Genomic DNA, 72,089 nt, shown 5'->3' with positions numbered 1-72,089 from the left:
CGTCACCTCATACAAGCGACTATGGGCTAATACTATGTTAATCCGGGTTCACTTTAACGGGGTTCAACGTTGTCTCTACAACCGTTTGGATGTAACAAAGTATAATAAAAGAGTTTTAAAGTAAAACTCGAACGACAAATGCGATTATCACATATGAATAGTCAATGCCTGATTACTATTCATGTTCTATAATCTAATTTGATCTTGTATGTAGTTGTTCATTTCAATTCAATTGAAATGACATGACTCATCATGTTTAGCCTTTGAGAAGGCTTTGGTTAGTAGGTTTTATCAACTTCTTGTACCTTACTCAACCTTACTACATACTCGTTTTCCTTTGTAATGTATACATTTGCATTACAAAACTTTCTGAGTACGTGTCGAGATCCAATCAAGACATAGTCCCTCTAGCCTTAGAATAGCTCCCACTTTGTTTTCACAAAGGTGCGGGACTCATCCTTCTTGCACATCTCATGATTGCAAGTGTACTCAATTTCCGTTATAAATATCTCTCATTGTTCTTTATTGCCTAGAACGATTCTAGAAAATCTACTTCTTAATTAACATTGCCACAATGGTATCTTAACCATCCTAATGTGTTTTGATTATGGTTTTGTCGGAAACCATGCGCAATCTCAATTGTCAATTGTCACTTGTGTAACACCCTTACACAAAATTGCATCATAAACACTTTGCATCATAGCCTTAATGCTTCTGCAAGCACTTAAGGGTAATCTTTATGGCTTACTTGGTAAAGATTACTTAAATTCGATTTTGAAAACAATTCATCATACTCAAAGCATATGAAGTGTTATACATCATTTCTTTTTAATTGATTCGGCAGCGGAAGCAAATGAAATCAATCAAATATGTTCAATTTATTTGAACTAGTCATGAATCTTATCAACATAAGACTTCTTACTGACGCTAATATCATGTGGATTTATCTTCATAAATCCGGATATACAAGATGTATTATAATACTCCAAAAGTCTTAAATCATTCTCAATGATCAATATGTCATCCACATATCGGACTAATTAATAATTCCGTAACTCCCACTAAACTCCATGTATAAACACAACTTCTCGACTTATCGAGAAATGTTTTATCACATGATCAAAATGTTGATTCCAACTCATTGATGTCCTACTTAAGATCCTCTCTTAAGTTTCAAATTATCTTAGGATTGCAAGAATCTATAAAACTCATGACATGTATTGAATACATTCCTTCTATTGAAGAAGTGGGTTTTAGATTCACTTGTTGTATGCATATCCTCATAATGAAACACAATCCCTAAGAAGATCCAAATAGACTTAATCATTTCAATTAGTGCAAAACCCTTTGCAACCAATCTTGCTTTGAAATATCTCTTTATTAGTGCAAAATCATTTGTCACTAATCAAGCCCTTTTGTTTCGGATTTTCATGGCTCTAAGCCTTTTATTGAGTTGTGACTTAAACACTCTTATGTAAGTCATATGTTCATTACTTTCTAGAAGTAATCAACTTGAATCAAACAATTTCTTTTGTAAGTTATAAGCTCTTTACTTTCTTAAAAGTAGCATGAATTCATCATTTTTAACAAGTGACGAATTTAACCTCCTAGGTTTTGAAGAAACAATGTCTTACACAAAACGTCTCATGTAGCCAAGAAAGACCATTTTCTTGCGACATAACATTCTCTGTGGCTCTTGAATAATTTCTCTCACTCTGTCTTCTAGAAATAAACTTGTATTTTAGAAAGACAGCTTCATGAGCCGCAAACCCGTCGTGCTCGTGATAATTGAAAAGGAAAAATGAGCATTTGTTTCTTGTGAAAACTTACAACCATGGTACCCTTACCATTTCATATCTCATATGATTCGATTTAGTGGAAAAATAATTTAGACAAAAATGATAAAATCCCCAAAAGGATCAAGTAACTCAAAGTAACTTGATTGAAGTCCAAACCATATCGAATAGCGTTTGATTTCTTATCCAATCACACATTATTTCATAATGCGTGCTAAGAGAGATTAACTTGTGATATTAGATCACATTTCCATTGGCTTATATCAAAGTCTTCACTTTGATAATCCCATCACGACTAAATCGTGATTTCTTTAACTCTTTAAATTTCTTTAAAGATTTTTCTATTTACCTTATTAAGTTAACACATTAGCGTCAACTTAAATCGTTGGTAAAAGAGAATGATCAGCCTATTATGGATCAATGATTTATAACCTCGATCTCCTTTTCAACCAAAAGGCACGAGAGATCTTGCTTTGAATACAAGATACGCATATACCATTAACAATCTAATGGTTTCAAGAGTACTCGTTAACTCTTTGCGTTCATCATTCCAAAATTTTAAGGTTTAATCTTGGATTACCAATTTGAGTCTTGCATCATCTTCATGATATATTATTCTAGTTTGGTTTAGAATATAATCACCTTGATGATGGGCTAGCCATACATCAAATCATGGTGTATAGGGTCACAAAAGTGAAACCTCTTTTGTGTCTTTAACAAATTGTATTCTTATTTAGAGTTTATGTACTTAATAGTCACAATTAAGTACAACTCCAAACCCGAAAACTAGATTTAGTACACAATGACTCTATCTCTTGACTTCATTGTTGCTAGTCGTCATATTCTAATCATCCTATGTATCAAACATAATGATGAAAACCACCATCGGTTTCTAATATTGACGAAGTAATACTAGCAAAATTTATGTTTAATCAAATAAACATTTAACGAAGAAGGTGATGTGGTCGAGGTCGTCACTCATCCAATCAAACACATTTATAATACTCAACAAACAACTAGTTAGCGGTAAGTCGAGGTCGATCCATGGGACGGTGTGCTTTGGGTTCTAAGTCTATCTATCTCAATTTATGCTAGTGTCACGATTTGGTTGGGTTTGTAGTTGTGTCTAGACTAATGCAAGCAATATAATAAACCAAGCAATAAAAGGAAAGATGTAAACAATTGATTAAAGGTGCTAGGATGTCATGGGGTCATAGGGGATTCATGGTGTTGATCATACAAACATGTTCACAAAGTTGCAAGCAATTAATGTTGTGGAGGAACCGAGTTGGTTTATATCTTACGGTTCTTAGGAAGAGTTGGGTCCCGGAGCCGAATCGATTAGATTGTACAACACCTACAAGTCGACTTACTTTCCTCCTAATCAACTTCTATGCATGGTCTAACAAGACTCGAGTTGGGTTATATCTTACGAGTCAAGTTGAGTAGATAAGAGATGGTAAAAATGCAAGGATTCATAGGCTTAGCATTTCATCAAACATAACATGTGCATAAAGTTGACATCACAACAAGCAAGCAATTTAATCATGTGAACATATTAGATTAAGCATGAATCAATCCCATGTTGGTTTCCCCTAATTACCCACTAATCCTAGCTAAAAGACTACTCACTCATTATCATGGGAAACATGTCATTAATGGTGTCAAACATCACAACAAGTATAAACATGATAATAGAATGAAAAAATGAACAATAAAGATTAAAGAGTAAAGGAATTATACCAAACTTGAGATGATCCAAATAATAAAGCAAAGAATAATAGAAGAAACTTGATGATTGATGGAAGGAGGTTGTCAATCTCCCAATAATAACCCAATAATCTTCAATTACTCAATAATAAACTTGAATGATAAACTTGAACAAAAATTAAGAAGAGATTAATGTGAGATTTGTGGAAAGATTAAAGAGTAATCTATTCTAATCTACTCCTAATCTAATCTAAGAGAATTTACTCCTAAAAACCACACACCTGATTAATTTACAAAATGGGATATTTATAGTAGAAATTAGGTGGATGCATTAGGGTTAACTAAGGGCTAAACTAGTAATTACACTTTTTAAATGGAACAGGGAGACTTCGGTATTTTTCGAAGGAAGGGAGTCTTTCACGAAGCTTGAAGAAGACGAAAGTCGATGGAAAGGAATCCGAGCGGATTAGCCACGGGACGCTCGGATTGTAGCAGAAGAAGACGAGCGGATTACGGACAATCCGGTCGGATTCTGGCGGGGCAATCCGAGCGGATTCAAAGCAAGACGCTCGGATTGTGTAGTGAGGAGACGAGGCGGATTGGAGACAATCCGCTCGGATTGTTCTTCAAAGAGTGATTCTCCTTCTTTTCTTCCCTTTTGCTCATTCCCATTTTATTCTTGCGGGATTGGTCTTTAGTCTTTGCTTCCTCTTCATACTAGTCCATCTAGTATCGTCAAGTAGCTTCCAAATATGCACGAAAGACGGGAATTTCCGCCTTATTCTCTCCTTTTCTACAAAACATATGAAATGCGATAGAAAAGCAAATAGGAAGGTTTTGACGGATAAAATGGCCATAAAATGCTATAATAGTATGCAAAATAGGCTCAATTAGGGGACTAAATGTGCGCAAATAATGTTCACATCAAATATCCCCAAACCGAACCTTTACTCGTCCCGAGTAAAGAGGTGACTAAAACTAGACCTTTATTTAAACTAACCTAATAACATAACCGATATGAGACAATTAGCGGGTCTCACTCCGCCCCTTCAACTCACAACAAGACAACCATGAGGTAGGATGCCTTCTTGCAAGGCAAGGTGGGTCTTGCCAAAATGGCGACACATCCAATCATTAAGCACACAAAATCAAGTAATGGATGCATCTACAAAAGAATAGCCACTTTCCTCATCTAAGTGGCGGAAATTATCTACAAGGGAAGCAATTCAAGGGTACACACTCCTTCATAGATGCAATTTCTTCAAACTACTAAGCCTAGAAGGATACCAATAAATCACCTCCAAGTTGTGTCAAGCTAGGGTACCTTTGTCCTAAATCGTTAAATGCTTTTGTCAAGAGTAGACTCCCTATGGTGTTAGAAACACTGGAGGATCGCGGAATTCCCCCTCTTGCCTAGACAAGAGGAAGGGTCGTCCCCTCTCTACCATGCACAAAAATGGATAAGATGGAAAAGGGGTCGATAGTATTTGAGTTTCATTTTGGGAGTTTGCTTTCATTGTTGTTTTTCCCCCCAATTTCTTGTGGCATATAACATTTGAGGACACTTTCTTTTTGCCATTTCTTTTTTATTTTTGGCATTTCAACACTTGACAACTTTCAACTTTTCTTTGCATTTCTTTTTGAACATTTTCAAAGTCACCCCATATGTAGGGAGGGTGCCTTATTTTTGAAGCTTTAGGAGTCTATTTTTGCTCCTCTTTTCATTTGATGCATTTTTGCAAACTTTCTTTCACTTTTCATTTCATTGAACTCAAATTGATTTCTTTTTGTGCCCATTCCCTTTTGTTGACAAAAATATGGTAAAACATGGATGATGGATGATGGATGGATGGATGCATGGTTTCAAGGGTCACCTTGGAATAAACGGTAGCCAAGGAGTTATCACACCACTAGGTACTCTTGACTAGGCCTTAATCCATGGGTCAAAGGATACTAGCATGACACATCCTAGGGTGTTTTACAAGTATTCTAACAAGCAAAGTCTTAAGAAGAAAAAGCATCTACTAGGGCCTATATACACTTGTCAAGCTTCCCAAGTAGACGGTTTCGCAAAATTTTTCTAACATGCAACTACATGCCATGATGCAACTAACATATATACATCCTAATGCAAATGCTTCTACCAACTAATATGACATATAAACCAAATGCAATCCTAAGTTCACATTGTTTTTACCGCATCAATCAAAATAAAGCCACATAGTCATTAACATAAAGAGGAAAAAGGAGATTGGAAAGATCATACCATGCGGTCTTCAATATCCTCATGTCTCGGATGTGGCGTAGTCAATCAATGTGAACAAGGATGAACAAACACAATATATACAAGACTATACTACAAAGGAATGAACATGTTTTTGGATTTTTAAATTTTTTTTCAAATTTTTATGGTTTTTGATTTTATGAAATTAAAGAACATATTTTTGGGATTTTTCGAAATTTTTCAATTTTTATGCATTTTTGGAATATAAATTCCCATCCCCCACTTTATTTTGGACATTGTCCTCAATGTACATGTAGGAGTAGGAATGAAAAAGAAATACATGTTTTTGGATTTTTGATTTTTTGAAATAAAGTACAAATGCAATGATATGGTATGAATGAATGCATGCTCTAACTAAATGCAATTCTATATGACATATATAACAAATGAATGCAAACTAAACTATAGTATATGATGCATGATTAATGCTATGGTCACTTATGATCAAACCTCCCCAAACCGATTTAAACACTATTTCTAGTGTAGAAAAGAATAAGTTTGGCCATTAGTAACTATGCATGAATTCTAGTTTATATGCAACTAACTACATGAATCATGTGAGATATATTACAATGCAAACTATACTACATGAACTAACTAATGCAAATGCAATATGAAATATATAATACAAATGCATGCAAAAGCTACACTAAATGCAATGTATATACAAAAGAGAGAGGGGGAGAGATGGGTATCATACAAATGGAAGTGATGAAGTAGGCCTCTTTCACTCGTCATCCTCATTTTCATCATAGCCATAACCATGAGAGCTTCCGGCTTGATCATATCCGGGTGCTTGGCCCCAATATCCTCCTTGGTCAAATCCTCCTCCTTGACCCGAGTACCCTCCACCTTGGCTAGAATGCCCTCCGTCTCCTCGACCCCAAGCTTGGTCCCCATAATTTGGGAACAAGAGCTCCGGTTGTGCCCAAGAGGGCAAAGGGCCATTAGGGTCAACATACCCTTGTTGAGCCATGTTATAGTATTGGGGGTAGAGGGCCAAGTAGTTATCTTCCCTTCCTTTATGCACCCCAAGGTCCACTCTATTCATGAGTGCCATCAAATCATTAATACCCGGGTGTCTTTGGGATTTCCGGTTGGAATTCGGTATAAGGAGTAGGGTATGGCGGGATGGGTACGTAGGAAGGTGGGCGAATAGGTATTCCCGGCCCTCCACGAGGTGGTTGACGGTGTGGCTCTTCCCTTTGAGGGGGATTATCAAGAATTTGGATTTCAAGGAGGTAGCTTGGTGGAGGAGAGTATGGACTCAATCTTGGGTCAATGCCCGGTATCTTCCATCCCTCAAGGATCATTGAAGTACATCCCTTGGTGTGCCACTCCACACTCCCATCTCGAGTGTAGTTGCACCATCGGTGACTGTGGAAGATGGTGTGCTCATCAATCAAAGTCCTCCCCTCAAGAGGAATATAGGTTCCTCGGGCATTGAACCCGGGACAAAGGTGTTTGGCCAAAATTGTAATTAGACCTCCCATCACAAAGGTTTTGAGTTGGGTGGTCTCTTGAGCAAAATCATGGAACCTAGTAAGTATCTCAAGTGGCGTGTTGAAGTTATAACGCCTCACCGCTAGAACATTCAAATAAGACTCAAGAAAGGTTAAGTCGATGAGAGTACACCGATCTTGCTCGTACCTCCCATTGATGCAACCGGCTACAAAGCGTTCGGTGAATCGAATCACCGGATGTTGGATAGCAAATGTATAGCAACGCTTTATATGGGTAAAGTCCCTCCCGGAGATAGCTTTCCAAAGAAAGTCCACATTAAAATTATCGGGCTTTTCGGTATAGTCGGTGGGTACTTCAAGACCGAAAACATAGGCAAATTCCTCAAGAGAAAGAACATGGTCTAGGTTGCATAACCTAAACTCCATGCCTACATTGTTGTGGGTATCCGCCACAATGCGAAGGCTACTCAAGAATTCAAGGGTGAGACTAAGGTAAGTCTCTTCATGGGCATGGAAAAAGCTCCCAATGCCAAGGCCATTAAAGAACATCTCGGTAGGGTACCTTATCTTAAGGATTTCTAACACCCTAGTATCAACAAATTGAGTAGGTTCGTACTTCTTACCTAGAAGCTCGACGAATTTTTCGCGGTGGTCGTCGGATAGGAAAATCACTTCTTGGAAGTTGTTGAGTTATTCAATGCCTCCCCTCATTAAGGGTCGGGTGTTCCTTGGTAGTACTACCTCTCGTGGTGTTGAAGAGGTTGATCCCTTGCACTTCTTCCCGAATGATTCAACCAATTTCTTGGCCTTTCCCTTGGTGTTTGTCAATGGTGCCATTTGGATGTTGGTGATGGGGGTGTTTTTGAGGATTGGAGGATTGGAGGATGATTTTGAGGGTTGAGGTGAGTGTTTTAGGGTTTGGTAAGGTGAGGAAATGAGGTAGAAGGGGGGTGATTATATAGAAGAAGTAGGGAATCCGAACGGATAAGATTGGGTCGAACCCGTTTTATCCGAGGGAACAGTACAATCCGAGCGGATTTCAGTCGAGACGGCCGGATTTCGGGGAAAGAAGACGGGCGTCTTTGGTAGAATCCGCACGGATTCTATAACAGAGAAATTCTTTGGCTGAGAAGCAGGGCAAAGACGGGCGGATTTTGTTCGGGACGGACGGCTTGATCTGGACGGGCGGATTCTCGATAATCCGCACGGATTTTGACACAGTTCAAAATCTCGCTTCTAGACGGCACACGGGACGGGCGTCCCGTGGAGAAGACGGACGGATTGTCCGGGACGGGCGGATTTCCGGAAACCCGCACGGATTCTTCTTCGCCAATTTTTGCTTTCCCGTGGGCCCTGGACGGGCGGATTTGTTAGAATCCGGGCGTCTTTCTGCTTCTTTCCTTCTTCTTCTTTCTTTTTCACGAAACAACACACCCCTTTTCACTGATTTTCTCTTTTTCCTTATCTTTTTCTGAAATTTGCTCATGAAACATGTAAGATGACTCTCTCTCTCTCTCTCTTCTCTCTCATGCAAGAAATTAAATGCAAATGTAAATGTACAATATTATACAAAGTAAAAGGGTTCAAGAAATATCTTACAAATGGTGGTTTTGAGGTAGGACTCCACCAAACTAGTTCAATTTGTAGAGACTCTTATCCATAGAGCTCAAAGCTCTTAATAAAAGATCAAAAGCTTGTGAACAAGCTCCAAATAAGCATAAGTATGGGTTGCTCAATTTGAATATGAAATTTGGCCAAGGAGGCTTGTAGAATGCTCTTTTCCTCGACTTCTCCTTAGCGTTAGAGCTTTCCCGATGCTTCAAATATATACACCCATGATTCTTGTTAAGACTAAGCATGAAGTGTGGTTCATTTTCATCCGTGGACTTCCACTTACCAACTTCTTCTTCAATTTTGGTGATGAAGATAGCATTTGAATCTATCAATCCTTCATGAGTAGAAGGAGAATTTTCATGACTTTGATGATCGGATACCATAGGAGTTGAAATTATGGGTGCCAAATCTTCACAAGTAGCCTCACGAGCAATTTTCTCTTTAAGCTTTTTTACCAAATAGCTCTTGTAAGAAACTTTGGCCTTTTGAAGAAGGTCTAACATATCCTCTTCAATGATCATTGGCTCCATGATAGATGCCAAGTGGTCTTCATGAAGGATAAAGGAAGGACGTCCTTCTTCATGATAGGGTATCTCAAATGCCTCAAGGATAGGCTCCTCAAGCAAGGTGATTTTATGAATCCCTCCTCTAGGCTCATCATCATTGTTGCTATCCTCACGTGAATCATAAATGTGGTCTCCATGTAACTCTTTTTTCAACACCTTAATATTCACATTAAAAGACACACCCACATACTCACAAAGGTTAAGAGTGTTTGACTTGCTCAACCTCACGTCTTCCTCATCGAATACAACACTCTCATAGTCACAAGAGCTCAAGGGACTTGGCTCCTCCCACTTTTCATCTTCCATGTCAAATGTCACTACTTCAAACTCGCATTTATGCTTAATATCCAAAGAACGGTGGTGAGCGTTTGCTTGGAATTCTTTTAATTGGGCAATTTGAATCCTCAACTCCTCTCTTTGGATAACAATGTCTTTAAGAACATTATCTTCTTTTCGGCTCTCTTCTAGCATTTGGTTGAAGAAGTTTTGTTGATCTCCCATCATTTGGAGAATCATGTTTTGAATGGGTTCATCTTTTTCTTGTGGGTATGTGTGAAAGTGGTTGTATTGTGGCAATTGAAGTTCATTGTGAAATGGGTATCGGGCGGGTGGTTGTTGTTGATTTGGGTGTGGTAATTTTGGTGGAAAAAATTGGGGTAGTGGTTAGGATTTTCGTTGTACAAATAATAAGGTAGGTTTGTGTTGACTTGCTCCTCAAACTCCCCATACCCATAGTCATACTCAAAAGATCCACCACATACTCCATAACACATGTATTGAGTCATCATAACTAAGACAAGGAAACAACTACAAGAATGGAAACTACACAAAAATGGTAAGAACAATCCTTGAGGAAAAAGTTCCTCAAGGTGAAAGCACAATTAAAATAGACAAACAAGTAAGAACTTAATCACTTAGCACCATCCCCGGCAACGGCGCCATTTTGATGTGGTCGAGGTCGTCACTCATCCAATCAAACACATTTATAATACTCAACAAACAACTAGTTAGCGGTAAGTCGAGGTCGATCCATGGGACGGTGTGCTTTGGGTTCTAAGTCTATCTATCTCAATTTATGCTAGTGTCACGATTTGGTTGGGTTTGTAGTTGTGTCTAGACTAATGCAAGCAATATAATAAACCAAGCAATAAAAGGAAAGATGTAAACAATTGATTAAAGGTGCTAGGATGTCATAGGGTCATAGGGGATTCATGGTGTTGATCATACAAACATGTTCACAAAGTTGCAAGCAATTAATGTTGTGGAGGAACCGAGTTGGGTTATATCTTACGGTTCTTAGGAAGAGTTGGGTCCCGGAGCCGAATCGATTAGATTGTACAACACCTACAAGTCGACTTACTTTCCACCTAATCAACTTCTATGCATGGTCTAACAAGACTCGAGTTGGGTTATATCTTACGAGTCAAGTTGAGTAGATAAGAGATGGTAAAAATGCAAGGATTCATAGGCTTAGCATTTCATCAAACATAACATGTGCATAAAGTTGACATCACAACAAGCAAGCAATTTAATCATGTGAACATATTAGATTAAGCATGAATCAATCCCATGTTGGTTTCCCCCTAATTACCCACTAATCCTAGCTAAAAGACTACTCACTCATTATCATGGGAAACATGTCATTAATGGTGTCAAACATCACAACAAGTATAAACATGATAATAGAATGAAGAAATGAACAATAAAGATTAAAGAGTAAAGGAATTATACCAAACTTGAGATGATCCAAATAATAAAGCAAAGAATAATAGAAGAAACTTGATGATTGATGGAAGGTTCTCAATCTCCCAATAATAACCCAATAATCTTCAATTACCCAATAATAAACTTGAATGATAAACTTGAACAAAAATTAAGAAGAGATTAATGTGAGATTTGTGGAAAGATTAAAGAGTAATCTATTCTAATCTACTCCTAATCTAATCTAAGAGAATTTCCTCCTAAAAACCACACACCTGATTAATTTACAAAATGGGATATTTATAGTAGAAATTAGGTGGATGTATTAGGGTTAACTAAGGGCTAAACTAGTAATTACACTTTTTAAATGGAACAGGGAGACTCCGGTATTTTTCGAAGGAAGGGAGTCTTTCACGGAGCTTGAAGAAGACGAAAGTCGCTGGAAAGGAATCCGAGCGGATTAGCCACGGGACGCTCGGATTGTAGCAGAAGAAGACGAGCGGATTACGGACAATCCGGTCGGATTCTGGCGGGGCAATCCGAGCGGATTCAAAGCAAGACGCTCGGATTGTGTAGTGAGGAGACGGGCGGATTGGAGACAATCCGCTCGGATTGTTCTTCAGCAGTGATTCTCCTTCTTTTCTTCCCTTTTGCTCATTCCCATTTTATTCTTGTGGGATGGGTCTTTAGTCTTTGCTTCCTCTTCATACTAGTCCATCTAGTATCGTCAAGTAGCTTCCAAATATGCACAAAAGACGGGAATTTCCGCCTTATTCTCTCCTTTTCTACAAAACATATGAAATGCGATAGAAAAGCAAATAGGAAGGTTTTGACGGATAAAATGGCCATAAAATGCTATAATAGTATGCAAAATAGACTCAATTAGGGGACTAAATGTGCGCAAATAATGTTCACATCAGAAGGTCCCATTAGATGTCCCACAACTAACTTGTTGATTCTTCAATAATTTGGGGTAGTTTCCTTTCTCGTGTCTAACATTTAAGACAATGGAAACTTTATCGGTCGGGATTGATAGGTTTAGTATCGTCATTCTCAACAACTTTACCTTTAACATAACCTTGTATCAATTCCATTCTAATTTTACTTCTTTAACCTCGTCCTCATCTTAACGGTTTAAGAGAATGCTCCCACTCATTTCAATGAGTCTTTACTTAGAGAAGCAAAGGTGAATCTTATAAAGATTACTCTTCAATTCAATCGTTTTAGTCTTAAAACTTTCATTGAAGTGGTTGCGTTATTTTGGTCAATTACGAATTCTGACAAAACTAATTACCAAAACAATTTATCGTTTCAAGGTACTTAATTCAATTAAGTATATGAAACATAATCCATTGTAAGTAGAAGTGTTAGTCAAGAATCAAAAACCTGTTTGATAATGAATAACTTTAATCTATACTCTTTACAAGAGATCCTTAGCAATGGTTCATTCGAGGTCTTTAGAAGAAAATTCAAATTTTGTCTTTAGATACGATGTTTTAATGGAGTTTTGAATCGAAATGATATCGTATATGAATTGTGGTAAAGAAATAGAACAATATAACAACGGAATAGTGGAAAACTTAACATTTATCGTTTATTAATACTTGAAAAACAAGTATAGCATTTACATAGTGACCTCTACCCAACTATGATAAATGATTCCAAGATCCAAATTCATATTAACTTGGGCACGGTAGGGCCGATTCATCCCTTATCAATATAACTCGGTGGATTAACTCTTTAATCGATTCTACTTTTAGAACTCTTGGTCGATAAAATTACATTAACATTTATCTTTAGCCCAAAACACATCCGACAAGGGCACGGTGTGGTCGATACATCCCTTATCAAAAACTTTTGTTGAGTTCAACCCAAATTTCGAATAAATGTGTCCATGATCCAAATCCACATCAACTTGGGCATGGTAGGGCCGATTCATCCCTTATCAACATGAATTCGGTGGATAGACATTTATCACCCACTTCCCCTACGTAACAAGGTTTGTACCCCGGTAGGGCCGAGTGCACTCCCTCGCAAAATAGGTTTTCATGGTTTCTACTATTTGGTAAGGCTAAGTCTCAATTGTTTATTTTAGCGAGAGGTCATGTCAATTTATTATCTATCACGTTTTAAGTGAACTAAAGCGGTGAACTACGATAATTATAATTGACACGGTCGATATACTCGATTAAAAGATTATGCATGTTTTAGTTATGGCGATTTAGCGATGCATGCAACATATAAATAAAATGCAAAGCATAAAAATAAATCCCAGTATGGCCTTCCTAAAATAGAAAATCTAATTAACTATTACATATTCGGAAACCAACTCCATTGGTCCCTTGAACTTCGGTTGTGGCACGCATCTCTAGGTAACACCGTCTTTATGTATCGCCATCTTGAAGAAATCCGTCTTTGAGAACTCCGAAATGAATAAAATTACATAATAAATTACATAATTTCCTATTATACATTTGTAACTATAATAAAATAAATCTATTAAATTACAAGACGGTGATACGAGATCACAATAAAATTACAACCGAATCGATATTCCCATACATTTCGGGTAATACCAATTAAAAACTAAGGCCATACTAAGTAAAAATTACATAATTCAAAATTACATAAATAAAATTATGACAATCATAAAGAAAATGCAGCATTATAATATGTATGAACATGCCCAATTTTATGCTAAATCGCCTTTAATTAGCCAATATCGTATATTACTCGGTTTTTACGCATTTGCGTGATTTCAACATTTTATAATCAGAAAAATTACATAAATTCATATTTATGCATAAGTTAATTACCCTAACCTCTTAGGACTCAAAATTTAGTCTTCACTAATAATTTGACCATAATTAACTCATATTTCTAAAATTGTTCATTAATGGACCAAAAATTACAATAAAAATGCTATAAACTTCAAATAAATCACAAAAATTCAAATAAATTTGAAATTTGAAATTTAAACTCATGAACATTCTGGAAAAAATACCATGACACTCATAATGTTCAAAAACCTTAGGTTAAAAATTTCAAAATTTTTGCGGAAAAACAATGTTGCGGTTTATCGGTTTTTAACAAAATAATCATAAAAACATTAGAAAAAATTATATTCATCAACTTTTCAATTTTAGATCTGAAAAATACAATAAAATGCAACATGTGACGTTTTTCCTTAGTCATAGATTATGTTTTATTAATTTTTCACTAATAATGTCACTATTTATGCTATTTTTCATCAAAAATCCATAAATCATGCACAAAGACTTCAATATAGCCTATTATTTTACACACATCTTGTAAAATTGCATGTGACAACATACTAAATTTCTATGACCTGATTCGAAATTTATCTCATATTAACCTATTTTTCACTTAAATCCGATTTTTATCATGAAAAATCCATTTTTCGAGCATAAAAACTCATACAATTATGAAAATTTCCAGATCATCTAAAAATAATATATGTGAAAACATATCCAAAAACCACTGGAAAATTCTAAGTTTAGCTAATTTTCGTCCAAAAATGACATTTTTATCATAAAAATCACATTTTAATGCCAATATTATATAAAATGAACAATAAAATCCATAAATTAACCAAAATATCCTAAATACATTTTAGGATCAGAAACTTTAACATGCAAAAATTAATTTTGTGATATATCATAATAACACAAATTATACAAGTTTTATATGTTAATCTTTATAACTCGGAAAAACTTTTAACCGATTTGCATGCAAACAACCAAGGCTCTTGATACCGATTGAAGGAAAAGTAGATCTATATACTAACATATTCATATATGTTTTAATTTAATTTGTCATAAAATTAATAAGTGATCTTATGCATGGAAACTAATAAACAATATAAAGAAAAAACCATCATCTTACATTGTGATTTTCGGATTTATGGGCACAAGTGAGTTCACCTACTCACTTGTTCTTGAGCTTCCAAATATTGGATGAACAAGGTTTAAATTAGAACCTCTCCCAAAAGCATATACCCAAGGAAACTCATAATAACCAATATTATTTAGATCTAGTAATAATATTGGTTTTACTATAAAATTGACACAAAATAAATTGTATTTTTACTCTTGAAAATCTCGGTCAAGAGGAGTATTTGTGAGATTTTATTTCTCTAGAAAAATCACATATTGTAGAGATTATACATTTTCTTACACTAGAAAATTTTTGTATCAAAAATGATGAATGAATATTGAGAAGAAAAACTCTCTTTTCTTTTCTCATATGGTTGGCCGAAATATTGGCCTTGGGTAGTATGCCCAATGCTTTTTATTTTTGCTCTTCTCAAAAGCTTAGGGTTGCATGGCTAGAAGGTAGTCTTTCATCATTATGTTTTCCACTAATATGAAAACACTATATTAACCCCATACTCCTTCTAATTTCGGCATTTTCATAATAAAATGGATGGTCCATTTTATTTTGTCATTTGTCAATTTTGTCCATGTAACATGTTACATGACATGTCACAATGTAATGTATTTTTAACATATTAAAAATCAACATACTCATAAAACATGTCATTTACAAAATCGACTAGTAATTCGTAATTACTCGTACCAAAAATGTTTCCAAATTATAAATTACAACATTCTGTATTTATAATAATTTATTCATTCCGTTTCAATTGTTTCTCAGTAAACAATGATGATTTCATCTAAGTAATAAAACAATTCGATTACTTAGACCGTGTCTCATTTAATCATATTTACAATAAGATACGTAAATTATACTCACAAAATCATCCGTCAATTTTAAGCAATTTAATTAACTCGTATCGGTATACGATTAATTAAATAATCAATTAAGATTATTTCCTTATAGGTATGACCTAAGGGGATCAACTGATCACCACCGTCGCACGACAGTAATGTCAAACTCTAGTCAGCCAATCATTACCGATATGTGTGGACCAGTTGACTGTAAAATATTACATCCCACATGTATTCTTAAAATGAGATTTAATAATGATATTTAAATCATGTGATCGCACTATTGTTGAGGACACATTTCCCAACAATTGTTACAGCAAGACAAATAGTTTTCAAATTGTTATTCGGGTACAGCAATAACAATGAAAAAGAGATCAGAAATACCGAACGAGTTTAGTAGTGACGTGGAAGCGGACCACTGCCTTGAAAACTATTTTCGGTACGACCGTCGTGGCGATCAGCAGATGACCGGTAGTTCCCCAAGGATTACACTACTGCTACCTTCCAGAAACGCCCACTCGAGAGTGGAAAAGCCTAGAACGATTTAATCTTTACCCAGAAATATTGAGAGAAGAAGAGAAGAGAGAATGGAGGAGAGTATAGAATTGTTGTGTGTTTTATGTACTGAAGAGGCTGCTATTTATAGCAGAATAGGATCAGTTACAGGAGCCAAAACCGACTCCTGAAACCCTGCCACAATCCGACTTAGTGGGAGTAAGACTCTCCCCACTAACAGTCAGTTGGACTGACTTATTCAACTCAGCTAACAAAAAACACAGCCCAAAACTTAACTCGGATCCGGCCCCAAAAGATAGGCACAGCCCGCCGCGGGCGATTCCCAAATCCCAAATCCTGAATCCGGGCCAGGCGGGCCGGGCTTGGGCACGCACGCGCGTGTGCGAGCTGAATTAAGCACCTCGCAAAGCTTCCACAAAAGCCTCCCATGACCCACTAGTGATATGGTAAGGAGTGTGGTCATATATAAACACAACAAACACTCTTTTCCTCACCAATGTGGGACAATTGAAAAAATATACTTGGCATAAAAAGCCCCTATTTCCAACAATAAGTTGCATGCAATAGATCTGCGACGTGTAGAAGAAAGCTCTATCATCCATTTTTTCCATTTTTGGCAAGTCTTTCAAACTAGTAGGCAATAGACTCTAGCCTGTATGCGTCTCCTTTAAGCCGTTTTGACACGACCCAAATAAATTCACTAGTGTACCCAAATTGACGCTGAATCATAGAACCGATATGTGACTCAACATGAATTACCTAACCCGAAGTTTCAATTTGACCCAAGTTTCGTTGCCTCGTTATTACCCCGATTAGAAATCATCATATCCGAAAATAACCCGATCATAAATACCATGAATTGATTCAAAATTATATCGAAATCACACTTATTATTATCTAAAATAAAATAAAGAATCAATTATCAAACATAATTAATAAATAAAAGATTATCCGAAAAGCATTTTGTTCTCTTTTAATTTATTCAATGATCAGAAAATGACCACCCCATATATGATCGAACACGATTGACCCAAATGACCTGAAATAAAATAAGTGAAACGGACGCGCGAAACCTAAAATAACTTGACTTGACTCGAGTTAATACGAAATATGACGCACCTGAATTAACTTTACCTAACCCTACACAATTGACCCGTTAAGCATGCCTGGTTTTGACCATATTTTATACGAGTAATTATAGTTATATATAATAAATTAGGTGTTTTTCTCTTGTGTACCCACGTGTTTTTTCATTTTTCATTTTATATCCTTGCATTTCTATCCTATTTATTAAAAGAACAACTACAGTGCTGAAGTGTCAGCCTGTGGTTGAAAATACAAAATTTTATTTTGTAAAAATGAGTGGTCCTACCATGTTCTCGAAACACCTTTTTATCTAGGAAATCAATTATACTCCGATAAAACAATCAATTTGACAAATTACTCATATTATACTCCGTATACAACAATCAATTTGTGTGACTCATGTGAATTAATACTTGATGTAAAATTGATTAGTCCGTAGTTTTGAACTACCAAAAAAAATACACTAATCTCATTAAATAATACGGAGTATTTATTTTAAATTTCACAAAAAAATAAGTACTTATATAGTTATATTCAGTAAATATACATTTTATACATTTTGTATACTACCAAAATAAGAAGATTTAATCTCCTTATTTTTGGGTAGGTAGAAAATCCGAAAAAAGAGAAAATAACTCTCTTAATTTCGGAATATTGGGCCGAAAATTTGGAAAAGAAAATCTACCCTATTTCTCCTTATACTCGGTTTTATAAGGGGAGATAATAGATTTTTCCTAACCTAATTTTGCTAACCTATTCTTTCCTCTCATCTAAAACACAAAAAACGAAAAACCCTAAGCAATTTACAGAAATTAGGGATCGATTCTAGCAAGAAGCAAAGGGCATATCTCATATCATCTTGGGTGCAACTGATAGGTGAATATCATTGCGATATTGTTCTTAGGCCGATTTTGCTAGGACCGAAGGTTGTTTCTTCATTCTCTACCCTTTTGTTTATGTAATTTATTTTATGACTAGCATTCATCATTATAAATTCGTTATAATCCTTAATAGTAAGGGAAGTATACAGATTATTTAATTACTTACAATGGAACATATATAAACTAAACTTCAATTGAAACAAAAAATATATAGAAAATTATAAATATGAATATTTATATGCATAATCTTTGAAATAATACTAGTTTTAAACCCGTGCAATATTTGCATGGGTATATTTTTTTAATTTTATTTATTACAAAAAAAATATAAATATTCAAAAATATAATAGTCATCTTGTAAAATTATTATCTCTAGAAATTTATGAAAAAATTTATAATATTCACATTTGACATGGTTAGTTAATGTCGTGAAATTAATTAGAGTATTAATTCATGGTTGAAATAAAAATACTTGATCAATTAACATTGTGTAAAAAATTCCTTCAAAGAACGTGGGTTGGGGATGTGGGGTTGGGAATTGGGATGCTTTATTTTTTATAAAAAAATCCATAAAATAGTGGAACCAATGAAAAGCCTTAAAAAAACTTGGCTTTTATAGAAGGTTGATTCAAATAAGTACTTGTGTAGTTATATTCAGTAAATTACTTACAATGGAACATATATAAACTCAACTTCAATTGAAACCAAAAATATATAGAAAACTATAAATATGAATATATTTACATACATAATCTTTGAAATAATAGTCAAAAAAATTTAAAATGGAAAAAATAAGAGAAAAAATCTCACTTAATGTCCAATAAGAAAATATACAGGGAAATTTGGATGAAAAATAAAATCAAAATGACATTGATAGTGGGGTAGAGGCCGTCGTACCCAATCAAACAAATTCTCAACTAGTAAGGGTAGTCGAGGTCAAGGTTGAGTACTAGTTTTGTTTCAAATTACGAGTTAGCTACGTGAATCATGAAATTGGTTGATATTAAACTAAGAAACTAAATTAATAACTAACTAAGACAACTAAAGTGAGAAAGCAAATAATATAAATAATAATGGTCTAAACAATAAAGAAAGAACTAGGATCCGATTTTGCCCACCAACATGCTTATTTACTATGATAATTCCGGACAATTAGTCGTCAAAGTGAAGTGTAAGGGGAAAACGCCTCTAATTCGCCTACTAACTCCCTCCCGGGCTCATAATAGGACACTAGTATCCCCGACTCACCTCCCTCCCGGGTTTGTGGCTCGGACTTCCTAATTCATTACCCAAATACCGAGTATTGATCAAGGTTATAAACCCGTGTTGTTTTCCAAGTCATCCCACTCCCCCTCTCGAGGGTCGATTTCAAACTCAAAATTGAAGGCACCTTCCCTCGGTTCTCCTTCTCGGGTTCAACCTAGGTCAATAACTAGTCTAAATGAGGTGGTCTCACTCCCAACCTAATTGGTTCTCACCAATGGTCAAGGGTCAAAAGTCAATAACCAACAACAATAAGACTACAACAAGTCAAATCCTCCAATTATCTCTAACCAACACTCCAACAAATAATTAAAATGGGATTTAGTCAACTAATTTACACATGTCCCGGATAAATCGAATCCTAGTAAAAATACTACTCACTAATCATATTTAAATTAACATTAAACATATTACCACTAAATTACTAATCACAACATTAAATATAGTGAATTCAATAAAGACTAAAATTTTAATGTAAACTACACTAAAAAAACATAACCATAACACTAAACATGGTGAGAGCAATAAAGATTAAGACTTTGATTAATTAAAGATGATTAAACTAATTGAAACATAACAACAATCTAAATAACCATAAGAAAGGGAAAGGAGAAAAATTGATACCAAAATTTAAGAGGAAAGTGCATATAAATGGTAGAGCTAGTCTTACAATATGTAAAGATTGGAACTTGAACATTTAATAATCTACTCCTACACTAATTGGAGAGTAATTTTTGGGAGAAAACTTATCTTAAACCCTTATTGAAAACTTAAAATAGGGGCTCTCCTCTAATTATTTGAGTTTACATTATTTATACGAGAGATTAAAAAATGGCAAAATTGTAATTTTAAGCTCAAAGTTATGAAATCAATATATATACTTAAAAGAGGTACTTTTGAAGCGATTTCATTGGCTATTATTTTGATTTAATTTCATTGGCTATTATTTTGGTTTAATAAATTGTGTATAAATCAATAAATAAAAGAAACAAATTTGAGGAGAAGTAAAATACTACTCATGCACGTCTATTGGTATATATATATTATATTATATTGATTCTTACGGAATTACGAAAGTATATCATTGCCCTACTACTAGATTATTTAAGGGTCTGTCAATAGAAAAATTCAAAGGCTGCAAATTTTTTTATTAGGATTCTTTTTCTCTCTAATTTGTATATTCACGGACAATCATGGTTAATCACTTGGATTTATTACGTGGTTCTTGGATGTGTTTGTAGCAAGCATGGTTGGTTTTCAAAGCTGTACAGGAATTTACAAGCACGGTTAGTTTTCAAAGCTCTACAGGGAGATTGGGACAACCGAGGGGAACAATTCTCAAAAACCGGTTTTTGACAAACCCAGGTATGATGGTCCTTCAGTTCCTATGTTCTTTGCTTTTGCTATGTGAAATATGTATGCATGAGATAATGAAAACGTTATTGATGACATTGATTTCATTTTCTTATCGTTATTGTGTAGTCTATATATATTTTTAATATCTATGTTTTCAGGCGAAGCTAATTTAGAAATTTAGAAATACTTTTTTTGTTATCTTTTTTGTTTCAATAAACAGGTTACCTACATTCATTTCGTCCATAAAGGTATGGTTTTTGACTTTTTCTTTCATCATATATACAAAATATAGACTTATAGTTGTGAGGCGAATTTTTTTTTGAGATGACTATTAATTATATATGTTAAACGGGAATATATACACGAAAAATTTCAAAATTTTGCATTGTTAACTGGCGACCGCTCCTTATTTTCGCGACTACCCATAAACAAAAAACGAAACTAAAGGTATGGAGTACTCCATACATAATAACTACACTTAGAGCAAGTTTTATATTTAGAAGCGCTTTCATTTTCGTTTGGCTTTCTTCATACACTTAAAACGAGAAACTTTTGGAGCGATTTCATTGGCTATCGCTATTGTTTAATAAATTATAAAGATAAAATTGTGTGAACTACTAATTCTAACACAATTCCTACAACGTGTAGAATTCTATGAGTTGCGGGACTGAGATACAAGTAAGATAACTACTAATTCTAACACAATACATGATGAATTGATATGTTTGTATGTGATTTTGTAGGAGGGTTCCACATTATTTACTATGCAATAGTAAATTTGATACAATGACATCGCTGAGCAAGTCTATGATTCTTTCCTTCGATTTACAAAAGATTGCCCATTTACTTTTTGAAAGGGTGAAAGAAATACTCATTTATTGGAGTTCCATTTGTGTTGAAATAAACATTCATGGTTCATTTCCTCGGGAAATAATTGACACTTGAATTTACTCTAATATCAACGTAGTTGCAAGAAAAGGTTGATACTAGGGATGTCAACGAGGCGGGTATAAGCGGATACCGCCCCGCACCCGCCCCAGTTGGGGCGGGTATGGGTACAGCTTTCGCGGGTGATGGGGCGGGTACGGGTACAAAAATTCCACCCGCCATGGATGGTGGGGCGGGGATGAGTTTTACGTCATACCCACCAAATACCCGCCTACCCACAAATTATTAAAAAAATATATATATTATTATGACTTTCGATAATGTTATTTACTAATTTTATTGAAAATCTTAAACTAAGATTATAAATATGAAGATTTACGAAAATTTATAGTGATTAAATTACATTTTATTTTAAAAATATTGACAAAAATTATGACATAGGTGGTTGGTGGGTAAACGGCCGGGGCGGGTAAGGGTCTAGATTTTCTTTTGGTGGGGCAGGTACGGGTATGGAAACTTGTACCCGCCATGGGTGGCGGGGCGGGTACGGGTATGGGAATTGCTTGGTGGGTACGGGTGCGGGGGAGCCTATATCCACCACCGCCCCGCCCCAATGACATCCCTACTTGATACAATAGTGAAAATATTTAACTATTGTTAATTATTCATGACATGGTTAATTATTGATCGCCATAGATCCGTCTACATCGTAGAGGATCGAGCTGATAAACGAGATAAAAGAAGGTGATTAGAGTAATCGGTCTATTCGCCAATTTTCATTATCACTTAGCTTTTGGGTTGTTACTAGGAAATATGTACAACATTATTTCAAGTACATAACTAGCTAATTTTATAAACAACTATAAATTTTTGGTGGTTAAATTTTTTAAATACAATAAATTTCAAGTATTTACATTAGAAGTTGAAATTTCGAGTAAAATCAAAGAACCTAGCTTTATGAGGTCTGACATTAGTAACATAACAATAACAAGATTTTAATCGTGACGGTCTTAAGCTGGTATGGTTTAAATAACTTTCTTATTAAGACAATTTTTAATAATTCAGTAGGTTTCATTCGTGACGGTATTTGGTTAGGTATGGTTTAAATAACTCTCTTTCGTTTTAATATTGTTTAAGTTAGTTGTGCGTGTTTTCTTAACTTAAGACAGTTTTTAGTAAGAATTCGTGATAACATGCAAATGCATATTAGAAGTTCAATTTTTTTTTTTTTGCTAAAAGGTAAGCTTTTCCATTAATAAGCACAAATTACATCACAGTTTTTGAATACAAAAGTCACACATTTGAGTGCCAATATTAAACTAAGTGCACCTTAGACAACCATATCACATCTTGTTGAGAGATGCAAACAGGTTTACAATATTGAAAACGACTTCTAACAACCTCCTGTACTCGACCTGCAATAATGCTAGGCCTAGTGAGACAATGGTGGAGTCTTGCTTCATTACGCTGCAACCAAATAAAGTACCAACAAGCAATAAGAGTAGTAGTAATCTTTTTCCTAATGTTACTCCATCTTCTCGGGCAATAGTGAGTAAAAACCATTAGCGGTTGCCCAACCAGTGCCAACGAGTGTAAGAGATCTTGACTTTATCGCGCCTTTAGGGAACAACTCCACACAAGAAAGATCATCAAAGACACACACCAAAAACTGTAACCGTTTATCTTTCAATTTCAGAGCTTGATGAGCCACAAGCCATGCTATAAAGGTATGCTTTGGAGCAATATTACATCCCTTGTGCCATTCTCCCTAAGCCATTGATAACAACTCTTCACAGTGAAAATGAGACTCCACCGACCCTCAACAAAACCACCATTGATAGTATCCTTAACACTTACCAGAACAATTATTATACATGGTTTTAAATAAACATGATGCACCCACTGCACCCACAATCTATCAAAGCACAACAATCCACCAAACTAATTTTCCAACCAAAGCAATATTCCAAGCTTGAGATTGTTTAAGACCAAGACCCCCTTCCTGTTTTGGCACACACACCTTATGCCAAGATTTACCATATTCGAATCGCCTTCCCAAAGAAAGTTTCTACAAATATCATCAACCCTCTTAAGGACACTCTTTGGAAGAACAAACATAGATATGCATTGTAGATAACACAAGATACTAAGACTAGTCTATAAGAAAGGTGTTTAGCTCCTAAGGATCTGATCCTGGCCACTATCTTATCAATCAACAACACATAGTCTTTCTTCAAAGCTTAGGCACCCCAAGGTATTTAAAAGGCAAGGACCCTTGAGTTGTAGGATATCATGCTTAGGAATTGACTCCACTAAAATACACACTAGACTTCTGAGCATTCATCTTAAGTCCAGATGCATCAGAAAAAGCAGAATAGGCCCTTAACAAGAGCATTATAGAGTGTGCATTCCCCTTACAAACATTAATAAGTCATCGCAAACATTAGATGGGTCAAGTGATTTGCAAAGGGGTGGTATAAACAATTTCTCTCAGTAGCACACTATTCTAAATACTTAAATAGAAGAGGTGACATGGGATCCCCCTGTCTAAGGCCCCTCTTGCCAGGAAAGAATCCAAAAGTTTCCCCATTAAGGGAGATAGAAAAAGTTGCAAAGTCACACATTCCATTACTAATTCTCTGAATTGTTTAGGGAATTGAAAAGCAATCAACAAATCACCCAAAAATCCCAACTAACTGAGTCATAAATCAAATCCATCTTAAACATACATCGAGGGGAGCAAGCTTGTCTATTATAAAGTCTAACAAGGTCTTGACACACCAAAATGTTTTCCATAATACTTCTACTTGATGAAGCCCCCTTGGTTTAAACTAATCGTTCGGGTAGAACCTCAAAATTTAAGAGTTTAGATACACACTTGTAAAGGACATTGCAACATGCAATAGGCCTAAACTGAGTGACAATAGTAGGCATCTTACACTTTGGGATAAGTGTAAGGATAGTGGAGTTAAATTTAAAAACATCTTTACATCACCAATAATACTCCAAGAGTCCTTATAGAATGCAATTTTTAATAATTTCCAGAGATTTATGATCGGAATGGAAAAAATAGCTGCTTTGACTTCATCATCAGTGATGGGTCTGAGTAGAATAGTACTGTGAGCAGCATTGCATGTAATACCCTTCCTGATAATTTTAGTATTAACTTTTGTAGTAGGCACTGATTCCCCCAATAAATTTTTATAGTATTGCAAAAAAGCCTCCTGAATATGTTGGGGATCATCATGCTCCACACCATTCACATCTTTAATAGCCAGGACTTGATTCCTCAGAAAGTGGCTCTTGATGACACCATGAAAATACTTAGAATTGCAATCACCATCTTTAATCCAACTGGCTTTAGCTTTTTGACTCAGAAACTGGGCACAAGCCTCCTTCAAATCTCTATACTCCTTGATAGCAACATGTTCCTTGTCAATCCAATCCTTATCACCTGGAAATTGGACAATTTGGCTTTGAATATACTCCAGATTCTTCAATGCCATCAAGGAGCTATTTTCAATATCACAGAAATGCTCTTTATTGTAATTTCTGAATTTTGCCTTGAGAAATTTGAGCTTGGAAACTAAACAGAACATTTTAGTGCCTTGGTAAGAAGTATTCCACCAACCACTCAGGGTATTCAGATAAAAAGGAGCCTTCCCCCACATATTGTAGTATTAGAAGTTCAATTTGATTATGCCTTCCGCTTGAATGTTCCACGAACAATATAGTTGTTGCTTCGTTGATAGTTTTAGCATAAGAGTAACTCTGATTTAGTAATTATTCAAGATTTGTTTATTGTCATTGGTTAATGAGTAAAAAGAAGACTTAATTTGGTGCTCATGATTTGTAGGTTATAATAAAGTGCGCGTATTTATCGTCTCTTGATGTGCGTTTGTTATATATTTATACATGTACTAGTTTAGGACCCGTGCAAAGTTGCACGGATATTTATAAAAGAAAAAAAATAAGATGTTTATAATTTGAGGGTCTATGTGTACAAAAAAAAAGTCGGGGAAAATTTTAAGACAATTAACCAAAATAATGTGAATAACACTTACGACTAAAATCAAGATCTCATAGACATCTTGCAATAAATTGAATCAACCAATTTGCACCCAAAATTTTCTACTCCATCATCAATAGATTCATAAACATCAAAGGTACGATTACATATAACTACTTGTTCGTGAACTGACAAAATACATCAGAAAAAACTCATCCTCGTCATACCACCTAGCGAGAACAATATCTCCTCATAAATTGTCAACCGGAATTTTTCATCCACATTTATCCCTTTCCTCCTAAATAAAATTTCAATTCTTTCACAGAGAGGAGAATTCCCTATATTGAAGCTTATTCTTAATGTTAGCCTTGCCTCCATGATGACTTCAGTTATATCACTCAACTTGCTTATGAACCACTTTCATTTTTCAGTGATGACGTCCAGGTGGCTGCTATCCTAATTAAACAATAAATAAGTTCACTTAAGCATACGGACAATGGTATGAATAGACTCAGCATACTTCATTCAAGATTTGAATGTAAAACCTCCAAATCATAAGTAAAACTAATTAATGTAATCCAACTCACACTTATTTTTTTCCAACAATAATACAAACACTCATATGAGTAGTTATTGTCAATATTACAGGTTAAAACATAATCTAAGCTAAATTTTAGTGTCTCACTCAGAGTCATTCAAGGTTAGAGAACCGAATGTAGGTTCTTAGAAGTTAGAACACCAGTGCGGCAGTGCGTCATATTCAAAACATTATCAATAGATAAAAGCGATTATACGGTTATGGTATTAAAAACCATATATGTACATTATGTTAGTCAGTACTTTCCCAACTTGACAAATCAATAATAAATTGATAAAATTATGTAACAAAGATCCAACATTTAAAAGCAACTTATAATGTCTTCTAAGAGGTAGAATCAATATCACTTGGCCACTGCAGCCCACGAAGGGGTGGCTTACATTGTCCATGTGGTGGTGTGCGAATGCATGGGCCGGGGGGATTTAACCCCCTCGTCATCAAAAAAAAAATGTGCATTTTTAGTTTAGAACTATAAGTTATAACACTCACATAAGTCATGACTCATGAGTAATAGTTGTAAGTCGTGCAACTTTATCAAATGGTTAGAAATTTTCTACAATAGAATCGTGAAAGTATAGGGTGAAAAATAAAGGTTTTTGATACTTTGCAATTTGTTTGGGTTCAAACAAAGGATGCTCTTAATGATAAGGTAGATGCAAAATTACAGTCTCGGTTATTTTGATTCAAAAGCTCATGAGAATGACTTACATTCAGTTTCCTAAACCCGTCATTTACATGAGCCCTTGGGTCTAGAAATATATACCAAATAACTCTCTTGTTTATTTATAATCTAATTAAGCATGAATGCAATCTTAGCATAATCATTGTAAGGATTTTGAACATACCTTAATGATATATAAGGTCACTTAGTAGAACCAAGTAAGGTCCCTGCAACATTTAGGTTTTACTGTGACATGGAATCAGCAAATCAATTCGTGCTCCCTACACTGTAAGAAAGCGATATTAGAAACCGTTGTTGCTCACTTGTTCCTAAAACTCAATCTATCAATTGACATGATGAACGAACAATCCCAATGCTTCAAGTAATCTAATAATAATAATTAATAGATATCAAACATACCATAGATGACAGATCTGTATCAATGGATTAAGCATGAAGAACTCTAATATACAATGGATTAACAAAATGTTTAGCATAACCATTAAAGTGTACTGTAGAAGAAAACAATTGTATACTCCCTCCCGTAAACATGAATCACAAGATACCAAACAATAATTTAAGACACGCATATTCAACTATAGAAAAATAAAAAAGAATAATAAAGGCTGCGCTTAGTTATAGGTTTTAACTTTGGCAACCAAAAAAAATGAAAGGTGGGTACATACATCTGCTGATCTGCCCATCTACCCACTTCTCAGCTTCTATAGCAATTTTGCTATCTAAAATTAGTAAGTCTCCCTTAAGACGGTAGTATAAAAGAAAGGTGAGTGCATACAACTGCCCATCTATATACAAGTGATATATACTTGATTCCTCTTAAACTTAGGACGGTAGCTTAAGACGTATAGCGCCGTCTTAAGGAGATTTACCGAAAACTATAGTAACTAAAACCTGAAGTTCAGGCAATCTGATCATAGTCACTAAAAATCTATCAGTGACTTAATATCGAACTCCATCCCGGGTTCCTAATAAATAATTACGGAGTACAAATAATCAAACTTAAGCCCCACTATGGTCGTAATTGATCATTAACAATCAACAATTATAAAAATTAAATACGCCATAAAGAACAAAGTAGACAACTTGAACCAATCGAAAAGAGAGAAATAGTTGTCATCATAAAAAAGCGAGGGAAAGTAAATAACAAATTGATTAATCGTCAGAAAAATATGGAAAAAAATAAAATCAAAACCAACTAGAAGTAGATATAGCAAATTACCTATAACAATATGTTAATTTCATGGTGGAGTGTGCGAATAGTGAAGGAGCCGGTAGAAGATTTGGTGTATGTTCCATGTATAATCATTAAAGAGAGAGCTACTAAATGAATTGATAGAAGGCGCCGAAGAAAAATGGGGTTCTCTAAGAGCATCCGCAAAGGTGGGAAAAATAGCTCCCCATATGCACCCTCTCTCCTCATATGGGCATCCTCATTGTTGCACTAACCTCCCTATTATTTGAGGCTCCACTGTTTTTAGGGAAGGTCCCCAAAAAAAAGCAAGACAATTTGTGTTACTTTTGGGGAGGTTCCCAAATGTTTGTGTGTGAATTGGGGAGCTTCATTATTGCATAAATGTAATTATGAAATGGGGAGGATAAATGAAAAAGTTAGTGGAAAATGAGGTGGACGAATAAGAGAAGGAAAGAGAAAATATGGGGAGCCCCATTGTTGCGGATGCTCTAATCTATATACTCCGTATACTCTATATTTCTCTTAATTAGGGTTAGCTGAAGAGGTATGGTTGGGCGGGAAAAAATTAGCTGATAAGAAGACACATGTCCAGATTTATGGATAGTGGTTCTTGTTTTATAATTTAGTATAGATGCTAGATTATTGTACACCTCTAACAAGATTAGAACATTTATTATACTCCAAAGCTGGGCCAGGCGGGTCGGCCTCCTTTGGCCAAGTCCTATCTCAGCCAGTCGAAGCCGGGCTGGAGATGTATGAGACCAAATCAACCGAGAAACATAGTATTTTTATTTTATTTTTTACACAGACTTTGCGGGTCGGACTAAATTTTTCAGGCCCTAAACTAGGTTATGCAACAAATGAGCTATACGTGAGCTTCTTAGCGGAAGCTCCAAGTTAATTTATTACTCCGTAGTTGTTTGCGTTAGATTTCGGAAATGCCTTATTAAGAGATAAAAGAGAAAAAATGATGAGGGGCGATGTATAGATGTTGCATTATGAAAAAGAGTAAAAGAAAAAAACCACATGTATAGTTTTTTTTCTTATAATGGTGGGATTTATTAAGAATGTGAGTATAAAATTAATTTTTTTGGGGGAAAGTATCAATAAATTTTATGCATCTTACTATATTATACACAGTTATTGACGTACCAATTTGAGTTGTAGGATAATAGTTATGGACTCTTATTGGACAATATACTCTGTAATTATAATGATTATCAGGATTAAGATACAAATAGATTCAATTTCGTACAAACATGAATTTTAATGTGTATACGTGTGCTTGACAAATGCCATGGAAAAAAAACAAATTATTATTATGTATCCATATAAGGCATTACCAGGGGCAACGCCCGAGCATGAAATCTAGTATCTATAATAAGACGAAATAAAGAGAACAATACACAAAGCAAAAAGGCTTTTCTTCACGTGTAAGTCATCGTAGTCAAACATCCACATCTTCGCTCTTTTAAAAGTCACACGGTATCTGATATGTTACGCACGCTTGAACTAGCACGGTACCTTCCTGCCTGTTTCACACGGCCGAACTCGCTCTGAACGGTCGAAGTTGCACGGTCACTGCCTTCGCTGTTCTGAACTCGCACGGTGCTTGTATTGGAGTCCATGGCGGCTATCCGTGGTTGAACTGAGCGACGACGGACAAAAGATGAAGCCATGGTGATATTGGCTCGGTGATGCGACGACGGGCTGCTGGTGTTTCTGGCAGCGAGGTTGATGGTAGCTTGGCTCGAGTTTCGGTGCCGAGACAAGGTGAAAGAAAGCAGTGGCAGCATGTATTTATAATGGGTGATGTGTGGGTGTTCATGGGATGATGATGTAGATGTATCATGTATGGACGTATGGTGATGATGGTGGATGTAAATGGAGATCAGAGATGCGAATTGAACACATATTTCAGGGGTCACTGACTTTTGAGAAGTCAATGGTCAACACTTCACTCTCTTTTCCTTGGTTTATCTCAATTTCACTTCTTGTTGCCCGTCTTGTCTCACAAATCTCATTCGGTTTCCGCTTGACTCGGTACCTACACGACAAAAAGATGGAAGCAATACCAAATCCCGGAAAATAATATAGATAGACAAAAATCCCTCCCCCACTATATAAAATTGGCTAAGGAAAAATTAGGGGATACCACAATTTGGTAAAATTTATGAGGATGAATAGTTCAATTCTTATACTCACATCCAGCCGTTGATCTTCTTAGTGCAATCCATACCCTCTATTCCTCTTTCAGTCTCACCCACATCTTTTTACACCTTTCCTCATCTCCATTCATTCTCATCTCCTTTTCCTCTCCGTTCTCCCACCTATTCTAGCCCAACTTGACTACCTTTTTCCGGACACTTTCTCCGACCTAGCCACATGTCTGGTGCCTTCTTTCTCTATCTTTCTTGCATAATCCTATCTGAATTTCATCTTGTTTCTCTTCTTAAGTGAATAATCTTTCTATTGTAGTTGCTTATTCTTCATCGATTTGATTCATTGTTAGGTTTTATGATCGGTTTTGTGTTTTATCACCGTTTTTTGGATTGTTTGACTTGGTTAATTTTGTACTGTAGTTGTTCATTCCTTATGAATTTGCAAATCGCAGAGCACTCCTGTAGATACCCGAGGGCCTTGTCCACAACTCCCAACACAAGGAGCGATCAACCTAATTGAAGAACAACATTAAGAAATCGTTGAATTGGAGGACGAATTTCAGCGACAAGGACCTTATAATGTATGTGTTACAATTTTGATTTTGTTTTAATTAGGAAACTCTAACCCATTTGACTAATGAGTGACTTTGATGTGGGGATATGAGTACAAAAGGCGAACGGAGAGGAAAGAGGAAATGTGTAAAGTGAGATGGAGATGAGAATGAATGGAGGAGGTACGGCCGCCGATGTGGTGACATAACGAATTCGGTGAACGTAAAACCTCCGGTAAAAAAACGGACGGAAAAGGCAACCGAAAAAGGTGGCCAGGGCAGATAAGGCACGGCCAATAAACAACACCGGCAAGACCTAGCCCGGAAAAGGTGGCCGACACTCTACTCAATGACTGTAGGTGTTGACCTGTTACGCTGTCAACTGCTTCTGTACCCCGTCTTGGAGAGGGATTTCGGCCCAATCACAGTTTCGCGTACCGGAGCGGTATGTCTTGACTCTTTGTTATCGATAATTCGGGGAAGATGGGATAGCAATCTGTGATGTCGTACTGATTACTGAATTCTGTAATGTGAAAGTTCTTAACATCGCTTTGCTGTCAACGTTTTTCCGTTTTCCAATTTTATTACTTGAATTGTAGGTTTAAGAATTTATCGAGTTTTTTTTTTTCGATTTCAGGTACAGATTTCATTGCACCGTGTAAATATAAAGGATCATCTAACTTTGTGCATAGAGAGTGTTTGGATCGTTGGCGTTCTGTCAAAGTACTTTTGATTAAATTTTTTTTAATTGAGTTATAATCTTACTTATGAGTTGATTATGTATAGGCTATATTACTCGGACTCGTTTAGAAGTATGAACTACACTAATTTGTTTGCTCTTAGTTACTGTCCATTGTCTAGCGAGAGTTTAATCTTATCCTTTTATTGACATTGTCTGACCAGGCTCGCGAATGGTTGACCACGCGATTTCGATTGCTGGTTTGGAGGCATCTCAAATTAACTTTTATGAAATCAACGAGGCTTTCTTAGTAATAATTTCATCCACATCTCATGGATTTTCGTGCCTAGCATTTCAGTTTTCGTTTTACCTCATTTGTTGTTTGGTTTGCAGGTAGTGGTTCTTGCAAACCAGAAATTGCTCGGGCTTGATCCAGTGAGGTTTACCATTTTCATCTTCAACTTGTTAGTGAGATTTAAGAATTAGTGTCAATCTTTTGATATTTAAACTTTTAATTGTGCTCCCTAAATGTTGAAACTTTTGTTTTGAGTAGGAAAAAGTTAATGTGCATGGTGGAGCTGTCTCTCTGGGAACCCTTTGGGTTGCAATGGAGCTCGAATTTTAGTCACATTGCTTGGTGTACGTAAAAATTTCACTGCTTCTATACGATTTTATGTTTTTTTTCTCCATGTTTTAATGGTTGCCGTATCCTTTGGGTTATCTATTCTTCTAATAGATAATTGGTCTTTAGGGAAAAAAAGGTGTGGGGATTAAGTTCTTTTTCTCTAGGCAGGAATGGGAAAGAGCATATCGATTACCGGGTTAATGTTATAATTTTGACTCTGAGCGATGATAACATTATTCAAACTTACAGGTTCTGAGGGAAAAGAAAGGAAGATTTGGTGTTGCTAGTATTTGTAATGACGGTGGAGGCGCATCTGCTCTGGTCCTTGAATGCATGTAAGTTTGACATAAAGACTCTCAAGTTATTCCGAATTATCATATTTTGTTACTTTTTTTAAAGTTTTAGACGCCCTTAAATGAGATTAATTCTTTTGTGGTTGTTGTACGGTGAGTAATGTTTGAGTTTTATTCTAGTTTGGGTCTCCTCGGAAAATCGCACCCTGTTGCTCTGACTATTAAAAAGCTCTACAGAGGTATGCATTGAACTTAAGAACAAGTTCTTGTTGAAAGTAGACAAGTCTGCCAGAATAGACAATACAGTTTTATTATTTTAAGATACATTAAACCTGCTCTCTTTGTTTTTGAATGTATAAATATAAATTGCAGAAAGGTCAGAAATGCTTAGTTTTTAAGATTTGTTATTTAAACCATGATCATGTCTTTCATAACTTATCGTATAGCGTTATTATAAGTCGTTAATAATGTCTTTAATGCAGAAATACCAGCATAACTATGGAGTTTCAACGATGGGAAATTCCATATTAGCTGAGGGAACATTTTCAAGATTGACAGCAGCAGTGACTGTATGCATTCTGGCATCATCTGCTGCAATAATGGTGATCACCATCTACCATGACTACTCTGTCTTTCCTCTATTTCTCAGCCCTGCAGAAGGTAAATATTCCTCACCTCAATTACAACAATCAACATAAGGGGATATATTTTTCATTTCTAACAAAAACACAAATAACCATTAGTTAATGGCTAAATATATGATGAAATCAAGAAAACTCGTATGCTGAAAAGTAAATATAATGCCATAGACAGAAGCTAGAGGAACTGGAGTAATGTTGTCGAATAGATTTGTATATTCAAGGGCAATGATTCACACCATCCTCTTCTTTACTAGGATCAAGTAGTATTTCATTCGGGAGATCGAACAATAGGAAAAGAACGATTATTCTTCCTTAAACCAAATGGCAAACAACGTCATCTCAAGACTTGAACTCGAACCCATTAAAATTCAAGATCAAATAATCAATATCGAACAACGAAATGAAAAATTATTGCCAAGAGTGGTATTTTCAAAGTGGTTAGCTGATGATAACTCTAGCATTTCGAAGAAACATGATGAAGACTTTATGCAATGTTTTCGACATGATCAGGGTTCTTCATCGAGTTTCATAGACAAGTTCTACCATGGCGAAATTGGAGACGGATTTGAAAAATGGTTTGTTGGATATACCATTAACTTTCCTGGATCAAAGTACAGTTGGAAGTTGCTTCATGGCTTTGTCAATTAGAAATGCTTCTTACAGTGGATTTTAATGCACAAATAATGTATAACTTGGGAGTTCAAATTTAGGAAATCTCGGTATAATGATAGAAAAATTTATCGTTGTTACACTAGTCCCCCCTTATATAAAAGTGGCTAAGAGAAAATAAGAGGATACCACAATTTGGCAAAATTTGTGAGGAGGAATAGTTCAATTCTTATACTCACATCCAGCAGTTGATCTTCTTAGTGCAATCCATACCCTCCATTCCTCTTTCAGTCTCACCCACATCTTTTTACACCTTTCCTCATCTCCATTCATTCTCATCTCCTTTCCTCTTTCAGTCTCCTTTTCCTCTCCGTTCTCCCACCTATTCTAGCCCAACTTGACTACCTTTTTCCGGACACCTTCTCCGACCTAGCCACAGGTCTGGTGCCTTCTTTCTCTATCTTTCTTTTATAGTCCTATCTGAATTTCATCTTGTTTCTCTTCTTAAGTGAATAATCTTTGTATTGTAGTTGCTTATTCTTCATCGATTTGATTCATTGTTAGGTTTTATGATCGGTTTTGTGTTTTATCACCGTGATTGGATTGTTGGACTTGGTTAATTTTGTACTGTAGTTGTTCATTCCTTATGAATTTGCAAATCGCATAGCACTCCCAACCCAAGGAGTGATTAACCTAATTGAAGAACAACATTAAGAAATCGTTGAATTGGAGGACGAATTTCAGCAACAAGGACCTTATAATGTATTAGTTGCAATTTCGATTTTGTTTTAATTAGGAAATTCTAACCCATTTGACTAATAGATGCAATTAGCTAGAGGTGGTGGGTCTTTCTCTCTCTAACTTTCCTCTTTCTCATTTTTCCCAAAAAAACCCTAAAACTATGTCTCGTCTGCTCCGCCGCCTCCTCTAACCACACACCGCCCTCCCTGTCCGCCCTTTCTAATCGCCGGAGATGAGGCCATCCCATGGCCTATCTCCGGTGATTAATCGCACCTCATCGTTGTCTCCTTCCCCTCTGTTTGGACCTCGACTTTCGTCCTCTTGACGGCGTTCGGTTCTAATTGGACCGTCCGATGGTCTCTTTGGCTGACTACCTGGTTTGTTCTTCTGTCTTTTCCGCTCCTACGATTCTCTGTCCTGTCATTGAAAGCCTCACATGCAACCCAGGGAGGGCTCCCCTTCCCCTCGCCCCTTTCCCCCATCCCTGGTAGAAATCAACCTTTTGTTTGGTCAAGTTGTGTCGGTGTGTCCTGCTCTTCTTGTTTGTTTTGTGTTTTATGGAGTTGTTTTTGGATTTTTTGTGAAGGAGTTGAAGAGGTATGTAATCTTCGCTATAGTACAGCTTGTATGAAGTCTTTATAAGAGTTGGCCACAAAGATTAGATTTTATTCTTGTTTAACTTCTCCCGGTCCTTCCTTGCCGGATGGTCCCTTTTTTCGGGTCGGGTTCGTGTTTGTTGCCGTGTCTTTTATGGTTGATCTAGTTACATGTAGGCCGATGGTCCTCGGGAGTTTTGTATGGTGTTGGGTCTTGAATTTGGTGTGTTTGGTGATGCCTTGTCGTTGTGTGCACCAAAAATAATATTTATAATACCTAATAAAACTAACAGAAGCTAGTGGTAACCGGGTCGAACCACAGGGAGGCGATGCAATTATTAGTTGTCTAATTTTAAGTCCAAAGTAACAGATGAGGGGGGTTGATTTGATTTGTTCTATAGCTAAAGCAATAAAAGAAAAGTAAACTAAGCTAGCAGATGAAATCAAGAATAAAAAGGGTGCTAAGATGGTCGGTTCACTATAGTTTCGGCGGCAGTATACTAGGTAGGTCTAAAACAAACACGTGAGACGGGAAAATAAGAAGTCCTCTTGGTCCATTCTTACAGGTAGCATCTTTCGATCTTGCTACAGGTCCCTAATATCACTAATACTAACGTTCGTCCTGAAAAGTGACTAAATAGGCTAAATTAACTCATCTCTCGATCTTATTAATTTAGTCGTCTTAATTAGGTAGGCTATCTCCCTTCCCATCTTTCGATCTTTATTGGGTCAGTCAATTCCTAAGCATTCAACTAGTCGCGTGCACTCGATTTGTCAAACATAACAATTGAATTAATTAAAACGAAGGTAAAACTCACGTGGCCTGTCGATCGACCAGGGTGTGCGGTGGATCGACCGTGGCGCGATTCCAGGTCTACTATTCTAATGCCGCCTACGCTACAGATTCCCTACATCCTAGCACAAGGGGTTTAGCTACTCATACTAGAAATAATGACAGCAATAAACTTAACAATTAAAACATTCTAATTCATACTTAAATTAACTGAACAAAAGACTAGCATGAAACGATAATTTGGCTTCGGGAGATCTAATCTAGCAATTCTATACTACGAACGAAAGCGATAAAACTGAATAATGGGACAGCGGAAATACCGTATGAAAACAGGAGAGAAGAATTGCAGAACAAAGATCCAGAACCCGAATGCAAAAGTAAATTGTATTGAAAACGAGAAAATCTTGCGAACCCTAATTACTGATGATAAACCAAAACTGAATAAAACTGGATCCCTCTTCTCAAAACATCAAGTTACGTTATATAGAAATATAACGTAACACTCATTCCTAAACCTAATATACAATGGGCTTTGGATTTCTCGTTCTATTTCTTTAATTTGCGCATCAGCTCGTAATATGGTCGATCGACCATGTAAGGCAGTCGATCGACCGGTCTGTGCTGAACAGTAGCCTCTGATCTTCGTGCTCTGGTCGATCGACCATAGAGGTCAGTCGATCGACTGAAGTAGCTGGTACTTGGCTTCAAAAACATCGTGAATTAGTCTTTCGGGCCTCGATATGCGCACCAAGTTCGTTCCTTGAGTAAATACTTCACGTCAAATGCAATGCAGGGTACTCGGGGACGGATTTAGCTTGATTTCCGCTGGATTCTTTACATTTCTGCAATAATGTACAAAAACACAAAAGTAGACGGAAATGGGGAGAATAGTAGCATAAACTACATAAATGAGCTCTAAAATGCGTGTAACATAGGGTGTAAAACATCATATAAAAGACACGCATCAAACTTCCCCAAACCAAATCCTTGCTTGTCCCCAAGCAAGAACTAGACTCGATCCTAAAACCTAGTGGAACGAGTTCAATCTCAGAGCGAAATGCAAACCGAATAGCCTAAACCAATTTAATGCTACAACTAACAATCAATTAGCAATATGAATCATGCAAACGAATTATGTAGCCGTTAAAAACTGCTGAACCGTCAACTATAGAGACTTATCAAATCGGACTCTCACGGGTCGCTCATATCACTCAATAAATACAGGTGAGTAATGTAAAGATAGAAGGAATTCATTTTGTAATGACACTCACCTAACTACGACCTATAAGAACATGCCTGCAATATAATTATGAAAATAATCTCTACAACCGTACATATGCATTCCAACCAAACAGATGACCATGACACATGCCGAGGTAAATATGGATATGTGAGGTAATGGGTAAGAAGAGGCTAAGATAAATTTGGACAAAAACAGAGTTAAAAGCCAAGCTAGTAACTAAAGGAACCAAATTATGACAACATCCAACTTCTTGCTCAAACTTCCAATCAAAACGGTGCTAATAGCAAGCACAAATCTCACAATCTCCGATATAATCAACTCCCCATAAGATATGAATGCAACATGGGAGCAAAAATCGCCATTTAATAAAGACTTTGAATTATGTGATTTGATTTTATTTTCTTCTCGGGCTTCGGTCGCTCGACCAAGATGGGCAGTCGATCGACCGCCCTCTACAGTACAGCACGAATTTATTTCTTTTTCAATTCTATTTTTCTTCTTTCTTTCCTTCCTTTTTCATCTTCCCATCATCATCTCAAAAGAGCATATGCAACCAAAAATGAAGTGACAATCCCGAGAACATAAACTACTAGCTTGACAAGGGCAGGCTAAATGTAGGATGTAGTTAACGGGACAAAAAAGACTATTTTTGGCAGTGTGGAGCTTATGGGCAAAATGAATAAAGGGGTGACCTCTTCCACATGTGTCAACTAACCACAAACCGAATGCATACAGGTATTAAGCAGATTAAGTTCATATTTATGCAAATTGATGTAACATGTCTCATAAGGAGTAACTACTCACAATCCTAAATAAACCGGTCAAAGATGACACCAGTTATAAGCTCTAAACCTCATAATATGATGTAGTTTGCCAAAATTCTAAGTCAAGTCTCAAGTCCAGCAAATAATTAACGAAAACTCGTAGATTATGCATATGAATCTACTAATAACATGTCAATTAGCAAGGCTTAGGCATAAGACAACTGAAAATGAAATGTCATCATTGAAATACTACCGTTCCGACTTAACCTATATGCTAAAATAAACGTGCATTTTTTTGAATTTTTGAAATTTGTCAATTTTTTTGAAATTTTTTCTGTATATATAAGAGAAAATAAACAACAATGCAAGACAAAATGTAAACGTGAATGCAAGCAAATGAAATGCAACGCAAAACCACAAAATGTAAACGTGAATGCAAGCAAATGAAATGCAACGCAAAACCCTTCCCCAAACCAAATCACACAATGTCCCCATTGTGCAAAATTATGTAATGAAAAAAAAGGAAAACGGGAATTTGCGTTAAATTAACTACATAAGACATGAAGTAAGGACTCGGAAACTCACAAGACTTTTAAGCGCAGCCAAAGGAAACCTCCCCAAACCAGCGTGAGCTAGGAGGTTTCAAAGAGCAGCAGATGCTACCAATAAGTACCTGAAAAGAAGCAAAAGTACCACGCGTAAATCCGAGAAAACAATTATTGAAACGCAAAATTATGTGTAAAATAAAGAAACGGAAGAAAACATAAATGAGTCGGATAATAAAGTGGAGAAAAGACTCCCTCAACTCCGCAAATCGATCAGACACAGTAGGGGAATGATCGAAAACAGGTACAGCAGCGAACATGGTCGATCGACCACATCACCCAGTCGATCGACCAGGGTGAACAGGAGCAGAAGCTCCTGGAAGTCGCAGCTCAGTCGATCGACCATACTGGCCAGTCGATCGACTGAAAAACCTGCTGTAATTTCCGATTTCTTCGAATTAGCTCAATAAATTGGGCTATCAAGGTCTATGAGCCTGTAAATACACAATAACGCGCCCAAAATTTGCGCAAAACCCAAAGTAACAGTCTAAAGTATATAAAATCCTAAGCAAACTTATTAAAATGCGGAGTCTCGCGCACACAAAAGCAATAAAAAGTCTAACGAAAGCAATAAAGTGAATGGTTTTTGAAAAAGTCTTAATCAACTAATAGTTGATCAAGAATGGCCACGGAATGGCCCACTTGCTCGGCTTCTGGCTACAAGAAGTAGCCTCTACAGTGCTCATCTTCTCAGCTGCACTCTTCTCAACTCCAACGTTCGCAGAACTCAATGGACCAACAGCCTCAACATCTTCCCAATCAATGACCTCTTCTGGCTCATTAGAATCTAGATCGGACTCCCTCACTTTGACTGGCTCCTCATCAGGCTCCTCATCTGTGCCATAGCTAAGACATCCTAAACCGCCTCTTTGAACGATTGACTCCTTCACAGTTGGAGCAACATGCGGCTCTTCCTTCCCAAACCAAACTCTGCCCGCAATATCCAAAACAGAAGAATCTTCCTCCAATTTGCTCCCAATCTGGGGCGGAGGTGTTATAGCAGAAACAGGCATAGAGACAGGCATGTCAGTAAGCATAAAATAGGATTTCTTTTCAGAAACCGTATTACAAGTGACTGGCCACATGGGGTCTTTCTTCTTAGCTGTCTGGGCAAAGACAATGGAATGCTTCCCTACCTTGAAGGTCAATGTCCCTGAACCAACATCTATAACTGCACCAGCAGTGTGCAGAAATGGTCTACCCAATATGATAGGAATGTGGGCGTCCTCGGACATATCTAGTACAACGAAGTCAACAGGGAAAAAGAACTTTCCTATTTGCACAGGAATGTCTTCTAAGACTCCTATAGGCTGGACCGCAGATCGATCAGCCATCTGTACTGTCATGTTGGTGACTGCAAACCTAGTCAATTTCAACTTCCTAGCAAGACTCAAAAGCATGACACTAATAGTGGCTCCTAGGTCACACAAGGCCTTCTCAATAGAAAAGGTGCCAATACTACATGGGACTGAAAAACTACCTGGGTCTTCTAGCTTATGAGGTGCAGTGTGGGTCAGATAAGAACATGACTCCTCAGTTAGTGCAACAGATTGCACGGTTTCAAGTGACTTCTTTTTAGATAAAAGTTGCTTCATAAATTTCATGTAAGCAGGCACTTGATTAACTAACTCAAGAAAAGGAACTTGTACGTTTAAGCTACGAATAACATTTTCAAATTTGTTAAACGATACTGTTCCTTCGTTTCACACCAATCTCTCTCGGATAAGGGGTCAAAAGAAGTAACTTAGCCCTCTCCTCTAGGTCTCTCATGCCGGCATCGGTGGATTTAGGCTGAAAATCCACTACCTTCTCTTTGTTGTAGCTTGACCCTTCTTCGAACCGTCTCAAAAATGAACCATTAATCGTCATCGGTCATATTTCGAACCGAACCGACCCATCAAGATTTGGTCTTGCCTCAATATTTTCGGAGTAGTCGTACCCCGAAACAAGTGGTCCCTCAAGTTATTTGGCATTGGAGGATGAAAAGACTCATCATCAGCAGCGTTGTCAGTCGATCGACCATGCATGTCAGTCGATCGACTGACTTCTACAGAACAGTGTCGTTTCACTTCGGGATCGTCGATCGACTGGGTATGTCAGTCGATCGACTGAAATACCTGCTGATCGTCTTTTTCTTGCTATTATTCGTCACTGCCTTCTTCTTGCTTGGTTCCGCCTCATCTTTTTCAGTGATATCCTCGACCATAGCGGGCTCCTCAAGGGTGGACCCACTCCTCAAGGTAATAGCATTAAGGGTCTCCTTTTGATCCGTCTGCGACGGTAAATGCCCCGGAGCTCGAGTTGCACTCTTGCTAGCCAATTGAGCAATTTGGCTCTCCAACATCTTCATCCCGGCCTCTCTAGCTTGAGACTCTTTCAGCAACAAATTTTTCAACTCGGCAAATTCGGAGCCTTGGGACTGCTGCTGCTGCTGAGGGACATACGAAGGCTTTTGATATGGCTACTGCTTTTTATGAGGGAGCACATAATTCTGCTGCTGCTGCTGCTGTGGAGGTGGAGTCGGATTTAGGACATTTTGGCTACTCCACCTCAGATTCGGATGGACATTCGGCTCAAAATAAGTGTTTGTCTGCCTATAATGTTGAAAGGCGACAAGCCTCATAGGAAATCTTTGCGCAGTTATCCAAACATGTCCTTCTCCTCCACATCTCTTGCACGAAAGGACCGTCTCAAACAAAGATTAACATGATAGATCCCTCCTTTTGAAGCTCCTCCCAACTCGTACTTATCAAATCTCGCCGTGAGAGCCTCTAATGCGGCTACGAGAAGGATTCAAAGACTTCTCCTTTGATTTCCCCTGGAATTTCCATACTCAGCTTTGTGGGTGGCCAAATCATCAATAATTTTCCACTCCTTAGTTTCTCCAACATTCTCCTGGAATCTGCCATTAGCTGCTGCATCCAGGATAGCCCTCTGATCGTCATAAAGCCCATTATAAAATTGATTGCATAGGCTCCACTTCTCAAACCCATGGTGCGGAATAGTTCGCACTAGCTTCTTGAAACGGACCCATGCCTCATGAAAATTCTCATCCGGACCTGTTTAAAGCTCGTGATCCGAGCTCTAATGGCATTTGTCTTCGAGGCGAGAAATATTTCTTGTAGAATGCCAGGGCGACTTCCAATTAGTGATCCCGTTAGCGGCTCGATCCAGTCTCTCGTACCACTCCCTTGCAAAGATCACGAAGAGAGAATATGAACATGGTCTCCTTCACCTGGTCCTGGGTCACACCGGTTGGTGGGGGTATGGAACAACAATAATCAATGAATATCTCCATATGCTTAGCTGCATCTTCATTTGCAGCTCCCCCAAATTGGTTTCTCTCAACCAAGTTGATATAGGACGGTTTCGGCTCGAATTTTATGTCCGTCCCTGGTAATGCGAATCCCTTATAGAGATTCTCAGCTGTCGGCTCAGAGTGACTGGCTATACTCGCTTCTTCAGCCATGTCTGGAGATGTGACAGTCTCTGCTGAGGAAGTAGATATAGGTGACGAAGGTGGATCCTCCTCAAAAAGCTCGTTCTCGTAGTAACTAGACAGAGTACTCAGCTCTTCCTCTGTCGGCAATACTCTAGATGATCGTCTCGACTCACGCAAAGTCTTCTCAATCTCAGGATTGAACGGTAGTAATTCACCACCCTGTGATCTGCGCATAAGAAGAAACTACAAGTAGAATATGAGAATAGTTGAAGGAACAGATGTCCCTTAAACTAAGAGAAAGACTAAAAATAGAAACAACTAAAAAAATTTTAAACAATTGCCTCCCCGACAACGGCGCCAAAATTTGATGCCTTGTCGTTGTGTGCACCAAAAATAATATTTATAATACCTATTAAAACTAACAGAAGCTAGTGGTAACATGGTCGAACCACAGGGAGGCGATGCAATTATTAGTTGTCTAATTTTAAGTCCAAAGTAACAGATGAGGGGGGTTGATTTGATTTGTTCTATAGCTAAAGCAATAAAATAAAAGTAAACTAAGCTAGCAGATGAAATCAAGAATAAAAAGGGTGCTAAGATGGTCGGTTCACTATAGTTTCGGCGGCAGTATACTAGGTAGGTCTAAAACAAACACGTGAGACGGGAAAATAAGAAGTCCTCTCGGTCCATTCTTACAGGTAGCATCTTTCGATCTTGCTACAGGTCCCTAATATCACTAATACTAACGTTCGTCATGAAAAGTGACTAAATAGGCTAAATTAACTCATCTCTCGATCTTATTAATTTAGTCGTCTTAATTAGGTAGGCTATCTCCCTTCCCAATCTTTCGATCTTTATTGGGTCAGTCAATTCTTAAGCATTCAACTAGTCGCGTGCACTCGATTTGTCAAACATAACAATTAAATTAATTAAAACGAAGGTAAAACTCACGTGGCCAGTCGATCGACCAGGGTGTGCGGTCGATCGACTGTGGCGCGATTCTAAGTCTACTATTCTAATGCCGCCTACGCTACAGATTCCCTATATCCTAGCACAAGGGGTTTAGCTACTCATACTAGAAATAATGACAGCAATAAACTTAACAATTAAAACATTCGAATTCATACTTAAATTAACTGAACAAAAGACTAGCATGAAACGATAATTTGGCTTCGGGAGATCTAATCTAGCAATTCTATACTACGAACGAAAGCGATAAAACTGAATAATGGGACAGCGGAAATATCGTATGAAAACAGGAGAGAAGAATTGCAGAATAAAGATCCAGAAGCCGAATGCAAAAGTAAATTGTATTGAAAACGAGAAAATCTTGTGAACCCTAATTACTGATGATAAACCAAAACTGAATAAAACTTGATCCCCCTTCTCAAAACATCAGGTTACGTTATATAGGAATATAACGTAACACTCATTCCTAAACCTAATATACAATGGGCTTTGAATTTCTCGTTCTATTTATTTAATTTGCGCATCAGCTCGTATTATGGTCGATCGACCATGCAAGGCAGTCGATCGACCGGTCTGTGCTGAACAGTAGCCTCTGATCTTCGTGCTTTGGTCGATCGACCATAGAGGTCAGTCGATCGACTGAAGTAGCTGTTACTTGGCTTTAAAAACTTCGTGAATTAGTCTTTCGGGCCTCGATATGCGCACCAAGTTCGTTCCTTGAGTAAATACTTCACGTCAAATGCAACGCAGAGTACTCGGGGACGGATTTAGCTTGATTTCCGCTGGATTCTTTACATTTCTGCAATAATGTACAAAAACACGAAAGTAGACGAAAATGGGGAGAATAGTAGCATAAACTACATAAATGAGCTCTGAAATGCGTGTAAAATAGGGTGTAAAACATCATATAAAAGACACGCATCATTTGGTGTTAGTGGGATCGGTGTCGTCGGATCGGGGTCCGGTTAGTCCGTTGGTTCCGTTACTGACTTTGGTCTGTGGTCATGGGTGGGGTTGTTGTTTTGTGATAAGCGTGGTATGGTGGTGTGGGGCTGCTGGGTTTTGGGCGGGGTTGTTGGTTCGGATCGGATGCGGTGGGATCCGCTTTCACTTAATGTTGAAGTCGTGTTTGTGAATTTTTTTTCTTAGGTTGTTCCTTTTAATAAACACCTGGTGGTATGGGGTGCCCTGCCCCCTTCCCCACGGATTAGTTTCTACGACTGGTATTTTGTATCGGGTCTGTGTTGAGCCTAGGTCTCTGTGGTCTCCAGAGATGATTTTGGTTAGAGGGATGTCCAAGTGGTTTGTTCCTGTTGTACCCACCTTTCTACTCGATTTTATTGGAAACGAGGTTCTTGTCAGCGGGGGTTGTGTTCCAAAGTGTAGGAGTTTATTCACCTTTGGAGTCAGATTTCAGTGGTCTGCTTTCCGTCTTTTCTTTCTACGTCCTTGTGACGTAAGTGCTCTTTGTTTTCTCTCGTTGGGTCAAGGGGTTCATGGGTTTCCAGATAAAGTGTATCACAGTGAAGGAGATAAATCTCCAAGACGTTGTATTGGGTCTTGTTGTAGGTATTTCTTTGAAGCTGTATCGACTAAGGCGAGTAAGGGTAATTTTATGGGGGGTCGTTGGTTTCCAGAGGAAGATTATCATATCCAAGGAGATGAATCTCCGAGACTCTTTTTTGGGCCTTGTTGCAGGTATTTCTCCGAAGCTTCATCAATCAAGACTAGCAAAGATAGATGTTTTCATATGGACAACGCTACTCGTCCTTTGAAGATTGTTGTGTATTTTGAGTTTTAAGTTCGTGTTCAGACATCCGTCGTACGCCATAAACACGTTATAGATAGCCGATGCAATTACCTTGTTGTTTTAGGTTATGTTATTAGTCGTTCTTTGAGGTTTTATGTTGTAGTTATAGGTATGGCCTGAGAGCCATACCACTAGAATGTAAAACACTTTCTTTACAGCTGCCAAAAAAAAAAAAAAAACATTTGACTAATGAGTGACTTTGATGTGGGGATATGAGTACAAAAGGTGAACGGAGAGGACAAGGAGACTGAAAGAGGAAAGGTGTAAAGTGAGATGGAGATGAGAATGAATGAATGGAGGAGGTACGGCCGCCAATGTGGTGACATACCGAATTCGGTGAACGTAAAGCCCCCGGCAAAAAACGGATGTAAAAGGCAGCCGAAAAAGGTGGCCAGGGCAGATAAGGCACGGCCAATAAACAACGCCAGCAAGACCTAGCTCGGAAAAGGTGGCCGACTCTTTACTCAATGACTGTAGGTGTTGGCCTGTTACTCTGTCATCTGCTTCTGTACCCCGTCTTGGAGAGGGCTTTTGGCCCAATCACAGTTTCGCATACTAGAGCAGTATGTCTTGACTCTTTGTTATCGATAATTCGAGGAATATGGGATAACAATCTGTGATGTCGTACTGATTACTGAATTCTGTAATGTGAAGGTTCTTAACATCGCTTTGCTGTCAACGTTTTTCCGTTATCCAATTTTATTACTTGACTTGTAGGTTTAAGAATTTATCGAGTTTTTTTTGTCGATTTCAGGTACAGATTTCATTGCACCGTGTAAATGTAAAGGATCATCTAAATTTGTGCATAGAAAGTGTATGGATCGTTGCCATTCTGTCAAAGTAATTTTGATTAACTTTTTTTTTAAATGAGTTATAATCTTACTTATGGGTTGATTATGTACAGGCTATGTTACTCGGACTCGTTTAGAAGTATGAACTACACTAATTTGTTTGCTCTTAGTTGTTGTCCACTGTCTAGCGAGAGTTTAATCTTATCCTTTTATTGACATTGTCTGACCAGGCTCGCGAGTGGTTCACCACAACTCCAGTCTTAGCGATTCCAAAAGAGATTTCGACTGCTGGTTTGGAGGCATCTCAAATTAACTTTTATGAAATCAACGAGGCTTTCTCAGTAATAATTTCGTCCACGTCTCATGGATTTTCGTGCCTAGCATTTCAGTTTTCGTTTTACCTCTTTTGTTGTTTAGTTTGCAGGTAGTGGTTCTTACAAACGAGAAATTTCTCGGGCTTGATCCTGTGAGTTTTACCATTTTCATCTTCAACTTGTTAGTGAGATTTAAGAATTAGTGCCCTATCTTTTGATATTTAAACTTCTAACTGTGCTCCCTAAATGTTGAAACTTTTGTTTTGAGTAGGAAAAAGTTAATGTGCATGGTGGAGCTGTCTCTTTGGGACACCCTTTGGGTTGCAGTGGAGCTCGAATTTTAGTCATATTTCTTGGTGTACGTAAAAAATTTCACTGCTTCTATACGATTTTATGTTTTTTTTTCTCCATGTTTTAATGGTTGCCGTATCCTTTGGGTTATCCATTCTTCTAATAGATAATTGGTCTTTAGGAAAAAAAAGGTGTGGGGATTAAGTTATTTTTCTTGAGGCAGGAAAGGGAAAGAGCATATCGATTACCGGGTTAATGTTAGAATTTTGACTCCGAGTGATGATAACATTGTTCAAACTTACAGGCACTGAGGGAAAAGAAAGGAAGATTTGGTGTTGCTAGTATTTGTAATGGCGGTGGAGGCGCATCTGCTCTGGTCCTTGAATGCATGTAAGTCCGACATAAAGACTCCCAAGTTATTCCGAATTCTCATACTTTGTTACTTTTTTTAAAGTTTTAAACGCCCTTAAATGAGATTAATTCTTTTGTGGTTGTTGTACGGTGAGTAATGTTTGATTTTTATTCTAGTTTGGTTCTCCTCGGAAAATCGCACCCTGTTGCTCTGACTATTAAAAAGCTCTACAGAGGTATGCATTGAACTTAAGAACAAGTTCTTGTTGAAAGTAGACAAGTCTGCCAGAATAGAGAACATATTTCTATTATTTTAAGATACATTAAACCTGCTCTCTTTGTTTTTGACTGTATAAATGTAAATTGCAGAAAGGTCAAAAATGGTGAGTTTTTAAGATTTGATGTTTAAACCATGATGATGTCTTTCATAACTTATCGTACAACGTTATTATAAGTCGTTAATAAAGTCTTTAATACAGAAATACCAGCATAACTCTGGAGCTTCAACGACGGGAAATTCCACATTAGCTGAGGGAACATTTTCAAGATTGACAACAGCAGTGACTGTATGCATTCTGGCATCATCTGCTGCAATAATGGTGATCACCATCTACTATGACTACTCTGTCTTTCCTCTATTTCGCAGCCCTGCAGAAGGTAAATATTCCTCACCTCAATTACAACAATCAACATAAGGGGAGATATTTTTCATTTCTAACAAAAACACAAATAACCATTAGTTAATGGCTAAATATATGATGAAATCAAGAAAACTCGTATGCTGAAATGTAAATATAATGCCATAGACATAATCTAGAGGAACTGGAGTAATGTTGTCGAATATATTTGTATATTCAAGGGAAATGATTCATACCATCCTCTTCTTTACTAGGATCAGTAGTATTTCATTCGGGAGATCGAACAATAGGAAAAGAACGATTATTCTTCCTTAAACCAAATGGCAACCAACGTCGTCTCAAGACTTGAACTCGAACCCATTAAAATTCAAGATCAAATACTCAATATCGAACAACGAAATGAAAAATTGTTACCAAGAGTGGTCTTTTCAGAGTGGTTAGCTGATGATAACTCTAGCACTTCGAAGAAACATGATGAAGACTTTATGCAATGTTTTCGACATGATAAGGTTCTTCATCGAGTTGCATAGACAAGTTCTACCATGGCGAAATCGGAGACGGATTTGAAAAATGGTTTGTTGGATATACCATTAACTTTCCTGGATCAAAGTACAGTTGGAAGTTGCTTCATGGCTTTGTCAGCTGGAAATACTTCTTATAGTGGATTTTAATGCACAAATAATATAACTAGGGAGTTCAAATTTAGGAAATCTCGGTATAATGATCGAACAATGTATCGTTGTTAGACTAATTAAACAGAGCTAAATCATTTGATTTAATTAATATTTAGATTGATTTGGAATGGGAAAACCTATTATGGTATTAATTAATGTATTATTATGCAAATAATTTTAATTTTGTCATCGTTTTTGTGTAGAAGTATATACTTTACTCTGAACACATTACTCCGTAATAATTAAAAATTTGCTTGGTATTAGTGTAAATGTAGCTAGAAAGACAGCGCCTATATTGGTGCACTTGTTGTGGGTATAATTTCACGACTTTATCAGTTAAGTTAGCTAATTTAGAGATTAAATCGAGAAAAGAATGGACTCTTGCATTGAGCTTCAAAACTCAAAAGTAACATTGTAATTTTAGGAGCTTATTACAACATAATCTGACATAATTAGTGAAGTCCACAAAATAATTGTGATCACAACGATAATTGTAATACCAATTGGCATCCATTTCATTGCAAACACCTATAAAAAAAACTTATTTTAACATTCCAAAAAATAATTTCAAGAAATAAAGGACATATTGTCTAAAATCGAACACAAGACATTTTTTTTTCAAATCGAGCAAAAACTAAAGACAATATATGATCTTGGTGACAATAAAGACAAAATAAAATTCATTTTATTCATTAGCCATTACAATACGCTTATCTACCTTGAAATCGTATTTTCTTAAACTACACATACCTCAAGGCGTCGAGAACTCCAAATAGGTGAAACAACTTGAGGAGCCATTTTAGCCCTTTCTCTATAGTCTAGCAAAACATATATACGTCGTTTTAGAGTTGAAGAAATTAGCACCAATTTTACATATATAACATATTAGAGAAAAGATAAAATAAATGTAAAAACACACCTTGAATTCTTTTTTCTATAATTGTAGTTCTTCCCCCAAATAAATTGTTGAAGTTAATGCGAGAATTAACTACAAATTTCATCTTATATAAGTATCACACATCCTAATTTTCATTTTTATTAAAAACGTTGGTAGGTAAAGTGTACGTAGAGAAGTAAATGAAATTCTTTTGCTTTTTATCCTTATTGTGTTTTGAATTAATCGTTAGAATCTAATTTAGTTATTATTTTGTGTTTGTATTCAAATTGCAGGGGGTGACATACCCACATATCAATAAAGTTACATTAAATTGAAAAATAATGGTAATGGATCTTCTTTGCACTTTTCTTTTGGTTTGAATACTCTTTCATTTTTGTCGGGTTTTCTTTTTTTTTTTTTAATTATGGTGTGTGCAATATAAAATGGTAGTATGAATATATGATATGTGGTGACATGTTATATTATATTTTATCTGAAGTAATCAACTCACAAGATTATCGTGCTTGGGTCGAGTATGTAATAACAAATAATTGGATGCGAGCTATAAGAGAAAAGGAAGAGAGGAAGGGATGGATAAGGATGAATAGTGCAAGGACAAAGTGGAAGATGAGTGTTAAGAGAGAAAGTAAAGGTAGGAAGGAGGGGAGAATGAGGTGGTTGAGGTCGCGAGGACATTGGAGAGAGAGAGAGAGAGAGAGAGAGAGAGAGAGAGAGAGAGAGAGAGAGAGAGAGAGAGAGAGAGAGGAGTAGTAAGAGGAGAAAATGGAGAAGTACTTGGAAGAGAAGTGATTATAACGAGAAATTACAAAAAAAAAATGTAACGAAACTCCACTTTAAAAAATGAATTTATTAAACGTACCGAATATTGTTTTCATTAGTGTATCAGTGTAACACCCCTCATACCAAGGTGTCTTACCAGGACCACTGTGGACATGGTCCACCTGCAAGCCCAGCCTATCTATGGACATGACACAGTCTTTTGAAAGTCACGCTCGGCGGCGTAAAAATGCTTTCGACCGGATCGTTTTAGATCGGTCGGTTTCGTCTCGGTAAGGGTCTCGAAACGATTAGAGATGTTCGGAGTCGCCACCAAGCATTTGTGGGATGCTTGGAACCCATTCGAAATCCACTTTATACCTCGGTCAAATCAAAGTACAAAGCACTGTTTGACATAGGTACTAAAGATGAGGAAATCGTCCCTCTTTAGCTTCCTATCTCTAGAATGACTCTCGTACGCCCTGGATAAGGTCGTCCACTATCCAAAGTTTCTGAGTAAGAGGTGAAGGTATGTATTGGGAAGCCCTTTAATCAGACACCCAATCCCGCCCGCGGTAGCGGCCTCTACTGATCGATCTTGGTCGGTTGAATGCAAAAGTTGATAAAACGGTTTAAATGCATGAATGCGCATCCAATAATTTAAACCTAACATGTGAGAGCTTTCTAAGTTGGTTGATTTAATCCAAGTATCAAGTATAAGATGTCGAGTTGGATTAATGATTGATTTGCATGCAAGACGGAAGTTAAACATCAATTTACCAAATTAGGTTTATGGTGCATAACGTGATCCATTTGTCCTAGTAAGGCATTTTGGAAATATGGCTTTGAACAAATGAATAGTCATTTGATCCGTCCTATATCCTGGTTAACCGGAGTCGGGATCGTCCTGGACTAATGCTGGAAAAGGGAACAGGCCCTGTACCAGGCGGCTAGATGAGGCGCGAGCCAGCCGGCGGTGAAAGGGGACCTCCCCTGGTTTTGAAAATGAGAAATAAAAGGCCTGTTTAGACGCGGGTCAACCAACGGTTATATGCCGTGTTCTGACCATTGAAAAACGTTTGTAAAACGTATTGAAAATGGGTATTTGAACCCGATTTGATTTGAAAGGGTCGTTTAGACCGCATTTGTTGATTTGAAGAACTAGACCCGAATAATCATCATTATTTTGATAATATTCGGTGTGCGGGTTCGGCTTGACAAGCTTGACATGAATAGTTCTGAAAATAATTATGAACTAATTGTTTTAAGTTCATTTGAATATCATTAGTCGATACTCATCATCGTACCCGGGTTAAAATCCGGCATGGTATGTAGAACCAAGGATGACTTTGTGTTGGTGAATAATATGCTTGTTTTGAAAATGTAAAGAAATGATGAAAGGCTTTAAAATACCTCCCAAAATGTAAAGAAATAAAACAAAAGGGTTTAAATACCTTTTAAATGTCATTAACCAAATATTATAACCGAAACACGGATTTAACCATCATGGTATGAAGAACCAAGGGTGAAAAATGTTTTATGGTTAACACAAATAAAATAAAATAAAAAGGTTCGAAAATATTTGAAATGCTAAAAACCGGTTACAAATATGAAAATGAATTAAAGGGAAATGACGAGAACAAACACGGTTGAGTTCTGACCTGGACACCCCCATTGAGGCGCGGGCAAGCCGGCGAACCAAGGGGCTTCTGTCTCAGGCCAAAAATCAGTTTTGGCTCGTTTATTCCATGTTTTGATTCATGTTATGCATGTTTTAGCATGTTATAGTCATAAAACAAATAAAAACATGATAAAAGGAGGATTTTTACACCCTCATACTTACATGTTTGGTTATGGCGAGTGACCGACGTAAGTGTAACAACTCGTTTGGTCGAAAAAAACTCGGTTTAAAACCGTTTTGGTAAGTAAAAAGAGTGTTTTAAGATTAGTGACGGTGTAGTGGTCGAAGTGGTCGGTCAAGTGATTTAATGCACGATGACGGTGCCAAACAATGTGTAAGGCTTGTATTTACGATCGGTAGGTCGTAAATATGCGTCGGATTGTGACTTAAGAAGTCGAGTCGAGAATTTGAAGGGAGAAAAGAGGGGGGCGGACACTCGCGTAACTTCTCAAATGGGGGCATTTGAGGGGTATTTATAGGAAAATGAGTGGTTGTGTGAGTTTTGAGGGACGTGGCCACCTGACTGCTCAAAGAGGCGCGAGCCACGTCGCGGGTCTTCGAGTTGTCTTGTCGCTTTCACACAAGAGCAATCATGATTTGTTCTATCCTAGGATTTGGATGAACATGTTTGGTACTTGACTATGTAAGATTCCGGGAAACCTTAACATAGAAGATTTTGAAATGGTTTGTTTTTTGTGGTTGACTCGGTTTGACTCGTTGTTGGAGTCGGGATTTGAATTTTTGAGTCGGGTTTTGGTCCGGTGTCGGTTTTGACTCTAGTTAGTGTCATTGCGACCCCGTCGTCGTACATTAAACACTCCAGGTATTTTTGAAATGTTTTGAAATGTTTTATTTTTGAAATCATTTTAAGTTTTCCGACGTAAAGTTGTACACAAACTGTCGATCAAACGCCGCGATTCCAAAGCATGTTATAGTCCGATAATCATCGCGTGTTTGTTGGAGTCTCAACAGATACTGGGTATCTATAGAGCCCCCACTTTGACTGAGGCTTGGACAGGGCGAAAGTCAAAGTAGAGCCCCCAAGTCAATCGAAGATTACAACCTGGAGACCCAAGCGACGTCAAGGCGGCTCAAAAGGATTCGGGCCAAGGACCTGCCGTCGGGAAGGGCGACGCCAAGGTGACTCGAGGGTTCGAGCCATGGACCTGTCGTCGGGAACATTTTAGAGTCTGTCAACTATCCGTATGGGTCGTTTAAAGTCCGTTAGACTACGTACAAAGGCTCGCCAGCCATAAGAAGGAGTCATACCTAGGGCATCTTCGGATACGTCCTTGCGTGTTTGCGGACAAAGGCTCGCTAGCTGTGGTGCATACATGAGGAGGGCTCGCCAGCCGCGATGCGTAGTGAGGCCTGCCAGCCATGGTGCGTAGATGAGGGGGGCTCGCCAGCCGCGATGCGTAGTAAGGCTCGCCAGCCATAGTGCGTATATGAGGATGGCTCGCCAGCCGCGATGCGTAGTAAGGCTCGCCAGCCATGAGGCGTATATGAGGAGGGCTCGCCAGCCGCGATGCGTTGTAAGGCTCGCCAGCCAAGGGGCGTACCTGAGAGGGCTCACCAGCCGTGATGCATTGTAAGGCTCGCCAGCCAAGGGGCGTAGTAAGGCTCGCCAGCCACGATGCGTAGTAAGGCTCGCCAGCCATGGTGCATATATGAGGAGGGCTCGCTAGCCGCGATGCGTTGTAAGCCTCACCAGCCATGGGGCGTATATGAGGAGGGCTCGCCAGCCGCGATGCGTTGTAAGACTCGCCAGCCATGGGGCGGTCGGTTAAATGGACCTTGAGAATAGCCGCGTCGGATGGGCTTGTTTTGAAAGTAGCGAACTCGTGATGCCGCCGTGAAAATAGTGAATTTTGAATTTCACTATCAATGTTGTTGAAAGAAGCGGGTTCCGCGAGGAAAACCCCTGTTGGTATTTGAAGGAAATAGCGAATTTGGAATCTTCACTATTAATTGGACTGACGGTTTATGTGCAGTCGTTGACATTTGAAGGAAATAGCGAATTCGGAATCTTCACTATTAATTGAAGTGACGGTTTATGTGCCGCCGTTAACATGTGTAGGAAATAGCGAATTTGGAATCTTCACTATTAATTTTGAAGTGACGGTTTTTGTGCCGCCGTTGACATGTGTAGAAAATAGCGAATTTGGAATCTTCACTATTAATTGAAGTGACGGTTTATGTGCCGCCGTTGACATGTGTTGGAAATAGCGAATTTGGAATCTTCACTATTAATTTAAATGACGGTTTATGTGCCGCCGTTTAAGATTCGGAGAAATAGCGGATTTGAATTTTCGCTATTATTTTTGTAATTTTTTGAAGGAAAATAGTGAATTTTGATTTCACTATTGTTTTTTGAAATTGATGGTTTAATTGCCGTCGTTTGCATTTTGGGGAAATAGTGAATTTTGACTTCACTGTTATTTTGAAATTTGACGGTTTTAATTACCGTTGTTGAAATTTGAAGAAATAGCGGATTTGAATTCTCGTATTATTTTTGAGATTTGACGAAATAGCGAATTTTGAATTTTCACAATTTGTTTTTGTACTTGAAAAATGACGGTCCTTAATGTCGTCAACGAAAACTCGAAGTTTAATATGGGAAATTGCGCTAAAGCCCAAATTTCGGTGAAAAAGCAAGGGGGGTCTGATTGAGGCACGAGCCACCTTGCGAACCAAAGGGGCTTCCCTATTTTTGTGTAAAAGACGCGAGGTTTGGCTGCATCCCATTCCTCATTCATCTTCATTCTTCGAAAATCCCATAAAAATTGCCATTGTCGGACCTTTGCTCACTTCCATTCGTGCTATCAACCATAATGTCATCTCAAGGTATGTATTTCCTCTTGAATCCATTTGAATTTGTTGGTCTTTAGCTTAATTGAATTAGGGCAAAATTTTACCCTAGAAAATCGATTTGGGCGTTTTTTATTGAGCCCATTTCGAGTGAAATTGATGATTGCACTAGGTTAGAAACCTGTTTAGGAGTATAGGGGTGCTTTTAGTTTGTATTTTGGTCCCCGTTCCCGCTCCCTATGCTCGAAAAACGTGAGTGAGGTGAGAAACCGTCTCATCTCGCAAGGCCAAGTTTATTTGCTTGGGTAGTGGGTCCCACTAGGTTGTATTATAGTCGGGAAAGATCATATTTGCCATTATGGACCTTTGTTGGGTTTTGTGGGCAAAATTGGAATTTTTGCCTTTTGTGACGGTCTTATGTCTGACAAAATAAGCGCCTGTTTGGGCTTAAATTGAGTCAGTTTGCCTTGAAATGGACCTTATTGGTAGTTTAGGTTACCTTGAGGCATGATAAAATAACGTTTGCCTTTTTGCGGTCGTTTTTGAATTTTTGACCGGCTTGGGCTCAAATTGGCGTATAAATTGCCTTTTTGAGCCGTAGAAAAATTCCTCATTGCATTGGGAATGTATTTTGTGTTGTTGGCGGTCCTTGTGTGGGTCTTGAGATGCCATTTTTTTGTTGTGGTCGTTTTGACTCGTCTTTTGCTTGAAAAGAAGGGCGAGTCGTTTTTGTGCGGTTTTTGTGAATTGTTTTTGTTTTGTTTGGTTGGATTTGGGCGGGGTTGCCCTTGTTTTTCTTTGCAGGTTGTTTGTTTTTTTTTTGTTTTTTTTTTTGGATTTGTCCATTTTACGCCGTCATAATGCCGAAATTTCGGCTGACATTTTTTGTTTATTTTTTTGATCGCAGGGTACCATTTGGGACATATGGGGTCCGTTGTTGAGGCTTTGGAAGAGGAGGATGATCCCGGAGGAGCTGCAGTGACCGAGAAGGCTGCCGATCTGAGGCGATGGTGGAGGATGCTTCCGTAGAGGAGGAGAGGCTGCTGATGTGGCCGGCTTGTCCTTTTCATTGTGGCTCATAGATGGGATGGCTGATGATTGGGGGTCAGCACCGGGGTGGTGCGTCGCATCATGGTCCTTAGCCTCCTTATCATCCGAAGTCTGCCAGACACTGTCTTCATTTTGGTCGTGGAGCAGAAACAAGGTATTACCATAATGGTAATCACCTCTGCTTCCATTATTGCTCCTCTATTTCTTGTGTTGCTCCCTTTCTTTTCCGTTTGAGAGGATAGAGCGTGCTTAGTTCGGTAGGTGGCGGATAGCCCCAGTTCGTTGTCTTAGGCCAGTGTCTGTATGATAGACGATTGTTTTAGGCCAATGTCTGTATGATAGATGGTTGTACTGGATCCTGTTTGTACGGTCAGTTGTCCGTATTAAACGTGTGTCGATGTATTTTGCGTGAGGCGGTTTGTATATATGTGTTTTTGGATTGTAGTTCATTTGTGATTTTTGGCTTTTTTTGTGTTGTGTTTTGGAGGAGCGTTGTCGGCTGTCGATTCTCCTTTTGCTTTGCACCAGTCCCTGCATCGTTAGTGTAGAAAACAGGAAACAGATAGCACATATACATAAATGCAAACACGTAAAAGCATTTGATTGAAAAACAAAATTAACCAAGATGACTTGAAGTTAAAATTTGAAATGAATTTTGAAAAATTCCGCGACAAGTCGTCACGTTTGGAATTCAAAAGGAATTAATTTGAAAATTGAGCAATTAACTCGTGTCGTGAATTAAATTGCATCGAAATGTTGAAATTGATTTGTGACACGAAAAATTTAAAACTCAAACCGTCACGGATGAATTTTAGAAGACAATTTTTACGAGTGTATTTGATTTGATTTTTGAGGTCAAGACTCGAATTTGTGAGTGCTTGAATTTTGAGGAAAACTGATGTCGTTTTATCAATTTTCGATTTTATTGCGAAAAAGCGAAAAATTTTCAGAATTTTGATTGACATGGAAACGATCCGTCACGGATCGGGGCGACTAGCCCTTCCCCCCTTTAAAAAAGAAAAAAAAAATCCGTATGTTTAAAGCTGCGTCATGGAAACCGTGTCGGATTTCGTAAAACGCGAAAACAAGGAAATGTGAGTGTGAGGAAACACAAAATGTCCTGGACCATCGCAAAGAGGAGCGAGCGTCCTGGCGGGAGGTTTGAGGTGTCAAGAGAAAACACAAGTTAAAAGAGACAAGTCAACAGCGGGAATCCTGGGGAAGGCCTAAAGAGGCGCAAGCTGCCTGGCGATGGAAGCCAGCTCTCCCCTTTTTCTCAAAAATGCGCTCATTGTTTTGTATAAATAGGGATGTTTGCGCCTCATTGTTTCATCATCCGAAACACAAAAACATCTCCATAAAACTTCTTCTTCTTCTTCCACAAAAATATTTCATGGATGCCTTTGAGAATGCGTTGCGACAATGGTGTCGGGATTTGTCGCCTCCTGAAAAGTATCAACTCGTTTGCATGGGAGTTGGTCAATTGTTGGTGCTCCGTCAAGTCAAAGTACAATCCTCATTTCTCGAAGCATGTTCTCGATTTTGGGATTCGAAACACCATGTTTTCGTTTTCCCGTAAGTTGAAATTTGTCAACTTGCCGAAGAAGTTGGAGCCATTGGTGGCTGGCCGGTTTGTGTTGTGGTCATGGGCCACGTCTCGGTCTGCGGATTCGGGCCACCTACCGGTCCGTAGTCGCGGGCCACCTGCAAGTCCAGTCGATCTGTGGGCATGCAGCAGTCTTTTGAAAGCCATGCTCGGCGGCGTAAAGATGCCTTCGACCGGATCGTTTTAGATCGGTCGGTTTCGTCTCGGTAAGGGTCTCGAAACGATCGAGTCGCCACCAATTATTTGTGGGATGCCGGGAACCCGTTCGAATTCCACTTTATACCTCGGTCAAATCGAAGCACAAAGCAGCGTTTTGACATAGGTACTAAAGATAAGGAAATCGTCCCTCTTTAGCATCCTATCTCTAGAATGACTCTCGTACGCCCTGGATAAGGTCGTCCACTATCCAAAGTTTCTGAGTAAGAGGTGAAGGTACGTATTGGGAAGCCCTTTAATGAGACACCCAATCCCGCCCGCGGTAGCGGCCTCTACTAATCGATCTTGGTCGGTTGAATGCAAAAGTTGATAAAACGGTTTAAATGCATGAATGCGCATCCAATAATTTAAACCTAACATGTGAGAGCTTTCTAAGTTGGTTGATTTAATCCAAGTATCAAGTACAAGATGTCGAGTTGGATTAATGGTTGATTTGCATGCAAGACGGAAATTAAACATCCATTTACCGTATTAGGTTTAGGGTGCATAACATGATCCATTTGTCTTAGTAAGGCATTTTGGAAATATGGCTTTGAACAAACGAATAGTCATTTGATCCGTCCTATATCCTGGTTAACCGGAGTCGGGATCGTCCTGGACTAATGCTGGAAGGGAACAAGCCCTGTACCAGACGGCTATAAGAGGCGCGAGCCAGCCGGCGGTGTAAGGGGCCTTCCTCTGGTTTTGAAAATGAGAAAGAAAAGGCCTGCTTGAGGCCCGGGTTAGCCAACTGTTTTATGCCGTATTCTGACTATTTAGAAAACTTTATAAAACGTGTTAAAATGGGTATTTGAACCCGATTTGATTTTAAAAGGGTCGTTTAGACCGCATTTGTCGATTTGAAGAACTAGACTCGAATAATCATCATTGTTTGATAATATTCGGTGTTGGGTTCGGTTTGACAAGCTTGACATGAATAGTTTTGAAAATGATTATGGACTAATTGTTTTAAGTCCATTTTGAATGTAATTAGTCGATACTCATCATCGTACCCGGGTTAAAATCCGGCATGGTATGTAAAACCAAGGATGATTTTGTGTTGGTGACTAATATGTTTGTTTGGAAATGTAAAGAAATGAAATAAAAGGCTTTAGAATACCTTCTAAATGTCATTAACCAAATATTATCACCGAAACACGTATTTAACCGTCATGGTATGAAGAACCAAGGGGGAAAAATGCTTTATGGTTAAAACATGTGAAATGAAACAAAAAGGTTTCGAAAATACTTGAAATGGTAAAACCCGATTACAAATATGAAAAATGGATTAAGGGAAATGACGAGAACAAACACGGTTGATATCTGGTCTGAGTACCCCATTTAGGCGCGAGCCGTTTGGCGACCAAAAGGGCTTCTGCCTCAGACCAAAAATCGGTTTTGGCTCGTTTATTCCATGTTTTGGTTCATGTTATGCATGTTTTAGCATGTTAAAGTCATGAAACAAATGAAAACATAATAAAAGAGGATTTTTACACCCTCATACTTACATGTTTGGTTATGGCGAGTGACCGTCGTAAGTGTAATAACTCGTTTGATCGGAAAAAACTCGGTTTAAAACCGTTTTGGTAAGTAAAAGAGTGTTTTAAAAGTTTAGTGATGGTGTAGTGGTCAAAGTGGTCGGACAAGTGATTTAATGCACGATGACGGTACCAAACAATGTGTAAGGCTTGTATTTACGATCGGTAGGTCGTAAATACGCGTCGGATTGTGACTTAAGAAGTCGAGTCGAGAATTTTAAGGGAGAAAAGAGGGGACGGACGCTCGCGTAAGTCTCAAATGGGTAGCATTTGAGGGGTATTTATAGGAGAATGAGTGGTTGTGTGAGTTTTGAGCGATGTGGTCACCTGGGCTGCTCAAAGAGGCGCGAGCCACGTCGCGGCACTTCGAGTTGTGTTGTCACTATCACAACAAACGCAATCATGATTTGTTCTATCCTAGGTTTTGTAGTCACATGTTTGGTACTTGACCAACATGAATCCGGGAAAACTTAGCATAGAAGGCTTGAAGATATTTTGTTTTTGTGGTTGACTCGGTTTGACTCGGGATTTGAATTTTCGAGTCGGTTTTTGGTCCGGTGTCGGTTTTGACTCTAGTTAGTGTCATTGGGACTCCATCGTCGTGCATTAAATACTCCAGGTATTTTGAAATGTTTTGAAATGTTTTGTTTTCGAAATCGTTTTAAGTTTTCCGACGTAAAGTTGTACACAAACTGTCGATCAAACGCTGCGATCCCAAAACATATTGTAGTCCGATAATCATCGGGTGTTTGTTGGAGTCTCAGCAGATACTGGGTATCTACAGAGCCCCCACTTTGACTGAGGCTTGGACAGGGCGAAAGTCAAAGTAGAGTCCCAGTCAATCGAAGATTACAACCTCGAAGACCCAAGCGACGCGAGGCGGCTCGAAAGGATTCGGGCCAAGGACCTGCCGTCGGGAAGGGCGACGCCGAGGCGACTCAAGGGTATGAGTCAAGGACCTATCGTCGGGAACAGTTTAGAGTCTGTCGACTTCCTTTTCGGGTCGTTTAAAGTCCATTAGACTACGTACGAAGGCTCCCACCATAAGAAGGAGTTGGCATCTTCGTCGCATGGTCTTGCTAAAGTTCATTAGACTGTACCCGAGGCATCTTCGGGATGTGTCCTTGAAGGGTGCGGACAAAGGCTCGCCACCATGGTGCTCGCCACCATAAAAAGGAGTCATACCCGAGGCATCTTCGGATGTGTCCTTGCATGGATGCGGACAAATGCTCGCCACCATGGTGCGTAGGTGAGGAGGGCTCGCCGCCGCGATGCGCGGCTCGCCAAGGTTGTAAGGCTCGCCACCATGGTGCGTATGTGAGACTCGCCAGGAAATGTGACCGTTGAGGCATCTTCGGGATGTGTCCATGGAAGGGTGCGGACAAGTGCATTGTAAGGCTCGCCGGCCATGGTGCGTTGTAAGGCCGCCGGGTGCGTATGAGAGGAGGACTCGCCACCATGGTGCGTTGTGAGGAGGCTCGCCGGCCAGCGCGATGCGTTGTAAGGCTCGCCAGCCGAGACAAGGAAATGTACCCGAGGCATCTTCGGGATGTGTCCTTGGAAGGGTGCGGACAAAGGCTCGCCAGCCATGGTGCGTATGTAAGGAGGGCTCGCCAGCCGCGATGCGTTGTAAGGCTCGCCAGCCGTGGTGCGTTGTAAGGCTCGCCAGCCAGTGGTATGGTCGGTTAATGGACCATGGGAGTAGCCGCGTCGAATGGGCTTGTTTTGAAAGTAGCGAACTCGTGATGTCGCTGGGGAAATAGTGAGTAGGGGTTCTAACTATCACTATTTTTGGAATGAGTGGGTTTTGCGAGGAAGCCCCCTGCTGGTATTTGAAGGAATAGTGAATTTAGAATCTTCACTATTCGGTTTGAATTTGCAGTGGCGGTTTTGATCGCCGTTTGCTCTAATTTTGAAGGAAAATAGCAAATTTGAGTTTTGCTATAGCGTTTGAAGTGACGGTTTATGTGCCGCCATTGACATTTTGAAAGAAATAGTGAATTTGGAATCTTCACTATCGATTGAAGTGACGGTTTATGTGCCGCCGTTGACATTTTGATAGAAATAGTGAATTTGGAATCTTCACTATTAATTGAAGTGACGGTTTATGTGCCGCCGTTGACATTTTGAAAGAAATAGTGAATTTGGAATCTTCACTATTAATTGAAGTGACGGTTTATGTGCCGCCGTGGACATTTTGAAAGAAATAGTGAATTTGCAATCTTCACTATTAATTGAAGTGACGGTTTATGTGCCGTCGTGGACATGTGTGGCGAAAATGGTGGAATTCAATTTCCAACTATTATTTTGAAATTGACGGTTTTAATTGTCGTTGCTTGAAATAGCGGTTTTTGAATTTTCGCCACTATTTTGAAAAATTTGAAGGAAAATGGTGAGTTTTGATTTCGCCATTATTTTTGAAATTGGCGGTTTTGATCGCCGTTTGCTCGAAATTTGGAGAAAATAGCGGTTTTCGAACTTTCGCTATTATTTTTTTGAAGTTGGCGGTTTTGATCGCCGTTTGCTTGAAAATAGCGATTTTTAAATTTTCACTATTTGTTTTGTTTGTTTTCGAGGAAATGACGACATTCAATATCGTCAACGAAAATTTTGTAATTTGTCATGGGAAATTGGGCCAAATCCCAAATTTCGCTGAAAAAGAAAAGGGGAGGCCTGGTTTAGGCGCGAGCCACCTGGCGATGCAAGCCGGCCCCTATTTCTTGTTAAAAAGACGCGAGGTTGAGCTGCGGATGATTATTCATCTTCCACCTCAAAATCCCCCAAAATCGCCATTAAAGGACCTTCAAGCTTGCTTTCACTTGTGCCATTGTCAACAAATGTCATCTCAAGGTAAGTATTTCCTCTTGAATCCTTTCAAATTTGTTGATTGTTAGCTTAGTTGAATTAGGGCGGATTTTGCCCTAAAAAATCGAATTGGGTGTTTTTGATTGAGCCAATTTCGAGTGAAATTGATGTTTGCATTAGGTTAGGAACCTGTTTAGGAGTATAGGGGTGCTTTTAGTTTGCATTTTGGTCCCCGTTCCCGCTCCCTAGGCTCGAAAAACGTGATTGAGGCGAGAAACCGTCTCATTTCACAATGCCAAGTTTATTTGCTTGGGTAGTGGGTCCCACTAGGTTGCATTGTAGTTGGGAAAACCCGTATTTGCCATTTAAGGACCTTCGTTGGATTGTTTGTGGGCAAAATTGAATTTTTGCCTTTTGCGACGGTCTTATGTCTGACAAAATAAGCGCTTGTTTGGGCTTGAATTAAGTCAGTTTGCCTTGAAATGGACCTTATTGGTAATTTAGGTCGTGTTGAAGCGTGATAAAATCACGTTTGCCTTTTTGCGGTCGTTTTTGAATTTTTGACCGACTCGGGATCAAATTAGCGTATGAATTGCCTTTTTGAGCCACAGAAAAATCCCCATTGTGTCGGGAATGTATTTTGGGTTATTGGCAGACCTTGTATGGGTCTTGAAATGCCGTTTTTGTGGTTTTGACTCGTCTTTTGCTTGAAAAGAGGGGCGAGTCGTTTTTGTGAACCGTTTTGTTTGGTTGGATTTTGGGCGGGATTGCCCTTGCTTTTGCATTGCAGGTTGTGTTGTTGTTTTTGGATTTATCCATTTCATGCCGTCGTAATGCCGAAATTTCGGCTGACGTTTTCTTGTTGTTTTTTTATTGCAGGATATCATTTGGGTCCTATGGGATCCGTTGTCGAGGCTTTGGAGGAGGAAGTCGATCCCGGAGGGGGAGAGTCGACTGTTTTTTGTTACAGGCTTGGTTGTGTTTCTCCCTGGCGGCCTTTGTCTGGCCAATGATCGGGTATCGATCGTTGGTCGTTGTCTGCAGAGATCCGGATAGGCGGCTAATATGGCCGGTTTGTCCTTTTCGTCGTGGCTCATGGGCAGGATGGCTGATGATTGGGGGTCAGCACCGAAGTGGTGCATCGCATCATGGTTCTTGGCCTCCTCATCATCCAAAATCTGCCAGGCATTGTCTTCTTTTTTGTCATGGAGCAGGAGCGGAGGGTTATCGTCATGGTAACCTCCTCTACTTTCGCTGCTGCTCCTCTGTTTCCCCTGTTGCTCTCTTTCTTTTCCGTTTGAGAGGATAAAGAGTGCTTAGTTCGGTAGGTGGCGGTTAGCCCCCAGTTCGTTGTCTTAGGCCAGTGTCTGTATGATAGACGTTTGTTTTAGGCCGTTAATCCGTATGATAGACGTTTGTTTTAGGCCAGTGTCTTTATGATAGACGTTTGTTTTAGGCCAGTGTCTGTATGATAGACGTTTGTTTTAGGCCAGTGTCTGTATGATAGATGTTTGTTTTAGGCCAGTGTCTGTATGATAGACGTTTGTTTTAGGCCAGTGTCTGTATGATAGACGTTTGTTGATGTATTTTGCGTAAGGCGGTTTATATATATGTGTTTTTGGATTGTGGTTTGTTTTGTGATTTTTGGCTTTTTGTGTTGTGTTTCGGAGGAGCGTTTGTCGGCTGTTGATTCTCCTTTTGATGTTTGCACCAGTTCCTGCATCGTTAGTGTAGAAAACAGGCAACAGATAGCATATACGCATAAACGTAAACACGTAAAAGCATTTGATTGAAAATCACGTAAAGCATTTGTTTGAAAATCAAAATTAACCAAGATGACTTGAAGTTAAAATTGAAATTTTGAAATGAATTTTGAAGATTCCGTGACAAATCGTCGCGTTTGGAATTCAAAAGGAATTGATTTGAAAATTTGAGCAATTAACTCGTGTCGTGAATTAAATTGCATCGAAATTTTTGAAAATTGACTCGAAAAAATAAAACTCAAACCGTCAGGAAAGAATTTTAGAAAAGGATTTTTGCGAGTATATTTGGCTCTTTAGGTCAAGACTCGAATTTGTGAGTGCTTGAATTTTTGAGGAAAATTGATGTTGTGTTATCAATTTTCGATTTTGATTTTTGTTTTGCGAAAAAGCGAAAATTTTTCAGAATTTCGACTGACATGGAAACGATCCGTCGCGGATCGGGGCGACTAGCCCTTCCCCCCTAAAAAAAGAAAGAAAAATCCGTATGTTTAAAGCTACGTCATGGAAACCGTGTCGGATTTCGTAAAATGCGAAAACAAGGAAATGTGAGTGTGAAGAAACACAAAATTTCCTGGATCATCCCGAAGAGGCGCAAGGTTCCTGGCGGGAGGTTTGAGGTGTCAGGAGAAAACACATGTTGAAAGAGACAAGTCAACAGCGGGAATCCTGGAGAAGCCTCAAAGAGGCGCGAGCTGCTCGGCGATGGAAGCCGGCTCTCCTCTTTTTCTGAAAACGCGCTGATCATTTTGTATAAATAGGGACGTTTGCGCTTCCTTGTTTCATCATCCGAAACACAAAAACATCTCTACAAAACCTCTTCTTCTTCCACAAAAATATTTCATGGATGCTTTTGAGAACGCATTGCGACAATGGTGCCGGGATTTGTCGCCTCCCGAGAAGTATCAACTCGATTCCATGGGAGTTGGTCAATTGTTGGTGCTTCGTCAAGTCAAGGTGCAACCTTCGTTTCTTGAAGCATGCTCTCGGTTTTGGGATTCGAAACATCATGTTTTCGTTTTCCCGAAAGGTGAGATTTGTCCTCTTGCCGAAGAAGTTGGAGCCATTGGTGGGTGGTCGGGTTGTGCTCCGGTTCTTCCTCCGACTCGGTTGTGCTACAAGGAGAAATTCCGCTCCATGTTGGGCTTGTCAACAAGCCAAGTCAACTTTCTTCTTGCTCCACATGGTGTGGATATGTTGGCTCTTATCAACATCTTCTCGAATCGGTTAGATGCTAATGTCTCGGAGGTGGCTAGGAGAAGGGCTCTTGCATTTTGCCTTGTCCATGTGTACCTCTTTGTTGATGTCTTGAAGAAGGAGGGGCCAAGATGTCATGGTAGCATGACCCTTATCCATGTGATTGAGCAAATGGAGCATCGTAGAGATCCATCATGGTTGGTGCTTGGAGAGATTATCCAAGCTTTGGACAAGGAAGGCTCTTGTGGAGAAGCTCCCTCTTTTGGATCGCCAAGGATCCTCCAAGTGTGGCTATTGGAGAGGCTAAGGTATGTAAAGCCTCCGGTTAATCCTTCTTCTTACTCCTTCCGTCACCTTACCATGAGGAAAAAATTGTACCCGGACAGTTTTGCTTCCACCGAGGCCTATTGGGCCGCAAGACTGGCGGAGGAGGGTGGTCCTCATATCCGTTGGGTGGTGCCGTGGTGGCACTTGAGGTCCTTCACGGGGTTGCCCGCTTCGGGTGCTAGTCCTCGTTCTTTGATGGTGGTGGGCTTGAAGGTTGTTTCCTTCATTTATCCCGAAAGGCTCGTGAGGCAAATGGGGCGTCAACAAAAGGTGCCCGCTCAAGATACTCTTGTCCAAGAGAATGTTTTCCGGAACTCTGAGCTTGTGGAATTCTTCGAAAGGTGGTGGGCCACTCGGCCGCTTTGGGAGGTACCAAAACCCGTTGCCACGACATGGGTGACTCCCGCTTATGCCTCAGGTATGACTCCCTAGCGGAGTCGCCAATCTGTGGTCATGTGCTCCGTCCTTGGAAGAGAGATCCAAATTTCGCAAGAAAGAGGTTGTCGACTTGAAGTACCGAGAGGTTGGCAAGGCCAAACGTGCCTTCTTTGAGGAGTATGTTGATGGAGCTACCCCCGATGTGATGAGACCACCGAAGAGGAGGAGTTCCGGCCCCAAGAATATGGTGGGCCGTGCATTGGCTCGTCTTCGGTCGAATATTGGGTCTTGTGCTAGACCGGAGGCCATCGCCGTCTTAGATCCGTTGAGGATCCGTTCCGAGGAGGAAGTCCATGCTAGGCGGGCCAACAAGAAGAACAAGGGGAAGATGTACCCCGAAGGAAAAGGCAAGGGTAGAATGGAAGAGTGAAGACCTCCATTACCCACTTTATTATTATGTTGTATTATTGTTGTGAGTTTTTATTATGTTGTACTAGCTAGTTATTGTGCGTTTTGTGCTAGTTTTACTATGTGAGGTGTGTTAGTGGACACCTTAGCTTTGACAAGTTGTAGACTCGTCGTGCTTTATTTGTTGTTGAAATTATAATCCCTCCCATTATTAATTAAATAAGAGGATTGCTCGTGTCGAAAATTGTGAACGCTTGTTTCTTCCATCCATTTTGTGAAGGCAATTCGATTTGAATCGTCCTCAGCATTTGCACTTGGGAGAGTGGTATTTTGTGGAAAGGGAGAAAGGCTCGTTTTTGTATTTGGTGGGAAAGGGAATGGTTTTCCCTTTCGTTTTTTTCTGGAGGTTGTTTGTATGTGGGGACTTTTGTATGGGGATGGTTGTTTTTTGATTGTGGGAATGGTTGTATCCTCCTTGTGTAAGGAAGGACTGCCTACGTATTCACTTGAAGAGGTGAAATTAAACCATGATCGTAGTTCAGGGTGTTTTGTGAATTTGAATTGGGTTTTGTGGTTGTATCCCTCAGGCATAAGAGGGACTGCCTACGTATTCACCTGAAGAGGTGAAATCAAACCATGCTCGTAGTTCAGGGTGTTTTGTGAATTTGAATTGGGTTTTGTGGTTGTATCCCTCAGGCATAAGAGGGACTGCCTACGTATTCACCTGAAGAGGTGAAATCAAACCATGCTCGTAGTTCAGGGGGTTTGTTTTTGTAGTGCAAATGGATGTTGCCTTTGACGGATCAAAGGACATTCGAAACGGGCAAGGTGCCGCAGCTTAGACTCGATAAAACATGCAATTTCAAATCAGAACATATTGAGGAACTTGACTTGAAAAGGGTTGAGGTTGGTGCTAGTTGTAAAACTAGGCTAGGCTGTTTGTTGATAGGGCTCAAGGGTAGTATTTTTTGAGTTGGTCTAGGTTGGTCGGGTTTGTGAAGTCCTCCCCATCTAGGTCACTCAGTCTCACTGCGCCCCCCGAAAGTATTTTTTTGACCAGGTATGGCCCGGCCCAGTTGGGTTTGAATTTTCCCCTCGGATCGACGGGTAATGGTGCTCGAACTGACTTGAGGACCAAGTCGCCCTCCTGGATGTTTCTGGGTTTAACCTTTTTGTTGAATGCCCGTTGTATACGTTGTTGGTATAGTTGGTCGTTGTGCAAGGCGTTGAGTCGCCGTTCGTCAAGAAGAGTGAGATGTTCGTACCTTCGACGGGTCCATTCCGCCTCAGGGACTTGACTCTCCAGTAGGATGCGTAGAGATGGGACCTCTAACTCCACCAGTTGAACCGCCTCCATACCGTATGCTAGGTAGAAGGGTGTGGCGCCTGTCGGTGTTCGAATGGAGGTGCGGTATCCCCAGAGTGCGAATGGGAGTTTGCTCGGCCAATCGCGGTAGTTGTCTTGCATTTTCTTGATAATGGTAACAAGAGTTTTGTTCGCTGCCTCCACCGCTCCGTTGGTTTGGGGACGGTAGAGGGATGATCGATGTCGTTTGATCTTTTATTTGTCCAGCAAAGCCTGAGTTTCCTCCCGGAAGTGAGAGCCTTGATCGCTGATGATTTCATGGGGTACCCCATATCGGCAGATGATGTTGTTTTGAATGAACTTGGCCACTTGTTTGGCGATCAAGACTGCATATGACTGCGCTTCCACCCATTTGGTGAAGTAGTCGATGGCGACGAGGACGAAACAATGCCCCTGGGTGCCTACCGGGTTGACTTTCCCGATGATGTCGATGCCCCAGGTTGAGAAAGGCCAGGGTGACGTCATGGTGTATAAAAGGGATGGTAGTATATGTTGTATATTGGCGAAGATTTGGCAATTGTGGCAATGTTTGACGTAGTTACGGCAATCGGCTTCCATGGTTGTCCAGTAGTAACCTAGCCGCATGATTTTCCGTCGTGGACCTCTCCCATGACTTTTTTGGCTTTGTGATGGTCAATGCAAAGGAGGAGAATTCCTTGGGGTGTTCTTTTGTAGAGTTGATTTTGGTTTATCACGAATTGTGAGGCAAGTAAATGGATGGCTCTTTGTCCTCTTTGATCAGAGTTGGGAGGAAATTCGTTTTTGGTTTTGTAATTGAGGATGGCTTGGTACCAAGGTTCATCATGGCTTTCCTCGTCGTCGATAATGGCACAAATGTAAGCTGGCTCGCTCCTTCTCTCGACACATAGGGGCATCGATGTCATATCGTCAGATATGTTGACGAGCGCGGCAAGTTTTGCCAGGGCATCGGCGAATTGATTTTCCTCTCGCGGCAAGTGGAAGTAGTCGACTTGGTCGAAGAACTCGGCCTCTTGATTGATCTTTGCTCGGTAGGGAGCTAAGCTGTCAGATCGGATTTTCCATGATCCGAATACCTGATTGATGATGAGTGAGGAATCGCCATGGACCCTCAATCTCTTGATGCCAAGTGTGATGGCTGCTTGGAGGCCGATGAGACATGCTTCAAATTCAGCGGCATTATTGGTGACAACGAAGTCTAGCTTGACCGAGATCGGAACGTGTTCTCCCTCTGGTGATATTAGAAGGATTCCTACCCCGAAGCCTCTCAGATTAGATGCACCATCAAAGTATAGGTCCCATGCGTCGGAGTCGGCACAAAGGATGTCTTCGTCAGGAAGTGACCATGTGTCGGTCGTTGGATCCTCGTTGACGGGATTTTACGCTAGGAAATCGGCAACTGCTCTTCCCTTGATAACCTTGAGGGGTACAAACTTGAGATCGAACTCGGACAGCATGAGTGTCCACCTAGACAGCCTTCCGTTTAGCACGGGTTTTTCGAAGATATATTAGACCGGGTCCATCTTGGAGTAAATGTGGACCGAGTAGCTGAGCTTTTAATGCCGCAGCTTCTTTGTTGACCATACTAGGGCAAGGCATGTCTTTTCCAGTTGGGTATACCTCGTCTCGTACTCAATGAACTTTTTGCTGATGTAGTAGATGGCTCGCTCCTCGTTGCCAACTGTTTGTGCTAGCATTGCTCCCATGGCTATGTCAGTAACAGTCAGGTACAAGGATAGAGGAATCCTCGGTTGAGGTGGAATGAGGACAGGAGGTTTGGATAGGATTTCCTTTATCCCGTCGAATGCCTTCTGACAGTCGTCGTCCCAATCGGTGTGATCGGAGGCACGAAGCTTCTTGAATATTGGTTCACAAATCATAGTGAGCTTGGCAATGAACCGGCTGATGTACTGGACCTGACCGAGAAATCCCCGAATCTCCTTCTCGTTCTTAAGCCGAGGCATTTGTTGAAGGGCTTTGATTTTGGTTGGATAAATCTCAATGCCTCTTTTGCTGACGACATGTCCCAAGAGTCTTCCGGAGGTGACCCCGAATGCACACTTCTGAGGATTTAGTCTCATGTTATATTTCCGCAGACGAGCGAAGAATTTCCGGAGGGCACTGATGTGGCCGTCCCGTTCTTTTGATTTGACAATCATGTCATCGACATATACCTCTACCTCCTTGTGCATCATATCATGTAGGAGAGTGGTAGCGGTTCTCTGATAGGTTGCTCCGGCGTTGATGAGGCCGAAAGGCATGACCGTGTAGCAATATGTACCCCACTGCGTAGTGAACGCAGTCTTGTGCATGTCTTCCTCAGCCATTTTAATCTGGTTGTACCCGGTATACCCGTCCATGAATGATAGGAGAGCATGTTCGGCGGTGTTGTCTACCAGAATGTCAACATGTGGCAAAGGGAAGTCGTCTTTTGGACTTGCCTTGTTCAGATCCGTGAAGTCGACGCAAACCCGAATTTGTCCGTCTTTCTTTGGTACCGGCACAATGTTGGCCACCCAATCCGAGTATTCAGATACTTTGATGAACCCGGCTTTGAACTGTTTGTCCACCTCTTCTTTGATTTTTAAGGCCCACTCAGGACGCATCCGGCGTAGCTTCTGTTTCACAGGTTTAGCCCCGGGTTTGATGGGTATCCGGTGCTCTGCAATTTCTCTGTCAATCCCATGCATGTATCTGTAAGACTAGGCGAACACGTCCTTGTATTCGTGGAGGAGGTCAATGAACTGTTGTCTTTCCGAGGGGTCCAGGGTCGTCCCTATCCTAAGTTCTTGAGGTGTATTGTCGGTTCCTACGTTAATAGGTTCGGTTTCCTCAATGATGGGGGTTCTGGTTTCCCGTTTGTAAAGTTCTTTGGCTAAGTGAGGTGGGTAGTCACTCAAGTCAAATTCCTCATAATCATTCAGAATCGCATTGCAGTTAAATTGAGACGAGTCATAAGCAAACTTAGCGTTCATTAAGTTGACTTGAGCGAAAAGATCGGAGAGGACAGACATCTCGTGGCCAGTCAGAGGCGACACGACAGAAGAGGTGGCCCCTGGAACAAGCTCCAGGTTGTCACCTTTCATTGGAGTGGGGGTGACCTTAGTAGACTCAGCCTCTGAATCAGCCACGACTTTGTGATAAAACAAAGGGGAAGGGGACCTTGACTGGGACTTCCGGAGTGTTAGGAGTTATAACAGACTCTGACTCCGACTCAGACTCAGACTCAGATCCTTCTTCACTTTCCTCCTTGAACATAGGGCCTTCTCCAGTTGTGATCTTGAGAATGCGACCTTGGCGATCGGTCCACTTGATGGTCTTCCTCCAGCCTTGGGTGGCTTTCTCCGGGTCAGTATCGGACATCAAGGCGGTTGGATCAAACTGATTGTCTTTCAGGGCGATGTTGATGATGTCCTCATAGTCGAGGCGTTTGACGTTATCTTCCCCCAAAGAGTAGTGTGACAGCTTGTCCGTCGAAAGGGAATGTTGGGGAACTTAGCCTGTTTTAAGGGAGGCAAAGGGTCCTTTAGTGGATTGAGCGGCAAACCCGAGAAATAACCCTGACGCATCATGATACGGTTGATCGTGAGGTTGGTGAACGGGTCACCATCAGAGGTTGCCGATTCATCAGTTACGGCGTTTACAGTCTGGAAACCCCACATTTCATTGTCGTCCTCCTCAATGGCTTGGGAGGCTACCCCTCTTCTCATAACTGCTTTGATTGGGGAAGCGGGGATCGTGATCGTTTTCCCGTTGAAGGGGACCCTGATCTTTTGGTGGAGCGTTGAGGTGACTACTTTGACGGCGTGAATCCAAGGACGTCCCAAGAGCATGTTGAAGGATCCGTCGATGTCGACCACTTGAAAACTAGTTTGTCTTTCTAATGGCCCGGTTGCGACGGTCAAAGTGACTAGCCCAGCGACCTTGCGACGAGTGCCGTCGTAGGCGCGTACTCCTTGATTCGTTGGGATTATATCAGATTCCTTAATGCCTAGCCTGTGGGCAGTTTTGAGAGGAATGACATTCACGGCGGAGCCGTCATCCACGAGGACCATCGGTATATTTTTCTGGAGGCATTGTACGGTGATATACAGGGCCAGGTTATGATTGGCTCCGAACAGGGGGATATCCTCGTCGGAGAAGACGACCGGGTTACTCAGATCAGGGCGTCTCTCGTCATGTGTGCCACTATTTATTCTTGGGGAAGAGGTGGAGGGCACGGTTAATTTCCCAAAGGCCTGCAGCAAGGCCTGTCGGTGCTCAAAAGACGTTGCGATCAACTGCCAAATTGAGATCTCGGCTTTTGCTTTCTGGAGCTGTTTCAGGATTGAGTTCTCGGGAGCCTTTGGTTGAGTGTCCACCTCTGGGACGATTTGGTCATTCGTTGTTGGAACGACCGTTGGGTTGCTCGGATTTTGATAGGGGCGTCCGGACCGGGTGAGATGTCCGATTTCCTTCGTCCGCTTTTCCTTCCCCGGGATGACATAGACATCCTCAACATCATCCCGCTATATGCCGTTAATTTCAGGGTCTCGAGGATACCTTGGAGGGGTATTCCTCGGTGGGTAGTTCTTGTGGGGGATATTTTTGTGAGGGCGATTTTTGTGAGGGTAGTTATTTTGAGGGTAGTTATTTTGAGGGTAATTCTCGTGAAGATGGTTATTTTGAAGGTGATTTTCGTGGGTTCTATGCCAGAATGGTCGCGAGAGCAATCCATCCTGGGGTGGGTAGTTTTGAATGCTTGGGGAATTCTCCCTCGGACGTGGTGTCGGGGGATTGAAGATGATTCATCGGTAGGCGTCGTCGAGTCGGGTGATTCTCTCAGAAAGGCTGGCAATGGCCTCCTCAACTTGCTGAAACATGTGAGCATTGTGGCAGAACATTCACCTCGTTGTCAATTGGCAAGATGAGATGAGAGCAGTCTAGGGTCGGCTCATCGTCAGAGATGGCGTGAATTCCCAGAGGATTCGTCTTGTTGTTTGGCTTAGTTGGTGGGGGTATAGGCAAATCTCCCTTCTCAATCATGTCGTTTGAAGCAATTTTCGGTATCATGCCCTTTCCCTCGATGATACTGGCAGTAGGCGTTGGGGTTCCAAAATCGGGATTTCTTGGCGTCGGCCGGGTCCGGGATGGGCCCGATCGGTTGTAGCTTCCCTTGGTCCATGAGCCTTTTCAGGGCACTTGCATAAGTTGACTCTATGTTGGTGAACACTCTCTGGGGGCGTTCAATTTTCTTGGCAGATGGTTCGACGAGGTTAACCTCATCAATCTTGTTTGTCTGACCGTATGGGCGAGATACGGTTGAGGTGGATCCTTGATAACCCTTGCCGGTGGTCTTTGCTAAGACACCCTTTCGGAGGTCGTCCTCAATACGTGTCCCCAGAATCTGCAGAACT

At 39.4% G+C, this 72,089-nt stretch overlaps 2 protein-coding genes across 5 annotated transcripts; one reads left to right on the top strand and one right to left on the bottom strand.

Moving 5' to 3' along the window:
• Positions 1–23,400: 23,400 nt before the first annotated feature.
• On the bottom strand, positions 23,401–25,474 carry LOC141638977 (uncharacterized). The gene is made up of 2 exons (XM_074448164.1): positions 24,866–25,474; positions 23,401–23,643 (listed from the first exon to the last, which is right to left on the bottom strand). Exons 1-2 carry the CDS (start codon positions 25,472–25,474, stop codon positions 23,401–23,403), a joined length of 852 nt encoding a protein of 283 aa, XP_074304265.1.
• A 5,107-nt stretch (positions 25,475–30,581) lies between these two features.
• LOC141638973 (acetyl-CoA acetyltransferase 1-like) lies at positions 30,582–48,127 on the top strand. Of its 4 annotated transcripts, none has more exons than XM_074448157.1 (17): positions 30,582–30,743; positions 30,971–31,099; positions 31,192–31,514; positions 31,707–31,792; positions 31,973–32,058; positions 32,142–32,212; positions 32,302–32,387; positions 32,623–32,708; positions 33,149–33,326; positions 45,634–45,719; positions 45,901–46,011; positions 46,095–46,136; positions 46,256–46,342; positions 46,580–46,665; positions 46,804–46,862; positions 47,106–47,283; positions 47,525–48,127. In XM_074448157.1, exons 8-16 carry the CDS (start codon positions 32,703–32,705, stop codon positions 47,117–47,119), a joined length of 669 nt encoding a protein of 222 aa, XP_074304258.1. In that variant the 5' UTR covers positions 30,582–30,743; positions 30,971–31,099; positions 31,192–31,514; positions 31,707–31,792; positions 31,973–32,058; positions 32,142–32,212; positions 32,302–32,387; positions 32,623–32,702; the 3' UTR covers positions 47,120–47,283; positions 47,525–48,127. The 4 variants fall into 4 exon arrangements, with proteins under 4 accessions (XP_074304258.1, XP_074304257.1, XP_074304256.1 ...); XM_074448156.1 differs by having other exon boundaries at positions 32,142–32,188; positions 47,519–48,125; XM_074448155.1 differs by having other exon boundaries at positions 47,519–48,125.
• Positions 48,128–72,089: the final 23,962 nt, after the last annotated feature.

Source organism: Silene latifolia, unplaced genomic scaffold (genome assembly GCF_048544455.1).
Source record: "Silene latifolia isolate original U9 population unplaced genomic scaffold, ASM4854445v1 scaffold_241, whole genome shotgun sequence".
Taxonomy (NCBI): Eukaryota; Viridiplantae; Streptophyta; class Magnoliopsida; order Caryophyllales; family Caryophyllaceae; genus Silene; species Silene latifolia.
The sequence above is the reverse complement of the archived record's forward strand: the minus strand, read 5'-3'. Positions and strand labels throughout refer to the sequence as shown.

What these genes read in the sequence shown, in the direction of transcription:
- LOC141638973 (XM_074448157.1), top strand. An exon ending in AATTTCTCGGGCTTGATCCT is followed by an intron (nt 46,137 to 46,255) that starts GTGAGTTTTACC and finishes TGTTTTGAGTAG; the next exon opens with GAAAAAGTTAATGTGCATGG. An exon ending in GCTCTGGTCCTTGAATGCAT is followed by an intron (nt 46,666 to 46,803) that starts GTAAGTCCGACA and finishes TTTTTATTCTAG; the next exon opens with TTTGGTTCTCCTCGGAAAAT.
- LOC141638977 (XM_074448164.1), bottom strand. Translation starts at nt 25,474, where the DNA reads ATGTTCTGTTTAGTTTCCAAGCTCAAATTTCTCAAGGCAAAATTCAGA. An exon ending in CTTGGAGTATTATTGGTGAT is followed by an intron (nt 23,644 to 24,865) that starts GTAAAGATGTTT and finishes TCAATGGCTTAG; the next exon opens with GGAGAATGGCACAAGGGATG.